Source organism: Ixodes scapularis, unplaced genomic scaffold, assembly GCF_016920785.2.
Source record: "Ixodes scapularis isolate PalLabHiFi unplaced genomic scaffold, ASM1692078v2 ptg000323l_1__unscaffolded, whole genome shotgun sequence".
Lineage (NCBI taxonomy): Eukaryota > Metazoa > Arthropoda > Arachnida > Ixodida > Ixodidae > Ixodes > Ixodes scapularis.
The window spans coordinates 1103211-1175299 of NW_024609965.1; the positions used below are offsets into that span (position 1 = coordinate 1103211).

At 46.2% G+C, this 72089-nt stretch overlaps 1 pseudogene; it reads right to left on the reverse strand.

Moving 5' to 3' along the window:
- Positions 1–25516: 25516 nt before the first annotated feature.
- LOC120841743 lies at positions 25517–55549 on the reverse strand (annotated as a pseudogene).
- Between the last annotated feature and the right edge of the window lie 16540 nt (positions 55550–72089).

The following is a 72089-nucleotide window of genomic DNA, read 5'->3' on the forward strand; positions in this document are numbered from 1 at the left end:
TCAATTCTGCCCTCGTTAAATTGTGTCACCTATGCATGCAGAATATATTCTTAAAACAAGTTCACAAACTTGTGAATGCCGGCTACCCACAGAACATTCTAACTTCAATGGCATCAAAATTGCCGAACCACTTGATAAAGCTTTCAACAACTGGCGAATCCAGAAGAACCCGTATCAAGTAAGTTTCCAACATACCTTGCTTGCATGAAATTTCTCACAATTTAGAGATAATAGAAAAAAACAAACAGAAGTTCAATTCGTTTTTTCAGTTTTAGAGCGTTTGTCACCCCTGTGCAGAAATGTAAACAATGCCGCGGAAGAGAGGAAACATTGCACGCAGAAAGCATCAAGAGCGTTTCGTTAACTGTCGGTATGTGTCATGCATTCTATTCCTTTGTCGTGTGACTGGCTTCATATCGGACAGCCTGGACGGTGAATGAATGATTAAGGAAAAATCTGTATAATCTAGCAAAACAAATTTGGCGTCATCTGGAAATTCATTGTTATATTTGGGGATGCACCCGACCACCAAAAAGAAATCAAAATACTAATATGCACGGCGACAACGGTGCTACATGGACTCTGCGTGTATGTCCGATAAATACTTTTTTTCTTACTGGTGCATGTTAGGGACGGAAGAAGAAAGATAACTGAATAATCTAACTAATAAGATACTCAGACTACGTATTTTTTGTCTCTTCCTTCGCACTGTTTATTTGATTTTGCTCATTTGTATATATTGGGAGTGGTGAAATAAACTTTCAGTTGATGGTCAGCGCCGTAGCATGCCTCGTCTTTCCTTTGTTCTTGTCATATCACGCTGTTTTAAACCAAGATAAAAAAGTTTCACCTTGTATAATTCCCAATTTCTGTACTTCATCATTAACACATTCGTCACCTCTCGTCATAGTAATAAGACTAAAAAAATTCTGGGATATCCCCAACTCTGGGCCGTCCGAATGGTATAAGAATTCAAAGTTCACACAAGTGGTACGCGGCCTATACATGTTTACGTTACTAAGCATAGCAATAAAAATTACGTGAGTGAAGTCATTTAAGAAAAACTGGAAAGGTTTTATGTTTGCGAAAAAAAAAAACTTTAATCGTCTTTATTTTGCCTCCAGGACTACGAATGTTAAAGTTCCATTCTGAATTTGTGAGCCAAGTAGCCACAACAACACTTTCAAAGCATCGCATAAGCCCCTCCTTCACATCACTTTCGGGGCAAGGAGAAAATCGTGAGATAATATACACAAATTTCCACGTTTCCATGCTTTCCGCAACCTTCCCTCGAGGAGTAAAGCGATGAAAAGCGTTCTCTCACGAGCGGAGCAGAAAAGGCAGCTGAAACCTTTGTGTATGACGTCGAGCCCAATGGTCGGTCTTTCGGTTTTTCTCGCATATATTTATATATTCGGGTCAAATGCTTAGGGCATTTAAATTCGTCGGACAAAAATTAGCAAGAATTCCCAAATCGTTTCTTCTCTTCCAAGTAAAGCCAGCGAAAAAAACCGCCGCACGTTTCTTTTTTTTTTCCGGGTGGCACTAGTCTGAGGGTACTTGACATAATCACTTGGTCACGGGAAGACAGGCCTGTCCTAGCGACTGAAAGAAGAAACCTCGGTAGAGCAGTTCACTGATGGCGTCCACAACTGCGGTGACCGCTGGCGAATGCATATTTTTGAAGCTGTCCGCACGGCAATGAAGTATCTGAAACAGGTCTTTGGTGTCATTTCCTTGCCCGGTGCCATGTAGTCATTTTCTTCTTCGCATCCTCGCGAACTTTGCTTCAAAAACGGATGAACTGGGAGTCTCGGGAAGAAAACCAGTTCCGTATCGTTTTCGTTGTGAGATGAGCCGCGAGCAAGTCTAGCAGGGCACTTCCCACGGTGAAAGGGTCGCGTGCCGCGTGAGCACATCACTCCCGCGTAACAAGGCGACGAAAAAACCGTTCCTTTTGAAAGAATAACTGCTATATTGCGTCCACCCTTTAATTTGACTTCGTTTTACTGTAATGCACATCTGTGCCTAAAAATACCAACAATAGTAATTTTACAAATTTCAACGCAAGCGACTTTTTTCATTGCTCAAATGCTAAGCACGCACGTCTTCTTTGCTATACAGGTTGTTCCTGCGTATCGCGCTTGGAATTATCATAGCAATGATCCCTTTCCTGTGCCGCTGCTTTGCCCGCAGATACTTAAGCTGTTGTTTATTGAATAGGTTAGTACTTTTGTGAACCTATTAGAACTTTGTGTTGACGTCGAATAAAGCTCTGGCTCATCTGATATAGAACTAATTTTACAGTTTATAAGACATCCGAAAGAAATCGCAAAAAGTATACAGAAGGTTCAAGTTGCTGAGGCAAGCACGGAACAGAAAATGACAGCGTTTAAAAGTCGCCTGGAAATATTCGAATCAAGTCTGGGAACATTAAAATAGTTTATAAAAATGATGGATAGCTGGGCGGAAGATGCTTCTCACTTGGAAAAGCATGTTTTATTTTTGCAAGGTAAAATAGACGACCTAGAAAACGGAGGCTCTTGAAATAACCTCATTGTTTATGGGCTGGAAGAGCTGCCAGGAGAAGCTAGAGATAACCTGCGTGACAAACTGATTAATGGTGTGTTTAGAGATAGGCTTGGAATTTAAAAAGGAGGGGGAGGATTCAACGTTGCCACAGATTAGGAAGAAATTTTACAGATAAGACCCGTCTTCTGTAAGCTTATTGATTATCCAGGAAAATTATCTGGATTGAAAACTGCCGCAACCTGAAGGGTTTGAAAATATGTGTGACATAGCACATTTCGCTTACGATTCATGGAATTCGCAAGAATCTTTGGGACAGCACTGCTGTAAACAGAGGAACTAAAAAAAAAGTGAAACTGATCTACGATAACGCAGGGGTAAACGGAAAGGTGTATACATGAGATGGTGTCAACTGCTAGGATGATTGAGCACCAGAATGCAGTCAACACTTGTCATCGTGACCCTAGATCGAAGCTTCTCAGAATTCTAAATGTCACCTAGAGGAGCGTAGTAAATAAGGTGCAAAAGCTAGAACATCTAATTTCATTATATTGTCCGAAAATTGTAGATTTAACTGAAACGTGGTTGAATGAAAATATGTTTGGCAGTGGATTTATTCCGCCTTGGTATACCGTTCTTCGTAAAGACAAAGATACAAGAGGAGGGAATGTTGCAGTTCTTTGTGAAAAAGATATTGAATTTTGATAATGGATAAGACTTCTGATGTATAGGCAATTTTTCTTAAAGCAAATTCTCCTAAAAATTTGTATATTTTGGGGCAGTGTTTAAATTTCTAGATTCACCACTCTCAGTCCTAGAAAACACTAAAGATTATTTATCAAAGCATGTACAGTTTAACACAAAAGTTACTTTGCGCGGAGTTTTTAAATTGCCCAATAGTGATTGGCTTCATATCTGGGCTGGTGCTGCACACAACCTAGAACTTCAGGTCATTGCTTTTACTTTTGATTTTTACCAAGTCGTAAATGAGTTCATAGAGTACGGGGTGACTCCAGATAAATTTTAGACCTAGCGTATGCGAATGGCAAAATTGGAAATTTAATTCAATTCAATTCTATGTTTGTTTTGGCGTGCTTACCAACAACTTATAGGCCTTTGTGGTAAAGCACGAATCACAAAATATATGTATTCATCAAGAGTTTACATGCTTCAAATTATACCCGCTTTAAAACTTATAAATATGCTGAACATTAATCCACATGCAAACAGTCTTTAGCAATTTTAGAGAAACCCTGCACAAACGAGGGCTACATTGTACAAATAATATCAATATTGCAAAACTTCGTGTTTAAAACATGCTGAATTCGTGATACCGGTGACAAGTTGGTATGAATATCAGGGTGAAAAAAAACTCTGAGATTGCACTGAGAGGAAAGCGGAAGTGTAAAGAAGCAAGAAGTGCAGGACTCTCTATAGACCCACGAACCAACCTGTGCAAAAAAATAATATCCTGGACAGATCTTGTGTTATGTAGAGTGCACAGTTTTACTTTGGGGAAAAATAAATTATATTCCAAATATTATTTACGACCAAAATATTTGTCATGAACAATTTGCACGAACCGTTCTTATATATATTCAATTTTTTACTCGCTGTACTAGAGATACAGTTCCAAATGACAGATGCAAATCGAAGTTTAGAGAATATATGTGTACTGAAATATCGCAACAGACAATAATGGTGATAAATGGGCTAGTTAGGTGGGCAATTATTTCCAACATGCGCAGACTCTCGCTAGCAATAAAAAAATAATTACAACGATAAAGTTGTTGATGGTACGTCAGGTGATTTTTTCATTATCTAGCATAAAGAAGGTAACAAAAGTGGAGGAGTCTAGTGTGTTAGATTTTACACAAGCGGATCATATTTTCATTTTTGACTTGTTGGATCTTGAGTTTGGTAAATTTCATAACTTTTATTGATCTGTTGGTTGTAATACCAATCACATGGGGCATCTTTTTTTTAAAAAACCTTGTTTAGAACTATATACCACGCTTCGCTCCTAGTGAAACTAAGACGACTAACGTTTAAAATCCTTTAATGTCACGTGACTCTATGCACTTGAAGCGTAAAATAATGAAGCAAGGCAATCGTATCAAATGAAGGGTCTCTCTGCGATCAAGTGCAAAATATTGAGACTGTCGGATAAATTAAGAACTCAAATGTATTCACACAAGTAAAGATATTACAATGTTACACTTAGTCAATTTATCGGAGCTTCTCCGGAAAAGTTTCGGAGACACATTAAGCCGTCTTCTTCTGTCACTTATATGTTTTCTTCTGAAGGACTCATTATCAGTGATAATACCGTAATCGCGAATGATCATTTTAAATTTGTCTTTACAAATGACAATGGAAAAGTGCCAAGCTGGATAATGCGTCAAAGCTTGCTTAGTATTTCAGATCTAGTTTTGAGTGAGTGGGATCGTAAATGTGTTACTGAATCTAAACGAGCTCTATGGGTCCTGGGCGCTTACATAATGCATTTCTAGGTGCTACAGTGACTGGGTATATAGGTTTTTTTTATTTTTCATTTATAAAAAATTGGACTGGAAAGCAGGTAAAAGTGAACCTTTTACATAAATTTTAAAATAAGCATTTCATCGCCAACTATAGACCCATTCCGCTTACTTGAACATCCTGCAAGCTACACGAACATGCATTTCATACCCAAATGTTTCAGTCTCTTGGAGATAATAACATTCTGACCCAAAGGCAACATGGTTTAAGGCGTGGTTATTCTGCAATCACACAGTTAGTAGAAATTACAAATAATTTTACTTAAAGGTGGTCAGATTGACTTTATTTTATTAGATTTTGCGAAAGCCTTTGACAAGGTATCGCATAGCAAGCTAGCAACCAAATTACATAAGATTTTTAAAAAAATGATAAACTAGTATTTTGGATTGTGACGTACTTTTCTAACATACAACAATACTTAGGTTTTAACAAGTCTGTTTCGGATAGGGTGACTTTTGACTTGGGAGCTCCCCAAAGAACAGTTCTGGGGACTCTTTTGCTTTAGTTATTTATTAATGTCATTGTGAACAATATTTTCGTAAAATTGAGGTTCTATGTTGATGATTGTGTAGTTTAATACGAAGTGGAAACTTTTAGTTATCAGTATAATTTAAATAAAGATCTAGGTCTGATCAGTCAGTTGTGTAGCTCTTAGCAGATGTGTATAAATTATGAAAGAGTGTTTTATGTGTGTTACTCTCAAAATGAGTCCCTCCAGTTTAATAGTAACATCGAATACCACAACCTAGAAGAGTTTTCAGAATACAAATGTCTGGGAATTCGGATTACCAACCGCGTCAGCTGGAATAAGCATATTAATTACGGTTCTTAGTATGGTCTTCGTAAGCTCTTCTTAAAACTCTGAAATACTCCACCTCTGAAACGAAATTTCTGGCCTATAAAACTATTATTCGGCCTAGATTAAAATAAGGTAACGTCATCTGGGACCCATTCACAAAGTTAAACTTGGCGAAACTAGACAGAATTCAAAACAAAGCTGGTAGGTTTATTTTTAATACTCATGGGAGGACATCAGTACAGAGTCTTGTCAAAAGAGCTGACCTCCAGTCGGCGACAAAAAGAAATCGGATGTCCATATCAAAATTTTTTATCACATTACTCATGGCCATTTTAAACTTAATATGCATGACTGCATAACTTTTTTTACAAGTGCCTTCTACGAGACAAGAACATAATTTATTCCTGGTTCCATTTATGCCACGTAACTATTGTTTAAAATTTTCGTGTTTTTCTTGCACTGTGGAGGAATGGAACGGGCTTCCTCGAGAGACAGTGGAATTAGGACCTCTTGATTTCCTTGTCGGCCGTTTAGTATAATTTATTTTGTTTTCCTACTGTGTGGTGGAAGATGTGAGTGCCTGTATAATTGACCTTGAGTATTATGTGTCATCATGTTTGTATCCCACCTGCTGTGATCTCCCTGTGAGATTCGCAGTATTTATAATAAAATAAATAAATAAATTACCTTTAAAAGGCCTTGCTGGCTGGCCGTCTTCCCAACACGAAAATGACCAAGGAACTCAAAGTTTGTTCCTGGCAGGCCTTTTTGAACTAAGACCAAGTCGTTCAGGTGAACAGGGGCACGACATTGCCGCTGGAACTGTCATGCAAACCTCCCGTCTGCCACAGGTTTTCCTGGCTGCTGCCCTTGCGGTGGCTCTACCCGCCAGCCCGCCACTCTACGACCACCGTGGAAACGAAACCACCTGGATTCACCCGCCGCCAGTCTGAGTGGCTTCCGATCAGCCACTACCCTGCCCGCACTTCCTTCAGCTGACCCTGGCTCCCAACCACCTTAGGATCTGGCAACCGGGGACGTCATGTGATCCACGTGAAGATTGTCTACAAAAGCCCGCCCGATCCGCCTCCCAGTTGGGGCACGACATTGCCGCTGGAACTGTCATGCAAACTTCCCGTCTGCTACAGGTTAGTTATCTTAGCAACGCTGCTAAGGCTCGTAACGGTTTCTGCTGTTTTATGGTGATGTCGTGCCCCTACGACTTGTCAGTGTACCGTAATAATATTTTGAGATGTTTATTCAATTGCGCATACCACGCAATGATCTCCCATCTTTTGCTTTTAATCTCGGGAGATATTGAGGCAAACCCTGGCCCTAACTCCCCCGTAAACAATACCATTCTGGAAACGCTGACGCGTCTTGAAGCAGGCCAAGCAAATATGCTTGCTGCGATTACATCTTTGCAACGTGATCAGCGAGCGGCCGATGACAGGGCCATACTTCTTAACGATAGGATTACTAACATTGAGCATGACATCATGGCATTGAAGAGTGCGTCACAATCACCTAACAGCCCTCTGAATACCATCCCATTGGAACTTTCTAAATTAAAAGCGAGGTGCGACGACGCCGAGAACCGTCTCCGTCGATCAAACCTACTTTTTTTTGGTATACAGGATTCCCAGAGTGAAACGTGGGCGAAGTCCGAAGAAGTTGTTACTAATTTCTGCTTACATAGATTGGGCATCGAGCTGAACCCTTCCAGCCTTGAAAGGTCCCATCGCTTAGGACGCTTCACTGAAAACAAATCCCGCCCTATAATTGTCAAGTTGCTACGTTTTAAAGATAAGGAATCAATCTTGGCGGCCGGTCACAAACTAAAAAATACTACTTTTGCCGTCCGTGAAGACTTTTCTGAATCAGTTCACCTAGCGCGCGGCAAGTTATACCAGTTTGCATAGCCGCAAAACGTGCCCTTTAAAATCCGCTTTGATAAACTTCACATTCATAACAAGCGTTACATTTACGATCCGGTTAGTGACTGCGTAAAGGAGCTTGAAGCATAACTAAATGGGAATAAAAAAAAAACCGCCTCCCGACAACAAGCAACTGTCGTATCAAATCTAAAAAATCGCAGTCTCATGTTGTTACTTTTACAAATGTTCGTAGTTTCCTGCCTAAGAAAGATGTAATATGCAGTCTTCTCGACGACTGCAACTCCGACATAGCTATATTTACGAAAACTTGGTTAAAACCGGACGTTAAAGACGATGAGCTTTTTTATTCGAACATGAACTTTTGTGTATATCGTTGCGATCGGCCTCGGCAGCGTGGTGGTGGCGTCCTTGTGGCCATAAAAAAAGAAATGCCTTCATTTTACGTTCAACTATCTTGCGATCTCGAGCTATGTTGTGTTTGTCTTTCATCGCAGTTTAGCAAAATGCTTCTTGCAGTGTGCTATACGCCCCCAGGTTTTGACTGTTCTTTTGTTAATAAACTACATACTGCCCTAAACGAAATCACGATACGATTTTCCAAAGGGAATATTTTACTGTTCGGTGATTTCAACTTCCCTGAAATCAACTGGCAGTTACTCACATCTACGTCACGTGATTCCAAGCACTTTCTTGACGTTTGCATGTTGTTCAATCTTAGCCAAATGATCGACAAGCCTACCCGTGATGATAATATCCTTGATTTAGTCCTTGTATCATCGCCCGATCTTTTGCAATCTAATATTTACATGCCTGGTCTTAGCGACCATAGAATAATGAATATATTGATCACACTGCCTGTTCTAGTTAAATCCCCCATGTCTAAAGTCATACGCGATTTTAATAAAGCTGATTACGCAGGTATTAATGCTAAGCTCACCATCTTTTTTGACGTCTTTCTATCTTCTTTTTCGTCGCGGTCCATAGAGGACAATTGGTTGTTATTTAGACAAAAGGTTACTGACCTGATCAACTTACATGTTCCCTTGCTGCGGATTCGTGGAGATGTTGGGCAACCATGGTACAATAAAAAGCTGAAATCAATTGATAACAAAAAGAAGCGCCTTTTTCGAAAAGCGAAGGCTAGTGGTTCTCCTTCTGTGTGGACTAAGTATTTTCAGTGCCTAAAAGAGTACACTGCGTTAATTAAAACTTTCAAAAAGAAGTATTTTTATCAGGACTTGCCCAACATTTTTCGAACCAACCCTACTAAATTTTGGAAAATGATTACACCCAATCCTAGTATGCAGTCCATCGAGCTAGTTGACAAGGACGGTGTCGTTGTGCCCGGCGAACTTGCCCCGTCAGTAATGAATGATTACTTTCCTTCCATCTTCACAACAGAGCCACCAGATAATATTCCCTCCCTCCCTCTACTTCCGTTTTCCCAAATGCCTCCGATCACTGATCTGGAATTTCTAATCTTATAGATAAACTAAACGTATCTTCTGCCCCGGGACCTGATACAATTTGCTCGAAAATACTGAAGAATACGAGAGACATCTCCTGTTTATTTCTTCAGCTCATTTTTAACAGTCATTGTCAGACGGCTGCATTCCAACGGACTGGAAGATTGGCCGCGTCATTCCTGTCTTCAAAAGCGGAGATCGATCCCTTCCTGATAACTATCGTCCCATATCGCTCACAAGCATTGCATCGAAGCTTTTAGAGCATATCATCCTCTCTAACGTTATGAATCATCTAACCTGTAATAACTTTTTTTTTCAAAACCAGCATGGTTTTCGCCAGGGTTATTCCTGCGACACGCAACTTTTTGATTTTTTTCACGAGCTGCACACTAACCTTGACTCGCTCTCTCAAACGATCGCCATCTTCATAGACTTTTCGAAAGCTTTCGATCGGGTTCCTCACCTACGCCTACTCGCAAAACTATCGCGACTCAATATTGATCCCTTAATCGTATCTTGGATTCGCAGCTTTCTCTCATCCAGAGTCCAATATACAGTCGTCAACACTTTAGAATCAAGCCTTACCGATGTTTTGTCTGGGGTCCCACAAGGCAGTGTCCTAGGTCCGCTTCTTTTCTTGATCTTTATTAACGACCTCCCAAATTCTATCACCTCTAGCATACGTTTATTTGCTGATGATTGTGTCATTTATCGCCAAATAAATTGCTCCTCCGATCACCTTCTTCTTCAGAAAGACCTCGATAATATAACCAAATGGTGTGATCAATGGCTAATGTTACTAAACCACTCTAAATGTAAGTTTGTCTGTTTTTCTCGAAAACATTCCCCATCTCTTTTCAAATATTCTCTAGGCTCATCAACAATTGAGTGTGTTCAATCGTACAAATACCTTGGCGTTCATTTTTCTTCCCCTATGTCTTGGACCCTCCACATTGACTCCATACATGCCGAAGCTTCCAGAACGCTTGGTTACATTCGACGTTGTCTGCACTCAGCCCCTCCAGCTTTGCGCCAGCTGGCCTACGAAACTTTTGTGCTTCCGAAGATTGAGTATGCTGCTGCCATTTGGTCCCCACACCAGATTTACCTCACTAACACCATAGAATCAATTCAGAATCGTGCTGCCCGATTCATTCTTTCTAATTATGAACGCACTGCCAGTGTGTCGGCCATGAAGGCTTCCTTATGCCTCCCCACTCTTATTTCTCGCCGAAGAATATCACGCATCTGTCTTTTCCAGAAGATTTTTTATTACCACCCTCTACTCAGGCAGTCTCTACTGTTAGAACCGCATCGTTCATCCCGACGACTTTTTAACTCCCTTAGTGTACGTCGCATCCATGGTTCCACTGTCACCTTTAACAACTCATTTCTTCCCTGTGCCATAATAGAGTGGAACAATCTACCGGACCATGTAGTGCTCATCAGTGACCCCGACCTCTTCAGACATGCTGTATCGTCTATATTTAATATGTAATCAGTGCGATGCTCCTACCTATGGCCAGTGCTCAGCCAGATCTTGTTTCTATATTTTGTTTTTTTGTTTTTATTGTATAAATGTTCTACTTGTGTGCTTCTTTGTATTCCCCCCCCCCCTTATGTATTGCCCCTGGCGGGGCCTTTAAGGGATAATAAATGAAAGATGTTTGCTGTTGCGAGCGTCGAAGTTTTGCTTCATGCTCGCCCAATACTTGAACTCTTCGTCCGCTGTTTTCCTTCGTTCCTTCAGCTCCAACTTCTCATCAATTTCAAACTTTCGGTGCTCTGGCAATTTTGAAGCTTCTCCAAAGAACGCGCATTGTCGACTGCACCTAAGAGCGCTACAGTGGGAATGGTTGTGATGTGACACTGCCGCCTCGAGGCCACATTTCAATACTCTTTTAAAGACTGGATACATCATCATGTACCGTTTAATGTATCGGATGTCTCTGTGCAAAGCCATAGTCTGCCGGATAGTATGGAGATGACCGTTGCAAGGTAATTCCGCGCTGTAGTGCCCGATTCCGGAGGCGTTTCCTTATAAAGGCAGTCCCTTGTCAGAAATAACGGTCCTCTCATTTTCTCAGATAATGCGCTCCAATAGACGTATTATGATATTTGCATCTTCCTTTCTAGGACGGGCGACGAGTAATTGTGTGCACTGGTTTATGCTAACCGAAAATGCCTGAGTTCTTTGGACGCCTGTGTATTTTTTTTTTTTTTTTTAAGGTCAGCCAAGTTAACATCAACAGTCTTGAAGGGTGTTCTGAGTGTTTTGGAAGAACCATTTTGTCAGTCCGCAGACCTTATTCAGCTTTATGTAGTTGGCATTGGCGGCAACATGTCAATTAGTTCTAGGGTTCTTCCTTCATGTGGTTCCATCTGAAATTGTACCAGCTAGTTGTAAGTGCACTCAAAACCACAATGTCCGCGTGAACCTAGATATCGTGATACAGCCTCAGCACTTTAGGAATGAGTGTTTCATGAACAGTCGATTTGCCGTCTTCAAATCAGAGGTGCTTCTGTTGCTTCCCATACTTTATGAAGATAAGCCTCTTTGAATGGGAGGTATAGAGCCAGCCGGACAATGCATCCGTATCAGTCAGAATGTTTCCATTTACATTGACCAAGATATAATGAAGGTTAGCGTTGTTCAAGAAAGCAGTCTCTCTTAGCGTCATTGGGCACAGACTAAAACCCTGTTTTATTAGTTTTTTTTTTATCTCAATCGTCTCCGCTGGTTTCTTCGACGTAGTCCTCTTGGGACAAGTTTGCGGTATTAGAGATGGTCTCCTTTTGTCTTCAATCATTAGGGGGAGTACTCGCCGAAATGGTCTAGTTGACAACGTTCCAAAGCTTCCGGCGCTTGGTTGTTGTCACACGCTGGGCTTTGGTGAAAACGAGCTTTCATAAAAATTTCGACCAGTTCTGTGTGTTCGCGAATTCAGACACTGTTGTTGTATACATCTTAGCAGTTCCTCAAACGTCGTGGGAAGCTGCACCTGGACTTTCTTTTGAAGGTCCTTCGTCAGCCCATGAATTATGAAAGGAGGCAGTGAAGAGTTTGGTAGCTTTGATTCCTGCAAACTGCATAACCATCCTCTTTTCAAAACATGTATGGAAGTGCATGCCTCACTTTGAACTTGTAGGCTATCGCGCTCTCCCACGCTTGTACCACGTTCTAACAAAACGTGGAAAGAAAATTGTCTCGTTATTCCTGCCCTTACTTTTGCTCATGCGAAAGCACGCGAAGCTCGTACCAATTTGGTCATGCCATCGAGAAAGAGACGCAAGCTTTTAACCCTGTCGTCGTCTGCCTTCCAGTTGTTTTGCTAGCATACGTACTCGCAGAAGTTAATCCTGCACTCCGAGCTGGTATAGAAGCTCTGTCGAAGATCTCGGGCTCCATCAGCTTAAAACGTTGCTTGTTTAACGCTTGCATTGTTTAAGTGTCTGAAGCAGTTCGGATTGCTGGATTATGCACGTTTATTGCCAATCAAGCAGCATTGCATGTAGAAGGCCTGCATCATAAAACTCGGGGTTTGCTTGCGTTGGCTGAGTAGATTCCAAAATTAACTTTTGATAATCTGAGAATTTCGCGTTTGTCTTGATCTTGCATTTTTTTTAAACATCCTCCAGGCTTCAGCTTCACTTGCCAAGTAGATATTGAATAAATTCGAGGGCGCTTACCGTTGGCGGTATCGCGACGGCCTCTTAATCCTGCGGCTGACCTTTCATGAAGCGTAGGCCTCCCCTGTCGTCGCTTTCAAATTCGAAGGTCATCCTCATCTTGAGGTAACTTCAACTTACCACTATTCTTTCGACAGCACAATTCTGTAGTGTTCCAAGACCTAAAAACCCAGGAGCCACACTATAAAAGAATGATCGCATTATTTTCGCTTTATTTGAATATCCTCTTCCTTTTTTTCATTCCCGTAGTCTAGTCCTCGTCTTCTTGTCTCCTTAAAGTATCCATAACAATATTCATATCAATATCCATGACCGGCCAGCTCGAAGATGGAGCTGCCTGTCAGATAAAATTTCACGGCTCTGGCAATATAGACCGCGCTGCGGCGATGTTTATAGGTAAAAAACCCATCACAAGAACGGCCAGGCAATCTAAGGCGTACGGGAGCATGGCATTTTTAGGAATTCGGACGTGGCCCCAGCGTTCAGTGTTTCATCTATTTTTGCAGGAGTCACGGTGACGCTGGTTTGGCCACTGAATGAAACTTGCTAGATATATCCAGGATTATATTTGGGAATATTTATTTTAAAATATATAGGCACGGAGGACATCATAAACAAGGCCTTAAATCAGTGAAAGAGTTCGCTTCTGTATAGTAAAATACAAGCAATTAAGTATAAGGGCAGAGATTCCCGCATAACAGAAACAGCTGGAAGTTCAATCACCTGCAGTTTACGCAGGACGTTGTGGGAGATTGTCCGAAAACACGTTTTCGGACAATCTCCCACTGTCCGAAAACATCTCACCAAACATGTCTTTGCCGATTCTGTTAGTACCTTTTGTTGCTCTTAATGCGCGAAAGTTTAAACATAAATCGATGTTTTTCTATGAATGAGTTTTAGAATACAATTTAATTATTCAAATGCCCCTTCTGGCCATTTCCCATAAATATTTTTTCATAACAAGAACAAAAATAATTAGCGAAAAAAAAATGTCAACACACTAGCAAAGTTGAAAAGCTCTGGTATTAAGGCATACGGAGGAAAAAAAAACTCGTGTGACTATTTTAGCCAGATGTGCCGTGTTACCGCTTTTTGTTTTAAAATTGCCTACGTCCGAACTAAATGATAAATATTTTGAGTCAATCCTCCTAATACGTAATTTGTCACTAAATATATCTAGACTTGGAGCTATAACAGTGTTTTGTGGAGAGGCCCGAATTTCCAACTCCGCATAATTCGCGAGAAGCGCTTTTGACTGAGCGTGTTCTTCTAATTTTTTGTCCCGCAAAAACAAAAAGACCTCCAGTGGGCTACGCAGATGAAAAGACAATTGCATGGGCTCCCGCTTCCTCGACTGCTCGTGGCAGGGAAAGTGCACTTAGAACATTTAAACAGTTCTCAACGGCCTCATACTACAACGCCGATCACGTTGATACCACCCACGTCAACCCAGGACTTTCGCTTGGCCAGAGTCGCGCTTTAAAGTAATGACTACGAAGGCGGCCACCGCAGAGCCTACTCCCTCCCAGCTGGCTTGCGCCGTCGCCAAGCCGGTGCTCCCTGCACACAACCAAGCCCCACCTGTCGCCATGCTCCCGGCCCGCAATCACACAGTCCTCCACGCCAGGCACACGGCAATGGAAAGCACGATAGAATTGGACGCTCTCGGCGGACGCACAATGCCACCATCCAGCCCTTGTTGGCAAATTCTGTGAGAGCGCCGCCTTCTCGAACAACAAGCAGCAAGCATACCCCGCTTCCAGCGCCCCGCACTCAGCTGACATCTCATCGAAGCACACCGGCGCCTTGACTCCCTGCTACAGACCACAAAATCACCTACCCACCTTGCACAGGACTCCACGTAGCTGCTTACTTACAACGACCGGTAAGTCACCCAAAGCATACAACACGGAAGTAAGATCCACGACCAAGTGTTTAGCGCCTACGTGAGAATACAACTTCCAGCATCGAAAAATATAATTCTTCCGAGCGCGTCCTACTAAAAACTGTACCACAGCACTTAGTTCAATCACCACGCTGCAACTTGGTAGATCGACCCACAAATTCCTATAATACCTAAAGCCATTTCGAGCGAGGATTGGTGGGGTGATTCATGGAATGGACCAGGGCACCACCACGGAATAGGTATACCATACATTATCGCACCCCACGGACCCCGTACCCTGCCTATATTAATGATCGGTGCCTCGACATCTGCAGTCGTAACTTTCGCCGAAGTGCATGTACCGTTTTACATCAAAGCCTACTGCCTCTCCACATGATGTTACCCTTATCGACAAACTGTGCAATGCTGCTCTCTGTGTGGTGAACTTGAATACAAACAAGACGTTCGTTCTACCCCTGATACGGCTGTATGTGTTCAGTGCAACAAAAGAAGAACCACATTTGACCATGACTGCGCACCCACGTGCCAACTCTGCTACCTGGATCACCCCACGGCCATCACGGACTGCCGCAAGGGACTCCACCCACCTCCTCCACATGTGCGTGTCCGCGAACGAGCATTTCCCAAGCAGCAGACCTTCCATAACCCACCCATCCACCAAGCCCGGTCAACGCCTCAACAACCACTAAATCACAACCTTCAACGCCTCAGCAACTACGAAAGCAGATTATCCAACTCCCAAACAAACACCAGGGGATCTGGCCATCTGCAGTCTCCCCCGCCCCCCCCCCCCTGCCCTTCACCAATTCCCCCCACTGCCCGCACACCCAACCCCATCCACTACCTCGGTTACCGCCCCCCGCATCCACACCCTCGAAGAAGAAAACGCGTTCCTACGCCGCCAACTCGGAGCTACTGAAAAACGCGCCACAACCCTAGACCGACGCAGTGAGCAGCTAAGAACCAAAATGGAACTCTTAACGTCAATACGTGTCTCCCCTGCACCGCAAACATCCCTCCCCCAAATGGCCGCCAACACACATGACTCCTACCCTACCACCTCAGATATAAAACGCCTAGAACGCTTCATACATGACATCAACAATAAGATCAACACCCGTTTTGCAGGCCTAAAATCACGCTTCGACGCCATAAAGAAAACCAAACCCAAAGCCCACAAAAAACCCAAACATCCCACCGCATCCCAAGACCGGGACAAAACGACCCATACCACCATACCCTTCGAGGTCACTTCCAAACCAACTTAAGGACGCATCAGCGCCCCCAACCTCGCTACTCCTACAGCAATGGAACTGTCGATCGTACCGTACAAAACGAGCCTCGCTTTTTTCACTCACACTGCAGCACTCAGCTGACAACTTTGCCCGACAAGAAACGGACTCCGGCAGTACTACAAGGACACACATCATACACCACAAACCCCACATTCATACCGGCCACCCTAGTACAAACAACCCAAGCTGCCCAGCCACATACCCTCCCCACCACAACAGACAACATTTTGATTGAACTGCAGCCCCACAAGAAGACCCATACCAGCCTTTTTACTCTAAATATGGAGAGCCCTCCCACCGCATACTAAGACACGTACGAAAACGTAACACACGGACAAAAACTCGACTTACAAGACATTAACGCTCCACACATAGCCTGGGGCTATCTCACAAATAACCGAAAAGGCACTGAACTAGAAGAACCCTTTAAACAGAATATTCTGCACCTACGCAATACCCCCAATACACCCACTGGCATCGGCAGCAGCGTTTCAAGAAACACCTCCCCAGATATCACGTTCACCTATACCAGGGGTGGCTAAACTGCGGCTCGCGAGCCAATGCGGCTCATCGCGGGTCCAAGTGCGGCTCGCGGCTTTCGGGTGAGCTTGACCCCTTCCTCTCCTGTGTTCCAAAGACGAAAAGAGTCCTAGAATTTAAAAAAAAGTTCTAAATCTCGGCAGCATTGTACTGCCCTATGCACAAACAACGAGACAGCTCCTTGATACATTGATGTGTCCAGTGGCACTGTTTCCTTTATTGTTTTAGAAAAAAGTTTCGAGCCGTATACCCATAACGGCCGTCAGGGGCAGTGGCTGGCTAGAAAACCAGCGGAAGCATTCAGTTTTGCTTAGCGCTTAAAGTATCGTTCTGCTGCTTGGTGGTATTTGTTGTTGTCAACACTAGTTCAATTTGAAATGCGCTGTTCCCTCCATATTGTTTATTTTTAAAAGTTGCATCCCCCCCACCTTTTTTTTTTCTACGGCTCCTTGAACTTTTGTTGTTTTCTCTGCGGCTCTAACCCCGTGTCCCTGTGGACATACCTGACCGATACCATCAAAGACGCCACAAGGGCCTGCCTTGAAGAAACCTGTGGGATTTCCCTCGCTGCTACCCGTCTCGGAGAATGACACAGCACACCGGTTCAACAACACGTAAACATTTAATGACCGCTATCGCCTGCGCCGCGATCCGAACAGCCCCCTCGCATCCGCTGCGACGGCCTTTTATCAGCGGCGGAGCGCCGCTCGCGTGGCCAGTTGCCCTTGGCCCCCTCGTGGTCAAGATGACCACTTATGATTGTCGGAGGGGCAGCCTGGGCCAACCGCTTGGAATCGCCAGGTTGCCCACACATCTCCCCCCTTCGAAAAACGAAAACAGAGGACGTCTTTGATGGTGTTCAGGGGGGCCTTCCTTCTGGGTCAGCAAGGGTCTTCTCAGATGAGCGAGCACGGGTCCGACGTCAGTACTTCCGGACAGTACCGATGCAGCCATGGGGGGTGGTCTGATGATGGGAGCTGCGTCGCCGCTGTCTGGCACGAGGAACTAGAAATGAAAAACAACATGAGGCCATGGCGCGGTAGGAAAAAGTAGCCGCGCACACGAAAGATGCCTGTCCCACTGTGCATGCGGGAGTGCGGACCATTTCTCTTCTCCCCCCAAAAAAAAAAACACCGAAGAGGGCATGAAGATAATACACTTAGAACTCGTGCTACTCCCGGTCGTCTTCACCGCCGTCTCAAGTTGTACCGCGGTAGAGACGGTGTGGAATCTTCCGAGAGGTGGTCCGGATTGTCGTCATCTGGAACCTGCGACACATCTACCTCCTCGGGTTCATAGAAAGCTTTTAGGTCGGCGACATGAATAGACCCGCACACTTCACCAGATTCACAATGCACCAGCTCATAAGACAGGTTGGAGAGCTTGCTACTAACACGGTAGGGGCCATCCCACCTCTTTGCTAAAGAGGCCGTGAAGCCTCTAGCAGCATCACTCAGCGGATGAGTTCGCCTCAGTACCAGATCTCCTACCTTGAACTGCAGATTTCGCCTCCCCTTGTTGTACTGGTTTGCCTGCTGCAGTCTCGAGACGTCGAGGCTTTCTCGAGCTTCACGCAGGTTCTCCGTGAAACGCTTCCGGAGATCTTCTGCGAACTGCGTGGTTGTGCGCTGCATGCTTGCAGGATCTGTGCAAAGGAGGCCGTTTCCCTGGGGAAACACGCCTTTTTTCCAAAGTTAAGTTGGGCCGGAGTAAAACCCGTGGACCGGTTGATTGTTGTGCGGGTAGCGAATGCCATTTCTGCTAATTTCGCGTCCCAGTCTTTGTGTCGCTCTGTGTGCGATACAAGCATCTGCTTCAGGTTACGGTTCACTCTTAGTTCTGCTAGACCACCCTCTAAGGATGCGTCTACCGGGACAGAGACTGCAGGCTTAGCGTCTGGTTTTATGTCACTGGCGGCGTTATCCGCGAGTGCACCGAGCGTCAAAAGGTCGTCCTCACTCACGTTTCTGTCGGCGTCCTCTGTAGACGACATCGTGTTGTAGTGGAGACTTGCGCAGGTCGATGAACGTGGGCTTGCGAAGAAACGCCCCCTCAACTTTGGGCAAACTCAGGAACTCAAAATTGACTATGTAAAACGTAAGAACGAACCCAGTTTCCTGCCATCCTCCCAGACGAGCAGCATATCACGTCTGGGCGCCAGTGTGGGATTTCCCTTGCTGCTACCCGTCTCGGAGAATGACACTGCACACCGGTTCAACAACACGTAAACATTTAATGACCGCTATCGACTGCGCCGCGATCCGAACAGCCCCCTCGCATCCGCTGCGACGGCCTTTTATCAGCGGCGGAGCGCCGCTCGCGTGGCCAGTTGCCCTTGGCCCCCTCGTGGTCAAAATGACCACTTATGATTGTCGGAGGGGCAGCCTGGGCCAACCGCTTGGAATCGCCAGGTTGCCCACAAACCTTAGGCAGCGACCAGAACATCATTCAACTCTCAATTCCTCATAGCAAAAACAATCAGCAGCGAATAGGCACAGCCTGACTAACGAACTGAGTTTGACTAACAAAGTGCGACAACACAATTCGGGAAAACTCCCCCTCCGACGCTATTGAAAATCCACAGCCTGGACATCCCAGCTCCTCAAAGAAACCACCAAACAAACCAAAGAATTAGCGCTAACTCAAGACAACCCAAGTATTGATGCCCACCTTCTCCACCTTTGGGATACCCGAAACGGACTACTTACACGATGAAAAACACGCCAAGCAAACCTTAAACTGCAGATACGCGTCACCAAACGCACGCTCGAAGCAGAAATCGGCGCCCCCTATTAAGCCAACAAAACTGGTGTAAGTTCTGCAATGAACTCCAAGGAACACTGGGAGCCTGTCGTACCAGGCATCTGATCCGCTTCATTTTGGGAGTAAAAGAATCCATATCGACTACGGCGCGCCAACTTCGAAGACTTATACAAAACCTCCCAGACACTAAGCAAGACCTTATACAAGAATTAAAATAACCCCTCGAAGCAACATTATTACACGTACCACACGTTTTCCACCATACACCTGTACCCCCAATCCCGAACTAGATGAACCTTTCTTCATCACGGAAATTAAAGCCATAGTGCGCAACCTTATAAGAAACCCCAGCCCGAGAAAATTCAACATTCCAAACAAACTACTTGGAAGCCTCGACCCAACAGCCCTTGAAAACCTAGTACTATACATCAACTATCACTGGACACCTGCCCCATCCTCCCCCAATGAAAACATGAGGATATAACTCTCATGGCTAAACCGGGTAAACCCCTATACCAAAAATATCTACGACCCATTTCCCTCACATCCTGTGTGACAAACCTCCTTAAACACATGGTCCACAACCGATTTTCACCCCACACCGAGGAAAACGGTTAATGCCCGGATGCGATGCATGGTTTCTGCCCGCATCTCTCAACCCAAGATGTTCTAATTTGACTTAAAGTACACGTCATAGACAAATTAAAAAAAAAATCACAAAAAATTCTCAATCGTAGCGTAAGGCATTATTGGAGAGTTTGGCGATATAACGCATCAAGGAAGCCTTCAAGGTCTCGCTTCGACTAACTCTGGCCAACGACTCTACACCTACATTAAATCCTTCCTAACCAACCACACCGCTGCAGTCGGTATCAGGCACCTCTTTTCCGACACCTTCAAGTTAAACCGAAAGGAGCCCCACAAGGATCAGTGATATCTGTACTACTCTTCAACATCGCCATGAAAAACCTACCTCCTGTAATACACTCGATCCCCAACCTCCAACACGCTATATATGCGGGTAACCTCACACTCTGGATTCCTACGATATCCATAGGTGAACAGCAAGACCGCTTCCAAACTGCCATCCAAGTAACACAGCAATGCCTGCACGGCCGGTAGCTGGAATGTGCTCCGTAAAATCCGCCTCAATTACACTATCCAAACAAACACCTAAAGAGCGCGCCAACTCCATACCAGATCTGGAACTCAGCCTGCAATAGTCCATTCGTCCCCAATGTCTTCGACATCCGAATTCCTTAGCTAACCATACCTAAAGTAGATCAGGTATCCAAATAATTCTCCCCTGCAACGTACTCTCACACACTCATGCGCCTAATGCATCCAGTTTCTCACTGAATATTTGATCTCCAAGGATCAGATACTCATCGTATCATTCAAGCCATCCTCATCAGCCGGATAGCATATTGTACTCCGGAGTTAGTCCAAAAACCCTCTGAACAAGCTAAATTAAACACAGAGATAAGGCGAGCATACACCCCGCGGTCTCAGCGAAAAAACTACTGAAGCGCTACTTTGGGTCTTACAAGATCATCCGACGCCTCGGAGATCTGAACTAGGAAGTTCTCCCCCACAAAACACAACCATCAACAAGACGTCAGCCGCGACCCGAGGTGGTGCATGTATTACGAACGATAGAACTTTGCACTCTCGTCTACGAGTGAACTGTGAACTGTGGCTCACGATTCTGGTCTTTTTTTTTTTTTTTTTTGCTGTGGATTTGAGTTTTTGTTTTTGCTCCATTGGGACGATGCTTTTTTTTAAAGGGGGGGGGGGGATAATACCGAGCGCCCAGCTGACCATGTAGGCCGCGCGCCAGTGGCCAAACGGTTATCGCGCTTGCCTTCCGCGCAGGAGGCCAGGGTTTGTTTCCTACCCGCGGCTACCCATTTTTGTTGACTCTGTAATGTGATGTTCTCGTAAATTCGAAAACTGTCTTGCTAATTCCAGGTTAGAATGTTCTACGCATTGAACCTTCTACGCCGAATGTTCCGGAAGCCCACGCGTGTACAAAGCGGGCTCCGCTTGGCGAGCCGCAGTCAGTCTTGCCCCAGCGCTCGATCCTGCGGTTTCGCCGACATCGACGCCCGCGATGCTCTGCTGTTTTTCTCTGATCAACCTTTGTTTTGGGCACAAGTTCGCCCTATTATACGTTTAGTCTCTTCAGTTATCAGAGCCTTATCAATTGACATTCATAAGAATATGCAATAGTCTCCAAAATGACTTGCTGGCCTGTCGTCTTCACAACGCGAATGTAGCCAAGGAACTTGGAGTTGGTCACTGGCAGGCCTTTACGAACTAAAACCAAGGCGTTTAGCTGAACATTGCGTAGATTGCTGCTGTTGCGATTGTCGAAGTTTTGCTTCATTCTCGCCCGATATTTGAACTCTTCGACCGCCGTTTACCTTTGTTCCTTCAGCTCCAACTTCTCGAAAATTCGCAACTGGTTGTACGCTGGCAATTTAGAAGCTTCTCCAAAGACCGCATATTGCAGCCTGCACCCAAGAATGGTAGTGTGCGAATGGTTGAGATGTGACACTGCCGCCGCGAGGCTACATTTATATACTACTTTGAAGGTTGCATACATCATCATGTGCCGTTTAATGTCTCGGATGACTCTCTGCCATGCCAGTGGCTGCCGGATGGTATGGAGATGACCGCTGCAAAATAATTGCGAGCTCTAGAACCCAGTCCCGGAGGCGTTTGCTCATAAGGGCAGTCGGTTGTCAGAAGTGACGGTCCTCGCATATTTGGAGACATTTCGCTGCAATAGACGATTGCGCTATTTGCATCTTCCTCTCCGGGACGGGCGACGAATATTTGTGAGCACAGGTCTATGCAAACCTAAAATGCTTGAGCTTTCTGAAGGCCTGTCTTCTTTTAAGTTCACCGATGTCCAGGTGAACAGTCTCGATGGGTTTTGGGAGTGTTCTGAAAGAAACATTTTGTCAGTCCGCAGACGGTATTTGGCTTTATGGAGTTCGCATGTGTGGCAGCACATCACGTACTTGTCTGTCCTGCCTCAATGTAAAAAAAAAAGCGGGAAAAAATCTAAAATGTGTTTTAATATGTGTGATAGCGACAATCATTGTACAATATTTTTTTGTTTTGCTTCCTCTTGAATATCGTTTTTCCCGGCTCTGTTGCTGCTTTCTGCAGGCGGTCAGGAACCCGTCAAGCTATACCTGACAGCTTTTTTCTCTGATCGCCACCATCTTATGGTGGAAAATAAACATTATTATTATTATTATTATTCCATCTGAAAATTGTTCCAGCTGGTTGTAAGTGTGAAAAAAAAACCGTAATATCCACGTGAATCCGGATAACGTGATACAGTATCAGCACTTTATTAATTAGTGTTTCGGGAACGGTCTACTTTCCGGCTCCAAATTTGAAGTCTTCTGTTCCTTCCCATTCATTATGAGAGATTTTCCTCCTCGAACGGAAGGTCTACAGTCAGCCGTGACAATGCACCCGCGTCAGTCAGAATATTTTGTTTACAATGACCGAGATATAAAGAAGGTTAGCATTGTTCAAGAAAACAGTTTCTCTTGGTGTCATTGGGCGGAGACAGAAACCCCTTTTCATTAGTTTTTGGCATCGCAATCTTCATTCCTGCCACTTCGACGTCGTCCTCTTGGGACATGTTGACGGTGTTGGGGGTCGTCTCCTTCTCTCTACAATAATTTAGGGAAGTACTTTGTTCAAATGATCTAGTTGACCAGATGCCAAACCTTCCAGCGTTTTTTTTTTTTTTGTGTAATGACACGCTTGGCTTTGGTGGAACCGAGCATTTAAAAACACTTTCAACCGCTTATGTGGATTGGGGTATAGAGGCAAAGTTGTTGAATACGTCTTAGCAGTTCTTAAAACGTCGTGGGAGATTTCACCGTGATTTACTTTTGTAGGTCGGTCGTCAGCCCATGAATTATTAAGGGAACTAATGAGGTGTTAGGTAACTTTGAATCTGCGAGCTGCAGAAGCATCCTCTTATCAAAAAAGTACGGCAGGGCATGCCCGTATTTATATTGTAGGCTATCGAGCGATCCCATGCTTGTACCTCGTTCTCATAAAACAAAGATCGTCTCGCTATTCCTGCCATTACTCATGCTCGTACTAAAGCACGTGAAGATTTTACCACAATTTATACATCCCATCGAGAAAGAGAAGTAAGTTGTTAACCTTCTTTAACCTAAGACAGGGTACTTTGAAGACTTTAATCAATATCTTCAATGTGCCCGAAGTGTCGAAGCCGGCTCGGCTCCTTGATCACGGATGACTGTATGTAGGCCCAAATGTAGCAATCTCTCGTTGATTTATTCTTCTCTCTCTTAGCATTGTTTTCTTCTTCTGTTTTTGTGTGGGGCGCATCGTAGCCCGTGGATATAGCTGCTTGGCAGCGTTCCGGCGGATTGTTTTAGATTGTGGTCAGTATTTTTTTATGTCCAAAGATGCTAATAAGAGACGCAAGTCTTGTTGACTGTAAGGAGAGTCTTGAAGATAGAAACGGAGCTTGTCAATTGTACATATCGTTTGGCAAGTTGGACTACAAGCAGTCCTGGCTCTTAAGGCATCCATAAGAAAAGTCGAAGACGTTGTTATCGCCATGGCCGACACCACTGGTGAAGAATATCTAACAATACTCACTGACTCCTGAACTGCACGCCACAGCTTCCTCATCGAACGGATATCACAACCAGCATTCACAATCCTACAACAAGTGAAGTAACTTCCAGAACGACATATTGTCTGATCCCCATGGACAAGAATCTCTCAAAGGAAACGAGGCGGCACACGCAGTTGCCGCGCTCATACGCACCGGGCTGTTTCCCAAAGGGGAGCAGACTTTCAAGCTCAAAACACCCTCAAGCCGAGGCCTCTCCAAAATAACGCCTATATACTCGCCCACTACCGGCATGAGCACCAAAAATGTCCAGCATCCCACCCGCTCCTATTCATCTTCCGACGACTACAAACTAACTTTTACACCCACAATTACCTACTCCATGCCGTGTACCCCACACTCTACTCCACCTTTTGTAAATACTGCCCCGACCCTGGCGCCCTATACCACCTGGTATAGGAGTGTCAATTAACCCCATCACTTGCTCCTAATCCCAAAGCCACATACGAGCAGTGGGCGGCACAGCTGACCAGCTCCGACCTCTCTTCTCAGCGTAGCCTAGTGGAGAGGGTTCTGTGAGCCAAAAAAGGCCAGGGTACCCCGGACTAGAGAAAAAACAAAAAAAAACCAGGCGGGTGCCAAGACAACAGCACCTCAGGCTAATATTATTGAAGTTTTTACTTCCTCCTCCGTAAAGACAAACATCTGTTTCTCGCACAACAGATTTCGTGTTTTTTTTTTGTTTTTTTTGTTTGATGGGTGTCGAGTCCGTAAAATATTTTTTTTTTTTCGCAGAAATTAAAAATGGTCACCGGACATGGTCGGCCGAACTTATCTTAAAACTCCCACATGTTTCAATGCACAAAGTCCAGGTGCAATTCCACCATGCTCTATGGAACACACATCTTTGAAACTAAAGCATAGATGGCGGTTCAAACGATTGGAGGCACGCTGAAGTGAGTGAGGTAGGGGGGGGGGGGGGCGGGTACCCCTCGGCGGGAGTTCTGCACATGAGGTAATCTAATAACGTTGATCATGAGTCACGTTACGATAGATCACGCGCCGTCCCACGTAGGAAATGGACGAGCAGGCAATGCGATTTAGTTTACTTAGATTCCTGTTCTTTACTAAAACGATGCGGATGACAACCAAAGCTACGAGACTAGAGACAGCAGGGAAAAGCGAGTAATTGAGAAGGACAGCGTCTCATTTGCACCATTAGCCCGTAGATCTTGATTACGTAACCTAAGTTCCACTTTATTAGCAGTGTTTGATCACACTTTCTGTTCAATAACTACTCATTGGTTAGAAGAACTTGCAATCACAAGGTGCCAATTACTTTTACAAATATGCACGTTAGAACAGGTCAATAAAACAAGGCCATACACTATGATTACACGGGTTTATTCTTGCGAAGCATGGAGGCCAGAAAGCTGCCGGAGACTCATGGTGTCGGTCCAGAGACGCTGGCGATCCAGTCCAGTTGTGTCGATACTCTGGCAAAAACGGTTGGCTGATTTGCCTTTCCACATACAGTACCCCAAGATGTGCACCCCGCGAGGACGTAGCGGCCGTCCGACCTCGAGCATTGAAGAGGTCCTCCGGAGCCACCCTGGGCCGGAAGTGAAGATATGTTGCACGACTCGACAAAACAGAAGCAAGTCAGTGATTTCAAAATTTGCTGAACTTCTGAACCTTGAAGATCAGAGTCATGCATGTGGCATGCACGAGGCAGCGGATTCAGCGCACGCCGTCGCCGACGGGTTATCGGGCTTTGTGATTGTTATATTTTTGTTACCCGTGGTGTGCGCTGATTGGTGCGACGAGAAAAAGACGAAGTGACGACTAAACGACCGAGGCTGGAGACGGTGCGCGAGGAGAGAAAAGGAACGCGGTGCGCTGGAGCTGGTGCAAGCACGACTTCGAACCGGAATAAAACGCTTTCCCCCCAAAAGGCTGGCTCCCTGCCTTCCCGGGTCCCACGGCGCCCAAACCACAAGCCGTGACTGGCGCAGTCGACAGGATGAGGGGAGAACTGATTCTGAAGTGATGAACACTCGGTTGGAAATTGAAAAAATAAAGCTCGAACAAATACGGGCACAAATTGAGCTCCAAAAGTTGCAGAAGGAAAATGGTGGTGGTGCAAATGGGGGGCTGGGATTACAACCAGAATCTGGGGTAGCCCACTATACTGCACCCTTGACTAATGTGCTCAGCCGGATGCCCGGGGACAAAACCTTAGTGCCTTGCTGGTTTGAGGCGGTAGAAGTCATATTTCGATCCTTTCAGGTCCCTGACGAGATAAAAACTGTTCTGATAATGCCGTATATGGCTGACAGGGTCAGGTCAGCGATCATGTGCAGTGGCATGAAGGAACTGCCATCTTACGCTCAGCTAAAAGAACGAATTTTACGTGAGCTAAGATTATCTTCAAACGAATACAAACGATTATTCACCACGGCAGGCAAATTGCGGGAAGAGTCCTGGAGCCAGTTCGCCGGCCGACTTAATAGCTACTTCAGTTATTATGTGAACAGTAGAAAAGTGGATACTTACGATGACTTGTTGCAACTAGTTGTCGCGGATAGGTTGAAGGAGTCCCTCCCTAATGAAATAAAAGCATATGTTGCCTTGAAAGAAACGGGGGACTGGCTGCGTCCCGAGGCGATAGCTAAGCTCGCTGAATGCCATCAGGAGAGTAATGCACAGAGGGTCCCAAAACCCTATCACAAGACAAGCACTACTGGTGACTCTAGTCAGAGCGAGTCTATGACGCCTCCGAAAGAGAGAGGTCATACTGAGTATGTCGGCGACACTCGACGCTGTTTCGCTTGTGGGAAACAGGGTCATCTGGCAAGAAATTGCCCTGAGACCAATCCTAAGCTAACGGCACGAGTAAAAAGACCTTTAGACTGCGAACACGCCGAGCAATCAATCGAGGTACATGATAAACTAGTATCGCTGACTGAACAACACGAAGTGCTTGACGAAGAACGATTTGTGCAACTCCGCTCAGGAGACAAGCGCTTAAATGCTAGGGTTGATTCGGGGGCAGACATTACAGTGGTTCGAAGGTCGATGGCCACCATTTTGGACGAGAATCAAAAAGGGAAGGTTCGGTTGAAGGGCGCTTTCGGTCACGAGGTGGAGGCCGATCTCATGTATGTCCCGTTTCGACTTGGTAGCAGGGCGTTTGATACTGGAGTGGATACTTTACTGCTCTGTGCTGTAACCGAGCAGCTTGCCGGAGAAGTTGACGCGCTACTCACACCTGAGGATTTAGTAGCTTTAAGAGAAGTAGAACAGAAAGTGCCCTTGGTAGATCAGGTGGATCTTCCCTGTGACGCTGCAGTATTGAAGGAAGGGCTGGTGATAGAGGCATGCGTGGGGAGCACACAGTCGGAGGGTGAAAACGGGATTGTAGAGTCTGTGGACGAGCGAAGTGACGTAAATGAAATAGAATCTGAAGGTTGCCTTCAGTTTCGAACAGAGCAGAAGAACGACGAGTTGCTGAAGCCCTTGTGGCTACAGGCAAATAAAGGGACTCATGGAATGCAAGTGGTTGATTGAATGCTGTTCCACAAAGAAAAAATAAAAGGCAGAATTGTCAAGCAGCTAGTTTTACCGGAAAGCAGGCGGAAGACAGTGTTAGAAGTAGCCCACGACAAACCAGTTGGCGGGCATTTCGCTGGAAAGAAAACGCAACAGAGAATTAAGAATTCATTTTACTGGCCGAACATGCAGGAGCAGATTAGTAAATACTGCAAAGAATGTCATTACTGCCAGTTGAACGCGAGACCTAGAACCAGAGACCGTGTGCCTATTACCCCGCTAGTAAGACCAGATGTTCCATCCCAGACAGTTGTAATGGATTGTATTGGACCGTTAGACCCGGCGTCGTCGAGGGGGCACAAATATGCCTTGTGTCTGGTGGATGTGTGCACGAGATGGCCAGAAGTGGTTTGCATCAGATCGCTAACGGCGAAGGCAGTGTGTGACGCGCTGGTTGAAATATTCGCGCGAATGGGAGTGCCAGAAACAGTCTCGTCAGACCAGGGCACAAACTTCACGGCCGAGCTCACACAGGAGTTGCTGCGTAGGTTGGGGTCGTCACCCAGGTTCTCTACACCAGAACACCCAGAGAGCAATGGGCTAGTTGAGCGATCGAATGGTACGCTGAAGCAGATGTTGAGGCAAGTGATAGCGGAACATGGGCGGGGCTGGGATCGCCTAGTTCCTTGTCTACTTTGGGCCTACCGCGAAGTCCCGAATGAAACTACGGGGATGTCGCCATTTGAACTCATGTATGGACGTGCGCCGAATGGTCCACTGTCCATCCTAAAAAAATTGTTGACTGGTGATTGGACGCCCCCGTCCACGCTCGTTGAGTCGGCGGACAGATATCTGGTTAGATTAAGAAAACAAATGGCCGACATGACGCGAGTAGTAAAGGAACAGGCAGAGCACAAACAGAGGTCGTACGCCACGCGTTACAATCTCCGTGCGAAAGAGAAGGCCTTATGTAGGGGCGATCTAGTGCTACTAAGGGACACGAGTGGTAAAAATATGAACTTCCCTTGGTTGGGACCAGCGAAAATACTAGAGGTTAGGAGAAAGAACAGCTACGTAGTCGAGATGCCTGACGGTGGCCGTAAGTGGATCCGCGCCAACAAACTTAGGCCATATGAGGCACGCGTTGACGCTGTTGGTGTTATCTTTGATGATCCGGACTTCGGTTCGGTGGAGGAACTCCCCACAGACGGGAGGGGAGCAGGTGAACCTGAATCACAGAAAACTGCGGAGGAAAAAGAGATGTACAGCATGGTACAGCAGTTCGTACATGTCTTTTCTAGGCACCCAGGAAAGTGTGCAAAAGGACTGCACAAGATAAGACTTGTTGAAGGTTCGCAACAAAAGAAGAGATATGCTTATAGGGTGCCGATAAAAATGAGAGCTGAGGTTGAAAGGCAGATAGAACAGCTTCTAGAATGGGGTATGATCTATTCAGTTGAATCAGAGTTTGCTCATCCGGTAGTGTGTGTAGCGAAGAAGAATGGGAGTGTGAGATTGTGCATCGATTATAGGCAATTAAACGCGATCACTGAAGTCGATGCCTTTCCAATGAATAATGCTACCGAAATTATCTGGATGGTCGCGAAGGCGTCGTACATAACAGTACTAGACCTAACCCGTGGGTATTGGCAAATACCAGTCGAAGAACGGTCTCAGAAGTTTACGGCATTCGTAACCAATCGTGGGCAGTACGCATGGAAAGTTATGCCCTATGGGTTGAAAAATTCAGCGGCAACTTTTCAGCGCGTGATGAATGAAGTGTTGCGACCACACAGAGAATATGCAGGCGCATATATCGATGACATTGCAATATATTGTTCTAAGTGGGAAGACCACCTTTTGCATGTAAAAAGCGTTCTCAAAACCTTAAGTCGCGTGGGGCTTACGGTGAAGCTGTCCAAATGCAGGTTTGCCCAGGGAATGGTCATGTACCTCGGCCACCAGATCGGCTCTGGGAGGCATGCTCCTGACCCCGTTCTTATCAAGGCGATTCAGATCATGGAGAGGCCAAAGACGAAGAAAGAACTGAAGAGCTTTTTAGGGCTAATGAACTACTATAGAGACTACATTGCGAACTATGCTGAAGTGGTGTTGCCGTTGACCGCGCGAACTGGAGACAGGACTCCGAACGTGTTACCGTGGGGTGACGAGGAGGAACAAGCGTTTCAAAAGGCAAAGTGTCTCCTGATGGAAGTCCCAGTCATGAGAGCGCCAGATGCCAGCCAGCCTTTTGTTCTGTCCACCGACGCATCGGATAGAGCTATAGGGGCATGTCTTGCCCAAAGGGCAGGTGATGGGAAAAAGTACCCGGTGGCGTTTCTCAGTAAAAAACTAACTGATCCCCAAACCCGGTGGGCTGTAATCGAACGCGAAGCTTACGCGATTGTGTGGGCCTTGGGTCAGTTGGAAACGTGGCTATTTGGGGCGGAGGTCGAAATTCGCACCGACCATAACCCTTTGCAGTATTTGGCGTCAGCAACACCAAATAGTGCGAGGCTGACTCGTTGGGTGCTAGCGTTGCAAAAATTTAACCTGAATGTCCGGTACGTAAAAGGGACGAGAAATGTCGCTGCTGATGCGTTGTCAAGGCTGTAGCCGGGTGGAGTTTTGTTTGTGGTTAATGTACTTTAGATGTTCTCAAGAAGTTTGTCAGTCTTTCTAGTGATCATTCACGCCGAATGGACGGGAATGTGCGCGCAGTTCGTTTTCTTTTGTTCTAAATGCTACGATTGTAAAGGAATACACAAATTGTGATTTTTTTATTGGAAAAGAAAAAAAAAGGGGGGGGGGGGCGTGTCATGCATGTGGCATGCACGAGGCAGCGGATTCAGCGCGCGACGTCGCCGACGGGTTATCGGGCTTTGTGATTGTTATATTTTTGTTACCCGTGGTGTGCGCTGATTGGTGCGACGAGAAAAAGACGAAGTGACGACGAAAGGACCGAGGCTGGAGACGGTGCGCGAGGAGAGAAAAGGAACGCGGTGCGCTGGAGCTGGTGCAAGCACGACTTCGAACTGGAATAAAACGCTTTCCCTCCAAAAGGCTGGCTCCCTGCCTTCCCGGGTCCCACGGCGCCCAAACCACAAGCCGTGACTATCAGTTAAAAAATCGAATATCTTCAAATTTATTATCGCGAAAAATTCAAAATTCCGAAATTCATTTAACGTATTAGCGTCCACACCTTGAGAGTTAAAAATCTGTGTCCGTCGTCCGTCGTCTCCGGTTTTCAAAAATGTGTAACATCAACCAGCTCGCCTGCCTACTTACTTTATCTTCAAATATTATATTGTAAAAAAAGCTTAAAACTTTAAAACGCTTCGAACCTTTCAAGCCTCGGATAGGAAAAACTATCAACGGCATCTCTAATAAAAAGCCGCTTTGGGGAGTGCAGAAAAAAAGAGTTTAATGCTAGCGCTGGACATGCGCAGTATGGCGTCTTTGTTGAGAACATAGCGGTGGGAACGAAACAGCAATATTGAGAGAAAAACGCCCCACGAAAGCTTAGTATTGTTTAGTCGTTTCTCCGCTAAGTTCAATGCACAAAGTGGCATCACGTGATGTGTATGTACGTCGCAGTACTATGACTTGGCACCACGAAGTCACGTCAAGTAACCACGTCAAGTGACGACATGGTAAGACGCTACACCTCAAATTATCATCGATGTGGCATCACTTTCCCAGCTACATTTACTTTCAATTGCAATGGCCGACGGATCAAGTAATTTCTGCTACCACTGCGTACCTTAAAAACAAAATATTTCATGTTTTAATGTAAAAATGAAAGTCGCTTACAACCCCCTGTAAAATCGAATTACAGCGCAGCTCTTGAGGAGGAGGAGGGAAGGGTACTGATCAGAGCGTATACCCCTCCTCTTTCCTCTTCACCTCCTCATCATATCTGCTACCCCTGCCTCCGAGACGCGTCGGCGTCGCCTTCGCCGTCGGCGTAACCGGAGGTCACGTGACCCTCGTGATGTCACGTGAGCCTCGTGACCTCACGTGACGTCGACGGGGTCGGTGACCTCACGGGGGTCCCGTGACGTCACCGCCATCGTCAGTGATGACGTCACACGTGACGATGACGTCAACAGTGGCGTCATCGTGATGATGATAATGACGATGAGAATGACGTCATCGTGATGACGTCATCACTATGATGTCAATGATTACGCCATCAGTGACGTCATTGTGAGTATACTGATGACGTCATCAGTGACGTCGCAAGTGACGCCACGCGTCTTATAATGCACCGCGCGGTTACGCCAAAGCCGACTCTGACGCCGAAGGCGACGGCGACGCCGCTCAAGCCGGAAACGGGCGCCTAAGAGCTGCGCCCTAAAACGAAGGGCAACGGCACTTTTTTTGGGTGGCATTTTTGTTCTCTGAGTATTATAGTTATAACAAGGGAAATTGTCAACGCCTTTTCGGGCTCCTTGGAATTGAACAATTCAGTTGCGAATATATGATTATCCAGATCTGATTCGGATCATCTTTACAGGTACACAGGCAACGCGTGCTTTGTCAGGTTGTTCTCTAATGTGTGACGAGGAAGGCCGTAACTGTAAATACTGTAAAATGAACGTCCAACAATTTATGTTCCCTCTACAAAAAATAAATTTCTCCAAATGAAATAATTTCTTATTTATAGGGTGCATATAAATCTAACTGCAAAATATCATCCAGTGCATTATTGTACTTCGTCGTACTACGGCCCTGTAACGCGTTGATAACTAGTGTGCGCATCTTAAGAAGTAGCCCATTTATTTCCAACTGACGACGTCATAGGATCGTAATGTCGCCAGCCATGATCCTTGCAGTTTGGCAGCAGTGGTAGTGGTTGAGGCCGCGGTCAATTGGTGACTGCAGCCTTGCTACGGCCATCTGCTTCAGCCAAAAACACTTATAAATAGCGACCAAGCAGAGTTCTCTCAGCTCAGTGGTTTTGGGTTACACGGGGCATCTCCTGCTCTCTTGCCGCCGGCCAGTGTGAGTATTATTCAGCAACACCAGCTCCATACCAGTGACTCCCTTGAGCACTTTTGTTTACTATGTCGAAAAAACTCGGCAGAGAACCAGAATCAATCGGATGTGGCAAACGCTTTTGCGTGTTGCACTCAAGCTTGAAACTGCACTGAAGCATCGGCAGTCAGGACGCCGCGACGACAGCGATACCGCGTGCTACCCTCTCACTTTTGGCCGGGACTCGCAACTGCCAGGATCGCGACATCTGAAAAGAGGCCAGCTTTTGTGTCACCATTTGTTGCCACTTCGGGACCAAGTTTGTCGTATGGGAAGGATAGGACAATAATTACCTGTGTGAAAGACGCCTTGCAGGCACCGTAGCTGTAGCGCCATATATAGACTATCCCGCGGCGGTCTATCCCGCGGTGACGCCACTCCGGTGTCACTGCTATAGGCAATGGCGCGTGCGCAGGCGGTACACTTCAAGCGAAACCTGGTTCCCGCTCCCGCGCAGTGCCCACACCTCGTGACGGCTTGTGCGGAAACTGCGCAATGACCTATAGTCACTTTCAAGAAGTCAAATTTAGGGTTTTACGTGCCAAACCAACGACGGCATCTGGCACGCCCCAGCGGAGGACTGAGGAATAATTTCGACCACTTGGGGATCTTTAGACGTGCAACCGAAAGCTCGGTTACACGGCGTCTTCTCCGCAATAAGCCTTCGTCAGATTGCGGGCACCTCGGCCGGGATTCGAACCCGCCACATGGGGATCCGTAGGCCGACGCTCTTGCCTCGGAGCCACCAAGGTGGCTACTTTCAAGGGGGGAACGGTAGTACCGGTAGCTCGTCTCTTTCGAAGGCACGGCCTCCAACATGCGCCCATTTCCTTTCGGCGTACCTTTGCTGCGCGTGCAGTCTCGATGCTCACAGGATGTTTTATCGAAACTTTTAAGCTCTCACTGGGACAACTCCAAGTCCTCCCTGTCGGCTTTATCCGATCAGCGCGACAAAAGGTATTTTTAGTAGTTCGTACGCTGGAGCTCCGCTTTGCTAACAGAAGATCATGGAGTCATTTTGAAGCATTGATTAAGTACGCGTCCTCTGGGCTCGCCTTCTGTAGCGTACGATCTACTCAAATTCTCTAACGCCTCATTCAAGCTGGTGGTTGAATTGCATACGCGAAGCGATGGCGAACGCTGTTGCTCAAAGATTCGGTGCAGTTTCACGTGCATCGGATGATGAAAACGAGCGGATTCGAAAGCCAGTATGAATGCAGCACAAAGCCTCGTAATCGCGGTTATCAAGGCAATGTTTAAACTTCACTCAGTATCGCAGCTCAATTGTTTGTATTAAAAATACCCTTTTGAGTGTTGCGTACTCGTCTGGTTAAGTACTTCACAGTACCATGTGCAAAAGACACCATTGATCCCAAAAGTCTAGTGTAGTCTATGTTCCAGGTTAAGAAATGCGGGACAAGCTCCTTGCGCAAATACATCCACTCTTTCCATTTAAATGCTGGAGGGAAGAGGCTCCTCCTTTCTCACCTCGTTCAGAGTGTTCGCTTTCTCACACACACAAAAAGATTAGTTACTGAAAGATTCTTCCACGCCCCAATACCTCTTACAGCTCCTAAATAAAGCGATTTCGCTTCAATGAATATAGCTACTGCTGCACTAGAAAGGAAACTGACGATGGAGAACTCTTTCGCATCAAACGAGGGGCTTAAACAAAACCTGATAGGCTTTTCGCGAACCCTTTTAGGGGAGCCTAAGAAAACGTAACACGGTGCAAGTCAAAGAACCCTAAAAGTTCTTTTACGACCACTTTTTTTAGGGTGCAAGTGCAAAGATGAAGAACTTGTAAGAGGGACTTGTAGTATTTTTTTACACAAGGTTTTAAAGTGTATTTAGTTAATGAGTGGAATACATCACACTATTTGGACATGCGTCACCAATTATCAACGCAGTAGGGAATGAAGTAGGGTATGGGACGAGGAAAACAGTGCCAACAATCTGTTGACAGTTAAGAATAGCAGGAAAAGCTCCTCCCTCAAAGCCCCGACCGTTTGACTTGAGCATACCGACCAAATATTTTAATATGTTTTGTTTTACCCTAACCTAGCAATCGCCGATTGCTTCGTACTAGTCATCTAGTCAGCACGTTGGAAGGGGACACGAGCGTGTGCTCTATATGAATATAGTCAGTGGCCGGATTAAAATTCAATTGATGCTCCGCCCAAGAGGAATATATCGAGAGAATATGGTAAATGGTAGGAGTGGCAAGCGCCAGGCGTGCACCGACGCACGCTCAAGTTTTTACATGCTATCTTGGTCAGCCAGAAGCCGCAGATAATCCCCTGCTGGTGGTAACAGGAAACGACTTTAGTAAGAGCTTATAAGTTAAATGCAGTCGCTCTTCCTGAATTAAAAATTGGTGCAAGAAATGTTTCGATTTCGATCACACAAAAAGATGTAAGAAACAAATGTGCCAATAGAACCCTGTTTTGCTCGGACGGAGTCATAACACTTGGACGGCAGATTCGTGGCACTCAGTGTCTGGTGTCAAGATTACATCAATTGTTCTGCTAGTCGAGCATGCTTGTTACGTCTTCTACGTCTTTGTAAATATTCCCGATGATTTTTTTATGACCATGCGTGAAGCATCACGTGCATCATATTTTCAGTCTTCTAGAATTGCACCGACGCACTTATTAAGTTCGCTTCTCGCGTCCACCACCGGGGTATTACACGCGGCTTCAGGTTGGCCACAATCAAAAGTGTGAAGACGTCCTGGAAGAAACCCAGCCCGCTTTCGGCCAATGGCGCCTCTTTTTTGCCTCCTATACTTCTTATTTCATGGCAAAACTCCCTCTTCATTTCCATATGGGCAGCTACCCAAGTCGTCTGCGCGTTTGGTTGACACGCGGACTGGCCGCGGTTCGAGGCCTGGTAGCGGAAACACCTTTTTGTTATTTTTGTAATTGTCACGCTCTGATAAAGTCGAGAACCTTGTTGCTCGTTCGAGGTCCGAATGTTCTACGCGCCGAAGTTTCTACGCGATTGTTTCAGAAAATACGGGTGTACAAATGGTTCTCCGCGTGCGAGCCGGAGGCAGTCTTGACCCAGCGCTCGGTCCTGCTGTTACGCCGCCATCGACGCCTGCGAAGCAACCCGTTTTCAATTTTTTTTTTTTTTGAGGGGGGGAGGGTAGGGGCTCAGGCTTGCCCCATTAAACGTTGTGTTTTTCTCAGTAATTCGTCATGTCTTTAATTGAATATTGGTGACATTGTGGTGGAGGTGTGTGGTCTCCATTCTATGCCCGTGAAACGTACCCCTCTGACGATTTTTCGGGCTAGAACACTTTCAAGTCCCGCAAAACTAATCGCCGACGTCGAACCCGAGGCGCAAGCCATCCGCGGCAACCAAGGTCAGCCTCCGGTGTTTTCTCAACTGCCAGAGCAGCCGAGGAACAAGAAGACGTCGATGATGAACACCACGCCGCAGCAAGTGCGAACGCCACCGACGACCATTGTCTACGTGCAGGACCCACTATGGACACCAGCGACCTTCCATGGGGATCGTTGTGAAAATCTGAACGAATGGTTGAGCCGATACGAGTGCGTCGACCGGTTCATCGGATAGGGACCTGAGCTGAGCCTACGGATTTTCTATTTCGCTCTGGAAGGCACGGCACGCACCTGGTTTAAAAACCAAGAGAGTTGGTTGTCGGAAGACTTCCAGACATAGCACCGACGCAGATTTGCCAGCCAGTGGTGACGTGAACGGGACAAAGAACTTCGTTTAGCAAGAGGACAAGGGCCGAACAAGAGCGTCACAAGTTTCAGTCGAATGCGTTCTCTGACTCATTCACCATGCCGTCGGAAAGACTCCCGAAGAAAAAAAGGTTCGGGTCTTGATGCCGGGCGTGTACGCTTCGCGACACGGTACGCTTCGCGACACGATTCGTAACCCCCTTGTCTTCGCCTGCTTGCAGGTACTATTCTTTCCAGCAGTAGCTGCAAGCCAGTTTCGCCCCAGCGCTCGATACAGCCGTTATGCCGCCATCAACGCTTTTGACGCTGGCCTTTTTTTCTATCTTATTTTCGACACAAGTTCGCCCCATTAAACGTTTAGTTTTCTTCAATCAGTCGTCGCCTCATCAATCGTCATACGTGACAAAAACGGGTCTGCTCCTCCCCACTGGTATAGTGCATCCGCTGCAAGTGTCTCCGCTATAGAAATGTAAAGCGTTGTCTCCTCCGCGACACGACGACATCGACAACGTCGCTCTCAGGCGGAAGCGCATCAAGGAGCGAAGCTCGAGTCTTTTCGACCTGAACGACACCGTCGCAACGTTATGGCGAGGTGGCAATGTACCTATAATACTTCGTACGAGGCGAAGTGCTCGAAGATTTTTTACCTCGTGCGGTCGAACGTGAGGGCAGGACTATTTTATGCGTGACAATGGTAGGACAACAGAATCGAAGCATTCCTAATGTACTGTAAAATCAAGCTTATTACAACGATGAGATTTAGCGAGCGCGCTGTTTTACGAATAAATATATAAATTTGCGTCGACGGCGTCATATCAGGAAAAATTCTTGATTTATTAAAGCGATCATGGAAACAGAGACAGTCCGGTGAGGCCGCATGGCGGTAGCGTAACGCGAGTTTTTACGCAGAGTATCGTATCGAACGTGGCGACCGCATAAACCCACTGTCGACGTGCGAAGCTTAAGCCTCATATACACTTCTGCGTTTGAGTGAGGTTTAGTGCGGAACAGCGTCCTTGCGGCATTAAGCTGAGGCAAGGATGCAGGGAGGAAGTTTCGGAGTAGCAGAGCGCACCTGCCCTCAACCAAGGAAGACATGCAGAGTGCCAAAGACTCGGAGGAATAGCGGGATGCTTCCCGGTTGTTTGAGAGACCCCAACAGTGCAACATGGTCAGGCTTCCTAAGTTCAGTCACGAGTACAAGTGGAAACCCGTCCAACAACTCAGCTGGAGTCACCGCAGCAGTGCAGCAAGACGGCGCAGGAGCGAATGCTCGGACTAGTAAGGGCGCTACACGGATATCACGCCGAACTGTGCTCTGACCGCACTGGCTACACCACGGCCACAAATACTACCAGTATACAAAAGCAGAGTACCGCGTGTTTTATGTGTGTTTCTTTGTTGTTGTTTTTTTTTATTTTGTTTTTCGGTTTTGTGTGCTTTTTTTTATCTTCTTTCTTAAAGAAAGGAAAATGTGACAATTGTGACGCTTAGAACCTTGTGCGATGGAAGCATGTGAGTGGCTGCACTAATATGCAAAACGTTTAAAAAAAGAAGAGGACATATTGTTTTTAGAATTCGATCCTGATGATTTGTGTCTGATACAATTGCTATTTTTATAGTTTAGGCTGGTGTGGAGCGGAATGGCTCCAAATTACCATTTCTCATATAAGTAAACTTATTGAGTCAGTTCTCTATTTTGAAGCATGCTGTATTTTAGTGACTATTGGAACTATTTTCGTACTTTCGACGTTTTGTGTTTGTCCTCGCTTTGTTTGAAAACGTTTAACTTACGACATTTGTGTTTTTATGATTAGGATTGTCTTTAGCTAACCCTTAGAGGAATTTGAGATTTATTGCTGATTTGACCAGCTTCAAATTGATGTGAATGGCTGCAACGTTGAATGCCACTTATGTGTCATTCGTATTTTTAGGACTGGACTGGCTTCAACCGGATAATATTGTCTCCGGAATCTCTTTTTTTTTTGTCAACTTGGCTTGCAAAGGCCAGAGATGGCTGTGAGTGTCTAATATTGACAATTCAAGCAATCTGTATACTATCAACTTTATTGACTTCAACGAGCTATTACTGGCTAAAAAGCATCTACTCTTGACCTAATTGCATTGAAGGTACTAAAAATAACTAGTAGACATTACTGACAATCGAGCCTGTAAGTGATGACGCCACAACATGGAGCTCATCTTCAAACATACATTTGCTGGGGCCGTTGTTGCAGAAAAAAATCACAGGGTATTGAAACGACTTTAAAATTTGTGTCATAAAAAAGTGACGAACGTTTATAAGCATATACGTATCTCCTTCACATCTACTCATTATTACTGCTATCGTCCCACGGCCACATAGCGATGATAAAAACCCGAAATAAGGTGTTAAAACCGGGTTCGCCCTGCTAGCAAACGACTGCTACGCGGGTCACGTTTTGCTCAGTCGTCTTTTCTGATGTAACACGCGACTAGATTGAATGAAGTTGATGACGAGCGACGAAACTTCTACTGTCAGGTTCAAATTTCTGTAGAGCTTTGGAAGCGAAGAGTGCCCATGAAAAGTTGGACTAAGGCGAAACGAAGTATAGCGGCCCGCGTTCGACATCCCATCCCGTTGACTGCGAATTATTCATGTCAGTTTCTGCTGCCTCGAAGGCCCACGGTACGAAAGATTGCGGTAGCCAGCCCTCCCAGTTCAGTAAAAAAAAAATGTATGACAAAATAGACAGACAGTTTTGTTGCATACGTGAAACGCATTGAATTAATCGCTCTGTGGTTCATCGCTGAGATTCAGCGCCGCTAAATGCCTATATTCACGGCGCTCACCTTGAGATAACTTAACGCGGACCGTGCCCATTTATAGACCTTCGTCTAATGACACAATACCGCTAACCCCTCCTCCAGCAGTACACACCCCTCAGCCATGTGAACACTTCCTCCTCACTCACCTTTCTTCACATGACCCCCACCCACCCCTGTGAAACTGTCCGGCTTCCTCCGCCGGTTCAGCAGGTGCACTCTAAAAAAAAAAGGTATCACCTCACACCCCTTTTTCCCATATAATGCACCGTAAAACTTCAATTCGAAGTACAGCGCGCTGTAGTCGAACATATGGCTCCAAATATTTCGAGGGGCTTGATAACGGTAAAGTACGTATCAAAAACCACAGAGAGAAAACACTGAGGTTTTGCAGTAGGGCAAAGAAAACCCCGATTTTTTTTTCTAATCAGTTAGAGGTACGTTCGAGATTTTAATAAGTTGCACCACATGGCTATGAAGCCTCTCGTGAACGTTAGTAACGTCAGATCGACGTCAGTGCGCTGCACGTCGAACTGAAATAGTGCGGTGTTTTATTTGGGACAAAGGGTGTGAGATTACACCTTTTTTTCTTAGAGTGTGGTTATACTCCCAGTCAACCATATGTGGTCACGTGACCTCACGTGCTAGCCAATCAGCATCGAGCTTCCTTCGCTGCTCCTCTTCCCCCGCTAACCAAGTATCGTCGAGCTTCGTGGTCGCTTCTCTTTTTTTTTTGGCTTTAAGAAACGCTGAGGAACTAGCTAGAGATGAATTCACGTTAAGAAACCGAAACTGGGCGTGTCTGGTCGTTCCTACTTGGCTAAAGCTGTTACCGCCAAGGCCATCGGTATTTCGCAGAGGAAATAGTAAAGTATTTGAACGAAAGCAGGAAAGGAAGACACCACGCATCATGGAGCGTAGGGAACGTTTTGGGAAGGGCATATTTGTACCTCCTCACCTTGCAACAGAAGAGTATAGTGAGCGACCCTTGACGACCGTATGAGGCTGAGTAAGGAATCAAAGATCTGATTGCTCCGAGGGTGTTCGAAGTCAGGGTTAATACAGGCTATGCACGATGCCGGTTTGGCTTTTGAAGGAAACTTGCAGGACTCCGCACTGCTGCCTGAAAACGGCACCGTCTCTCATGAAGTGGGAACACACGACCGGGACCACGCAGCGTGCGCAGAAGCTATCTTCGCCCTTAGGAATTTTGTTAGGCCGCATTACCACTGCCGACACATCTTTCTAAGGCCTGATGCTTCCGGAGGCGCATTTTTTGCTACTTTGGTGAGACAGAAACCACCTGCCGGCGTGTTCCCAACCTGCATATCTATGCCGAAAATATACTTCAGACATGCTAGAGGCTTGTGCGCGGATAATGTTGTCAATACGACGTCACCAAGCACAGTGCTTGTTGTACGTGACTGCGGCTTTGGGGGGGCAGTGGTGGTCGCGTGTGTCAACGCACCGTGGTTTGGAGCGAAATCTCGCGTTGTGAAAACCAGTAATGCTGGGTTCAGTCCCTCTACCATTGGCGCTTTTGATCTCGATTACCATCATACCGCCAGCGGTCATGAATCACCACTGCGGGAGGCGGGATAAAAACGCCAGGCAAGCATTGCTGCTGCAATGGATAACTTTCCTTTCTACAGCGTACACCAATGATGCAGTGTATAAAAAGACACCCCTATTATTGACGCACTCCAAACAATGAACGTCAGATGTACTTCCTGTTTGATTTGTTGTTGTAAAAAAGCGCATCTAGAGCTGTTGACTCTTCAGCCAAATAGCAGGAGTGTAAAAATTTTCAGAAGAGGCACTATCATTTTGAAGGAGACTTATAAGTTATAATTCATATATGCTCGCATACGATTTGCGCACAGATATGGCAACCATATTGAAAAAAAAATCTAATGCCGCTCAAGGCTCATTTCACAGAAACCATTCTAACGAATTATGTATCCTAGGCATCAATCCTTCTCGTTAAAGAACAAACAGGCCAATATTAGTTTTGGCCGTGGCTAGCTACCATGTATGACCTGTGAAATGCCACGTCAATGATATTGATTACTTTATTTTGTAATTATTTCTGAATCCTCAATATTATTATTAAATACATATGAGGCACGCAAGTAAACGTCATCTCTACAATAGTTACTCTAGGCACCACACAATATTGGGGTGACATTCTTTTGGGTCGGGTCGGGAAAGTCGTGCCAGTATTGCCGATTTTTCGCTGTATTCGAAAAATTGTGCCGGTACCATTTTGATTCTGCCGATGTCGACGGAATATATGTTATATTGCGGCGACGCAAGCATGATCTATATGGTAGACGAACCGTGTTTTCCCTGAACATTGTTTCTGAGTCGGCAAAAACTGTGCAGTATTAGGCATTTTCGGCCGGTTCGAGAACGATATTGACAGTTAAGTACAAAAGGAGCGTGTTGGTAACGGTAATAAGACATGGGGAAGATACAAAGAAAGGGGGGACGGACAGAAAGCCGGAACCATTTTGACATGGCATATGTCCACAGAATATCTGTTATACTGCACCAACGCAATCCTGATATATAGTTTCCGCAAACCGGGTAACCACGATTGACACGAATATTGTTTATTTTTCTCCCTCCCAAAAAGATAACTTGGAAAGGGAGAGGAGAGAGACGGGACGACACGAGTGAGAGAAGAGGCGTAGTAAGAGGGTGAGTTAACCCAATATTTTTAGTTCAACGAATTAACCTCACATGGCCAGACTCGCTGGCGCCTTGGAAGGGAGAGGGAGAGAGACAGTTGTGACGTACCCGTCTTTGGTTAATCCTTACTTAGGGCGCTCGGGCCCAACGCAAGATCCGGCTAGGTGCGCGCGCGCGAGTGTGTGGGTGAGTGTGCGTGTTTCAAGAAGTGAGAGGTTACTGGCGGTGACACATGGCGATCGCGACATGCTTCGGAGAAGGCGCCCCCCCCCCCCCCCCCCTTTTTGGACGTGACAATCTTGCTGACCTCCTCTCCCTCACCACGAGCCAGAAGAGGACCACGTTGCCCAAGCAAACGGAAACAGGCGAGGGATATGCCAGCAGAGCCTTCGACTGGAAAGATCTCAAGTTCTCCCTCTTGAGTCAGCCACGAGACTTTAGCGCTGAAAGACTTTTCCATGAACTTCGTTCCGCCGTTTTTATTGCAGCGTACTATGAGTGTGTTGTATGTTCGGTTGCATCAAGGATTTATAAACCTCTTGCTTTTTCATTGTTGTAATCGCTGGCCTCGGGTCCATTCACGATCGCACCGAAGCCCGGTAGCTTTGTGGCTCGAGACCTTAGGGGGGTTGTCACACAGTGTTGGACGGTTTTCTCCTCTCCTGATCACGTGTTGTTTACGAGTTTCGCCCGCACGCTGACTAACCTGGTAACTGAACTAACAATCTTTCTTTTGTCTTAAGTCCCCGATGCGCCAGTATCGGCGCTTGGCGCTCTCGTGTCTGGTTGTTTTGAGACTTGTTTCTTTCTTCCTGTAGTTTCTCCGTCGTCACCGCAGTCTCGGATAGTATTTTTGTTCTTTTTTTTCGTGTTCGCTTGATAGTACGCCATTTACGTGATTTCGTGGAACAAGTCCTGATACGGTTTGAGTGACATCTAGTCAACGATGACACTGGTCATTATCGATAGACCCCCCTCTGGACAAAAATACTTCTTGGAGTTCGTGTTCAAATGGTTTCGTGGCGGATTGAGCGGGACCTATGGATACGATCGACAAGTGAGGAACAACTTATGTATGGGTTTTCTACATCATGTAGGACGCGAGTAAAGTGCTGCAGTAGATTTTTTTTAATCACCTGGTCAAATGGAATCCTGTTTTTGTCGTTATTTGCGTGCTGTTGTGTCGACATTTGTAAATATGCGTGCTAATATTCTAGGTTTCATTGGAAGGTGAACAACAAGTCTGTGATTATTGGAAGTCCGTTGTTGGTGCTTATGTGTTTATTTCTACTAAAGTTACTTTATTGCGTCTACCGCGTTTATACTAGAATCTTAACAGTATTAAGGTATTATTAAGGTAACAGTATTATTTTATACAAAATAACTTATATTTTGTTCGAAGGTTGCTCTAACCCATAGGGAGAAGTGAATTAGTTGACTAAACTGTAAGTTTAGTACCCATAAAACACGGAGAAGTTATTATATTTTTATTAAGTGATATGAGATTTAATCAGTTCCCGGTCTTGAGTGATTATACGAGCATTGCAAGCTGATTTGTCGGCCCCATAATGTCATTTGATTGACATTCAATTAATTCTGCCATATGAACGGGATATAATGCTGCGCGCGATAACAGTCACATGATCGTAAGTGACACTTGTCTAGCCGTGTCCGCGTTGACTACGTCTACCTGATTCTTATCTGTGATCTGTTTTGCTCTGTCCAATCACTGCATGTATCGCCCTTTTTCCGAAGTATTTCTGTATATAACATGCATTCCTACAGCAATATTTGCGTGACTCAGTGTTTTCGACTTAAAACAATCACATTTTTCTCTAGACGTCGTATACGCACACCTCGTTCCATTTTGTAGCAAATATATAGTGGTGCAATGTTTTTTCCCGTATAATAAGATGTTTTCTAGTCCCGTTTATATGTGCAGCATTATTTTATCTCATCAGACACGTGTATGTGACTGAAAACGCGGTACGACGGTCAATCCACGCGCGTTGCCTTCGTTTCGACTCGCGCCCCCGATGGCCCTACGTTGCTACGTCACGAGAAGAGCGCTGCGGCCTTATTTCTAGGGGGGGGGGGGGGGGGGGGGTTGGTTAGTGTGTTGTTGGCTTGATGTTTCTACGTGCCGTGTATGTGTATGCGCTCAATGTTCAGCTTATGCTTGTGATGTGCGTAATGCATTTACGTGTGTGTATTATAAAAGTGCCAAAAAAAGCCCGAAGCGTAATGGTGGCGTGAGCAAATAAAAATAATTTTGTAGCATATAGATTGGGCGGTATCTATAGTTTCTTGCAACCTAAGAATGAAGGGCGAGGGTAAGACGGGCAGGGGAAAAGGAAGCAGACGGAACGCTAAAGAGAGGAGGTTTTCCTCTCTATTCTCCAGCGTTCCGTCTGCTTCCTCCCTTCCGTCCCGTCTTACCCTCGCCCATCTTGAGTTGCAACGGACTATAGCACCGACGCTTGAAGTACTATGTAGATATATGCGCAATATCCGGTGACTGCTCGGACGGCACTGCCAGTACAAAATTAAAATACTCGACCCCCGGTGGATACTCAGCCGACGCTCTAAGTACTCTATAGATTACGCGCAATATCCAGCAGGTGCTCAGACGACACGCCAGCTCGATTTACATACGCAATGCCCGGTGGATACTCAGCTGACGCTCCAAGTACTGTATGGACATACGGGCGATATCCGGCGGGTACTCCGGCGACTCGATTGACCTTGGATTAACACGCGATGTCCGGCGTGCACTCAGCCGACGCTGCTAGTACTCTGTAGATATACTCCGCGTCCGGTGGGTAGTCCGTCTGACGTTGGCGGTACTCCAGTGATATTGTGCTGGTACTGCCCCGCTTTTGGAACGATATTGTCTAAACATCGTGTGGATGGGAAGAAGCGTATATTCTGAGTATTTGCCAACAATACTGTGTAGATACTCGCCTAATATTCTTTTGCCGATTGGGTCACGACCGCACTCAACTGTCATAGAGCCAACGATCGTTGGCATCTCCCAACTTTCATTGCGCTCAACCAAGTTGTCCTGTGTTACACGGTACATAGGCCTAACGACCACCACTTTCGATCTCAGTTAAAACCGAAACGTAACCTAAACTTATGTCATATTAACAAGGAAGTAAAACAGAAAATAAAAAAAACCTCAAGACAAGAAGACAAAATATACAAGGCGAGAGTTGAATCTCAACAGAATTAATTGAAAAAAAAAACACACACACACACAAAACGACAAGCATCACGCCTCATCAAAGAAACATCACGTCGCCGACCCCCGCACGTGTGAAACTTGCTCGAGAATGCAAACTATTTGTCCAATAATGCAATTGAAGGCTGACTGGCGCACCTTTCTTGTTGATTTAAAATAGAAAAAAGCCTCTAAAATTTATCTAGTCATCTGTTGACTCCGTCGCCCTACTGAAAAAAACCATTTGAAATTCAAACGGGTGGCAAACTGGTCGCCCGTTTGAATCAAACCTGTCGATCCGTTTGGATCAAACGTGATTATGGGATACGGGTACCCGTTTGGAAACGGTACCCGTTCGAAACGGTACCCGTTTGATACAGGTGCCCGTTTGATACGGGTGCCGTATGGTATGAGTACCCGTTCGACATGGCACGTGACCACACGTTTGAACGTGCACTTCGAAATGGCAAATTATGCGCTAGCCCTAAATGGGTATCGTCTGGGAGGTTGGTTATCTTAAACATATTTAAGACGTCCTGAAACTCAAACGTATTTATAGCATGGAGAAAACACGTAGAACAAATGCACTCGCGTAGGTGCTTGTAAGTGGACAGGAAAACCGACACAAAAGATTGTTTTCAATTCTCCTCGAAGTTTATTACCTCTACTGTAGACAAGTACAAACGTGCAAGCGATCTGTGAACACTATACAGGTAGACTTTCGGGGAAATTATTCTCCTGGCTGCCGCGCGAATAGGCGCTGCATAATTCTTTAGATAATTTAGAAGAGTACGCGTAGAAGAACGGTCAATCGTTGCCAACACGTAGGTTGCAGTGCACTTACCATAACAATAGCGGACTTGAAAGAGGTAATCTGTGATATTTGTCGACACGGTCAAAGCAGGACAACCACACAAACACAAACGAGAGGGAACGGCTCCTTGGAAGTTTCAACACGATGCGGCGCACAAGCTGTCACTTGCCGAACCCAACCAAACCGCGAGAATTTGCGACTTCTTTGAAGAATCGCTCGTTGCCGACATACACGTGGGTCTTTTCGAACACTGATAGCTTTGGCGCACATCCAATACGTTGTCGAGAGACATCCCAATAAGACCGCAGGGTTAGGCGACAGATTGAAGCAGGTAGGACGAGCAAACTTCGAGCAGCAACTGTCAACAAGCAGACAAAGAAAAAAGCGGCTGCAAGGCGCGCCCTTCCGGATCTCGATGCTTATCAGCGTGTAGCTCGCGCGCTGCTGTGGGTCACGTGACAGGGGTGACAAGAGAGGAGGGAGGGGGCGAGGTCAAGGCGCTGGGACCACCGGGACAGCCCCTCTCCCTCTCCCCAGGCATTCCAGGGAGATGCGTTTTTGTAGTCCCGAAGAACAAACGCGCGCGCGCGCGCGCGCTCGAACTTTGGAAATGGCGGCGGGGCTGCCAGAAGCTCGGCTTGCGCCCGAGCGAAGAAAGAACTCAGCGCAAGCTCGTAGTTTGAGTGCTGCAACGGCGGGCGTGCTCTCGCAATGCTCGATGTTCTTGCAGCCGCGTGTACGCGTGCTACCTTCGCTGCGTCTTGAATTAAAGTGAAACGGAGTCTAGACGTACATTCTTTCACGCGGTCGCATCTTCTGCGAGAGAGTTTCGAGCTGAATAAGTAAATTGAGGCAACAAAGATGGACAAAGTATTAAAGGTCTGTCAAAAATATCAGCTCACCAACGTCGCGCGTTTACGTAAAAAAAAAAAAAAAAAAAAAAAGATTAGTTTTAGTTGCAGTATAATCGAAAATCAGCGCAATTGAAATATAAATATAATTACTTGCATTACGCGGACGATCTGAAATCGATGAACCGGCGCTCCCAGCCTTCCGGAAAACATTGGCTGCCACGGCTGAAACGCTAGGCGTGCCCACGCCGCCGATCTGTACGTTCAATATCAAACGGGCTCCGGAGAGCCGTTTGATTAAACCGGTGCAGTTTGCAACATGGTCGCCGGTTTGAGCAAACGTGCGACAACTTTGCCCAAACGAGTCGCCCATTTGCCCAGACGAGCGACCCGTTTGCCAAATAGGTGACCGTTATGGCTCATACGGGGGACCCCTTTGAGCCATACGGGCGACCCCTTTGACAAACTGGTGACCAGTATGGTTAAACGGTTACCGGTATGGACCCGTTTATTTTCATATGGGCGCCAAATGGTTTTTTTCAGTAGGGCGTCCTAAGATACTCGTTACATCAAAAACGGGTTTGCAACCCTATCAGTCTGCAGCCAAGTTATTATAGGCATATTTTGCATTCATTAATGTTTTGCAGAAAATAAGATCATTTTAATTTTAGGGTAAATAAACTATAATCCGACCCGTTCAGACGAATTAAAGTAAGAGAGACGTGACGAAAGTCTGATCGGCACCGACATCACTATGGCCGCGATCGCCGATCGTGGGCTTTTGCGACGTGCCGTAATCGTTTTAGCGGCAACTCTGGTCCCGAATCACACCTCTTTCGACACTTTTTGTTATTTCGATACTCTCTAGATATCCTCTCTAATCTTCCGCAATAGTAAGTGTTTTGCTGGCGCTGACAATCGGGGCGATGCGGCGGTCGCCACCATCTTTAAATATACTGGGGCGAACCCCCGTCAGTTATACCTGCTTTCATCATGCGATGGAGCGCAGCGAACGTTACGTGACACTACAATCAATCCAGAGCTGTTACGCGTCACGCGACTACAAGCCCCTCACGTCGCTGCACCCCTTCTGCAGGTCAAGTGGCCTTCACGCGGTGGTGGATTGGCCGCGATGTTTCCTAATGTCCGCGTCAGTTCGTCGTAAGACGACGCAGGGAATAACTGATGTATACTCTAAGAAAAAAAGGAGGAGAAAGGTAGCAACAGCGACTGTTCCACCTTGTTGCACACAAGTTGTCCAGAGAAGGGAGGAACGGAAGTTCAGATGAAAGGAGAAGGCCAAGTTGCTCCTTGTTCAGTTGGCGCAGGGGTAAAACATCGCGCTACTGACCAAGTGGTCAAAGGTTTAATCCCTAGAGGAGCGGTTCTTTTTTTTTTTCGTAAAGTTTTTTTTTATTTTTAGTTTTATTTACCATAACGCACATAAACAAACCGAGACCGATGAAAAGAAAATTGAAGTCCTTATTATTCACCGACGCCAAGGAAAACTAAACAAATATCTTTGCTACAAGCTTCATCAGCACGCTGTTTGATAAACAAGATTTGGGCATCCAGGTTGGATCTAAGCCGTTTACGCAGGGGCCAAGACGACCAGGTCGGTCCTTCAATCGTTTCTTTTGCTGTGGCGTTTTCGACATTCATAAAGAAAGAAGTTTAAACATCTGTCATAAAGCGCTAAGCTTCGAAACATTGCCTACACTGCTGCTACGTACACTGGGCGGCTGCGATCAGCTGCGATGGCGGCGGGCTTCGGCCACTTCGGTCACATATCGTAACTCGACTGCCTCGGCCGCCTCGACTGCCGGGCCCTGATCCTGACTGCGACCACTGCAACCAACGGTGCAAAGACTACAACGCTGTGACGCTAAGAGGACTGCAAGCGAGTTGTGGCGCTTCGAGGTCCCTTGTTCTCGCGACCGCTGCGCAGCGCCTGTGATGTGTGGTTTATCTGTGCGTCTTCTGTGCAACGTTTGGTGATGTCAGCCCTTACCGTTTGCCAACCGATCATCTCCTTAATTCTGTGTTTCCGGAGCTGCAGATGGCCGCGCTGCTGTTGTGTACGAAGACGCGAACGGTCGCCGACGTTCTCTGTGTGCATAGGCGCCCGTTTGTGCTTGTTAACCCTTATCGAGTCAACCGACAATCACATTAATTTTGTGTTCCTGGAGCTGCAGATAGCAGTGCTGCTGTTGCGAACGAAGGCGCGAACGGTCGGCGACGTCCCAAGTGTGCAAGGGCGCCCGGAGGTGTTGGTGCAAGGAGAGGTGCGTAGAAGTTGCAGCTTTCTGCTTCTGGAAAAGACGCAAGGAAACGAGAGGGTTTTCATTTCTACTCCTGCCCCTCTCCTCCCTCCGGGAATATTTCTGCGGGCGCTCACGCCTGTGTGTCGTGGTATCCCGCCAACTTGCTGAAAGCCAGTTGGTAAAAGGCCAATTTGTCGATGGACAACTTGTAAAATCGACCACTCCATCATAGGCCAATTTGCAGATCCCAACTCGTCGAAAACCAGTTTGTTTGGTACACTCTAAGAAAAAATGGAGGAAAAAGGTAGCAACGGCGCGTCTTCCTCCCTTCTACTGACGCGCCCCCAAGCGGAGAAGAAGGGAGGAACGAGACGTTTTCCTCCTTCTACAGGCAGACGGGAGAAAGCTTTCGCCATCCCGACTCATCTTCTTTCGGTTTTGTTTTTCGAGCACATCGCGCACGTTGTTTAATAAATTAATGTTTAGTTGACTGAGATTCAGCGGGAGCGAAGGCCGCCTGTAATTCCGTCTTCTAGTCCAAACGTGCAGAAGATTTCGGTTACATTGATGTTTTGCCACTAATTTTATCAAACGAGCAAACGAAGCCGCTAGAAACAGCGAAGTACCGGAGCACTGCCAGCAGCGCTACATACACTGGGTAAGACGGCCGTCTCCGGTTTGCGGGACACACGCGGAACTACAGTAGCGAAACCACGAGGAACTGTGTCGACGTTTTCGACGTTGTGGAAATCGCAGGAACTGCGTCGAAGGCAGGCAGGTTTTCCTGCCTGCCGCCTTGGTGCCTTCCGTGCTGAGTTCGGTTCTGTTGTCCCGTCCCGAGTGCCAACCGGCGTTCAACGTGATTCTGTATTTCTGCGTGTCAGCAACATCGTGATGGCAGTGTTGTGTGTTGTGAACAGACGACTGGAATTATCGCCGATGTGACCGTGTGTTCGCGTATCAGTGGTGTAACAACAAGATGAGATGACGTAAATTGTCGGGCATTGATGCCGCTGGTCGGGCCGTGATCGGAGGGGGCGGGGTGTCGCAGGATGATATTCCGCTTTACATTAAACAGTTTAGGACCATTTGAGGGATTAGGTGCAGTCGATCGACTTGTGGATAGTCATGTTGGAACGCTGGTCTGAAAGGTAAGCTCCTATCGTACAGTGGCCAATGTGACTGTCGGTCCCCGAGAGCGATTGCGCTCTGGGGAAAAGACTGAACAGTACGAGATTATGACGGAAGGTACGTATATTTACAATGAAAGTTTAGCATTAAAGAAAATACTTATAAAATTGAAAAAAAGCGCTATTCTTTATTTTACTGTTTAAATATACTACGGTTCTTGTAGAAACTGCCCTCCAAGTGACGCGCTGTGATGAGCGCTAGAAGTTTTCGAGCTCGCAACGGCGTAGCTCCGTACACTTAACACCTGCCGCAAGTCGCGGCTTTGACTGCATTCAAGTTGATCGTAAAGCGATTTCTCTGCCCGTGAAGCGTCACTTCCAGCTGAGTGAATATCCGCTCTACAAAGATTAATTCAAGACGGCAATTGCAGCCGCGCGCGAACAGCACAAATAGAAAAACAAACACTACAATAGAAATACTGGCTACGAAGAGCCGTGCGGGAAAACAAACTCATGGCTCGGAACCACATTGGAGCGGCTCGATTTATTGGGTTTCAAATAATTACGGCATCATCCAGCGTTTTCTTTTTAATAAGAGATTCATCCCCTGAGCCATTAAAAATAGTCTCAAATGTATGACATTGCTGGAAAAAAATGAACATGCTCGGAATATTTTTTATTGCTTAGGAAATCACCGAAAAATTCCGTACGTTCAAAACGACCAGTATAAAAGACGGAAACGCAGGGCTCGGGACTAGTGATCGGGGTAGTGTGCTGTTGTATTGACGACTTTATGTGCGATGCATGTGTATGCGCTCAATACATGTTCACCTGATGCTTGTAGTGTGCGTAACGTGTCTGCATGTGTTAGAGGTTCCCGAAGAAAAGGAAACTCAATTGTGGCGTAAAAAAATACAAATATTTTTTTTGTAAAACACGAATTGGGCGGTACCTAGCGCCACCTAGCCTAGCTACTTGCGATTAGTCTGCTTGACCCTGCCATCTGGTGGCAAGCGATTTAACATCCTTTTACGCTACGCGGCTACGCCATAATTTCGTGTTGATGTGCTGCGGTAAGCCAAGAGGTGGCTCCGGATTTGCTTTTTTTTTTTTGAGAGCGGCTTTTGGTTTTGCGGGCGAATGATTTTCACTCCTCCGTGATGTGCGGTTGACGCAACGGTTGAAGGAATTGTGGCTCGAGGAATAGCAAAGGTAAGACATAAAGTGCGGGAACTGGGTGCCGGTTGTCTCTGTTGAACATCGCAGTGCTGACGATGAGAAGACTGAGTGACTGCATGCTTTCGAAACGTAAGTTTGTTTCTTTACCTGCAGGGGGAAGCCGGCTTCGGAAATAAATACAGTTCGCGGAAAGCTCGTGTTACGTTTTTATTTGCTGCTCCTCTCGCTCCGTACAATAGACCTAGTGTTCTCGCTAAGCCTTGTCGAGCTCGATTTGCCCGATTCGTGGCCGCCATAATGAGATGCAGTCAACGGAGGAACTTTTTGCGCCCCTGCTTAAGGGACGAAAGTTTCTCCCTTTCTGAAGAAATATATGTATCAAGAGCGTTCCTCCCTTTAGGGAGGATTATTCTGGCCCTTTTTTCTAGGAGTGTGGGCCAGCTCAGTTGACCTCAATCATCGTTAAGGGCTGAATAACAGTTGGCGCCGCTGTTTATCTACGGCCGATTGTTATTGAGCCAACTACCGTCGGCTCTATGGGTGTTTAGAGCACTCGTGTACCTAGGGTATTAGAGTACTTATGGTAAAAAATTAAGATTTCGCGGTGTTTGAGGGCTTCCGTGTTGATAGTTTCACCCGAAGGACATTAGGCGCGACAAAGTGGGATTCATATATCTCAAATATTATTACGGACTGCCAGTGCAGCCCCAATACTCCACACAGCCTCTCGGATAAAGACATTACGCCTACATGAACGACCCATTTCGTTTCTTCAGTGGCGGGTCTTGCGACCTCGATGCCGACCATTGTTTTCGCAATCTTGCAGTCCTTTTGCCTTTCTCCCACTATCCATGCTAGAAAACCACCCTTTTTATTATATTATGAACGTTATATAACATTATGTACTCGGTTTCATGACATACTTAACATTATGAAAACCGAGTTCAATGCAGATGCACAATGTTTACAAATGAAGGAAAAAAAAACTATAATTGCAAAGTCCACGTATAATGTTACTTAGTTTTTAAACTTTCCTTGTTACTGGCATTTTATATGATATTACGGAATATGAATCGCGCATGGGCATTCCTTTTTTTTAAAGATCAAAGTAAACCGGAGTGCACATCTCGCATAAACCTTGTTTTTGCTGTCCCACAGGTCTTACAATATTAAATACTGCTTTTTTTTATCCACTCACCTGGCAAGCCGATTTTCCGCCTTCTAGGGACCAGCGCAGATCATGGTGTCCTCAACCACCGTGTTCACGTTCTTGTAGTCGTTCTTGCATTCATTGTAAGGAACTGTGGGCAAATCAACCTTCTGAAGAACGTTGGAAACAGTTCCTCCACCCATAAATTCTGCGCCAAGTAAAAACCCCAAAAACATTAACGTGTGACAGCGACGAACAGATATTTGTGTTTTCTGGGAACCTTAAGTAGGATTCACCCCATCATCACTCAAATGGTAAATTTTTCCACACAAACCTGAGTTTCAGGAATGCACCGGTGTAGTGACTCTTTTTGAGCATCATTATTAAGATATATTGAACGTCACACGAATCTTGGATTTTCCCTCAGAGCACTAAAGATATTTAATCAATTTGACTGTTTTGAGCGAGTTTTTATACAATCTAAAAATTAAAATTACTTGGAAAATAAAAGTGACAAAACGATTGGTTGTACTTAGTGGAGGTTTCACCCATCTTAATTTCAAGACCCTGGTGGAAAGACCTAGTTTGTTCGTATTTGCGATTAAGAGTAAACGTTTTTGTCATTGCACTTTTCGCTAGATTTATTTTCAATGGATTCAACGAGATGGCGACACAAGCACCAAACGTCCGAAGAGAGCATTTGTTTTGGCTGCTGTTTACATGAGCTTGCACAGACGTCGACACGCGGCACAAGTCCTTTGCTTGACCCTGACGAGAGCAGATTTGACGGGTTCTTTTTTTCGGTGAATTGTTTGTGTTACAGCCACTAAATAAGCTACGCTTGAGAGTAATGACAGTTGCCCATCTTGCGGCTTAAAATCATGGTTGCCAGCTTTATATCCTCCGCAAATGTCTAAACAATTTGCGATATATTATTCCAATATTACACGAGCTTCTTAATACCGAACCTTATGATTGCAAAATCGCACTTTTGAGATCATGATAATCGGCACTTGCGACTCCTCAGCACCAGGCACCCCGATGGCGGCGCCGACAAAAACACCAGTTCGATACGCTACGATCGCATTCATGTAAACGTAGCGGATGTAACAGCAGCATATGATGGCTTTGTCTTGTAAGCGGCATCAAATCTTCAAATACGCCAATGTCTGAGCCCGTGCCTCGTTCGATACTTGGATGCAAATGGTGGCGCATCACTGAAATGAGAAGCAATGCAGCGGCCCCTAAAGGAAATTGTGGTGTGGCACTCGTTTGTGGTCGCGTAGTACGTGTATTCCGGGTTCGCCAACTGTGGTGTTCGCCAACGTGTTCACCAACTGTGGTAGTCAGTACTTGTAAGATACGCCAAGCGTGAATTCTATTAGAGACTATCTCACAGCGCTTCTTTGGCTCTCTGGCTCCATCGGCCGCTTCATAGCTCGGTCTTTTTATGGACCATTGTATGTTTGCAAGAAATATGCGCCGTGGCATATATCAGTGCCAGAGCTCAAGCCATGCTTCGTTTCGTCATCTACAGCGAATCTCAAACAGAATGGCAATTTTTTTTTTAAAGATTACGCATACCCAGCACTTATTTCCGCACATTTGTAGTGATAACAATCTGACCAGACTGCCAAAGTTAAAAGTGATTTTCAAAATTTTTGAATGGAAAAATAGGGCCAATTTTCGTCCATTTTCAGCAATTGGAGCTATTTGTCTCTACGCATTTGAGGACTCCGTCGGCCGCCATGTTTTACTTAATTTTTTTAGAAAATCACCCTCACTTTCTAAGTAAGATAATGCATAGCTTTGTAACCTTATCATCTGGTTTGAACTGTTAGCGCTACATGTGAGCGGAGAAGGAGCCTTCGGCGATAGGCAGTTTAATTTTGCGGTAAAAAAGTATCAAAATTGTTTGGGATGCCTGTCGCTTCTATCAAGTGCATTAGTTTTATGAACTAAAGGCTGTTTTTCATGCCGTGATTCTCGTCCCAAATCGGTGCGAATTAAAGTAAATGTGCGATTAAGATCGCAGTCGCACTGTTCCAGCAACTATGCGACTGGTTTCCACCAAGTTGGTAGTTTGTCGCAGATTCGGTGCGATCGCTTTCTCATGAAACAGCCGTTCATTAACCAGCTTTCATCCGCGATAGCTGTGCATTTAAAAATAAATTTAGACGCCCAAAAGCTTTTAGTTTAATGCTCAATTATTAGGAATTTCTAGTTAAATATTCTATTCGTGAGAGATTTGTGTGTATTAAGACGTTTTGGTTGTATCTTAGGCAGTCAAACACGTGACGTTAGTGTCCGAAAAGCCGACCGCGCCGAGAGAAATCCCGCGGTTTTTGGAGCATGTGAGACCAAGCATTGCGATCGCACTCGCTGCGTCGGCTTTTGCACCTATCTTTTTGTACAGTCGCTGCATGTGAAACAGGCTTTAGACGGGAGTTAATGGTGATCCTATAAAAACTGTGAATGTAACAATCTTTTTCAGCTCTGATTCTACGGCGTTATGTTGCTCACAACGCAAAGATTTGTAAGTTCGGCGAAGTTGGCGCTATGATTGGCTTGCAAGTAACGTCGCTGCACTATGACGGTGGTCATTACAACTTCTTCTTGTCAGAAAAAGATCCTAAAACATTTAAGCTGCAAAAGGATACGTGCTCGGCAGCAAGGCCACCAAAATGGCAGCTGGTTTGACGTCCTTGCAGGCCATAGACAATAGAAACAATGCGTTCATGTCTTAGGGTTTCTTCGCACTTATATAGTAATGTTTTTGGTCAGCACACAGCTTACCCGACGCTCCCCCTCCCGTGCGGAGCAAGGCTATTGTTTGCGCACTACGACGTCAAGCGAGTACCTTTGTTTCGTTGTTGACACAGTTACCCTTGACTCTACCATGGTGCGACCATAGCAGAATGATCAAGAAAAGTCCGTACGAAATTCTCACTTAAAGCTACCACTTAAAAACGCTTACTGTCCTTTAAATATCCCCATCCGGTGGCAGTGCAGGTTCGGTTATCAAAAACTTGGCTCTTCTCAGGAAGGCAGATTGGCATCAGCGCCTTCTGAGCACCGCTGAAGTCCAGTGGAGTCTTCAGCTTCAGGATCGCGTAGTCGTAATTTACCGTCGAACTGTTCCATTTCAAATGAATGGTGTACTGTATTTTATAGAAAACGTAGGTGCAATTTTTTTATTTATTTACCACACAAATTATTAGAACTAACTTCTAAGATTTGAAGGTGAACATTTCGGCAGACGTCTGCCTGGTTGGGTTAAATGTTATAAATGAATAAAGGGCAAACGCGAACCAATCCCTAAAAAATCGTAGGGTCCCAACGTTTCGGTGCCGGCTCGGCACCTTCTTCAAGGGGCTATTTAAAGGAGAAGCAGCTTCTTTCTTTTCTTCTGCGGTGAATGTAGCGCAGTATCTTCGTTTATTTACGGTGGTTAGTTTTCAAACCAGGTGCGGTACCTTCGTTTTCTTCGAAGTTGGTTATTTACAAACAAGGATCACCATCTTCGTTTTCCTCTATGGTAGGGGCCTGTTTCTTTGGTGTTTTCTCTAAGTGTCGTAGTCCACTGACGTATGCTGAGGGCAAGGTGCCGGAGGATCGATTAATATTTCCTGGTGTGGTCTGTATGCGCCATGACTCAATAAAGAGTCGTTGCCGCCAGTTGGTTTCTACATCCAGGATTCGTGTATTTTTAAAGTCGATCCGGTGGTCATTGTCCTCGCAGTGTTCCGCACAGCGCTACGCTCTCGATCAAATTTGCGTACGTCATTCTTATGTTGGCGGACTCTTTCCTTGAGGTTTTTTGTTTCGCCGACGTATGAAGCGGAACACTCAGCACAGGGAATCTGGTACACAATGCCTTGTGCTTTTTCTCTCGCTGGACGGTCTTTTGGACGAGGCATTAGGCGCCCTAGTGTCGAAACAGGTTTGTGAGCCACCTGAATACCTTCTTTGGCCAGCGTACGAGCCAGAGTTTCGCTAGTTCCCTTTATATAAGGTACACAGACGCGGATGTTAGGGCGGGACTGCGTGCTATTCTGTGGGTGCTCAAGACTACGACCAAGACGACGGGCAACACGGCTGATGAAGCTGTTGGTGTAGCCATTCTTTTTGAGGTAGGCGATGACAGCCTGTTCTTCACTTCTTTATCTTTCTTTGAGGAGCAACAGGGTCGCAACCACCGACGCCTTGTGACTCGAAGGGTGGTATGAGTCAAACCGAAGGCAACGTCCAGTGTGGGTCGGCTTCCTGTATACAGTGAACTTCATGTCTTCACCTACTCGCTTTACAAGCACGTCCAGAAACGGCAAGGTGCCGTTTTTTTCAAGCTCTAATGTAAACTGGATGGCCGGCTCGATGGAGTTGAGGTGAGCTAAAAAGTTGTCCACCTCTGATGTTTTTAGGATACAAAAGCAATCATCGACGTACCGTAGGAACACTTTGGGGCTAGCCGGAAATGAGTGCACCGCCCTTTGTTCGATTGCTTCCATCGTCAGGTTTGCCGTAGTAACCGAAATAGAAGCTCCCATTGCGGTTCCGCTGGTCTGGCTGAAGAACTCTCCTTGGAAGCTGAAGTAGGTGCTGTGAAGGCAGAATTCAAGGAGGCAGCATATTTCATCCACGCTAAGGCAGATTCTTTCGTTCAGGTCTTTCTCCTTTTCGAGAGGGTTCCTGGCTGTGGCTACAGCCAGGGGCACTGGAACGCTTGTGAACAGTGAAATTACATCGAATGACACTAGACTGTCCTCGGTGGTGACCTTGAGTTCTGAAACGAGCTCCACGAAATGACCGGTGTTTCGTAGGTTAGTTGGCGTTCTTCCGACGAGAGGGGAAAGGGTGCGATGGAGGTAGTTGGATAGCGTTGTTCAGCCAGACCAGCGGAACCGCAATGGGAGCTTCTATTTCGGTTACTACGGCAAACCTGACGATGGAAGCCATCGAACAAAGGGCGCTGCACTCATTTCCGGCTAGCCCCAAAGTGTTCCTACGGTACGTCGATGATTGCTTTTGTATCCTAAAAACATCAGAGGTGGACAACTTTTTAGCTCACCTCACCTCCATCGAGCCGGCCATCCAGTTTACATTAGAGCTTGAAAAAACCGGCAGCTTGCCGTTTCTGGACGTGCTTGTCAAGCGAGTAGGTGAAGACATGGAGCTCACTGTGTACAGGAAGCCGACCCACACTGGACGTTACCTTCGGTTTGACTCATACCACCCTTCGAGTCACAAGGTGTCGGTGGTTGCGACCCTGTTGTCCAGAGCGCGGAACATCTGTTCCTCAAAGAAAGATAAAAAAAGTGAAGAACAGGCTGTCATCGCCGACCTCAAAAAGAATGGCTACACCAACAGCTTCATCAGCCGTGTTGCCCGTCGTCTTGGTCGCAGTCTTGAGCACCCACAGAATAGCACGCAGTCCCGCCCTAACATCCGCGTCTGTGTACCTTATATAAAGGGAACTAGCGAAACTCTGGCTCGTACGCTGGCCAAAGAAGGTATTCAGGTGGCTCACAAACCTGTTTCGACACTAGAGCGCCTAATGCCTCGTCTAAAAGACCGTTCAGCGAGAGAAAAAGCACAAGGCATTGTGTACCAGACTCCCTGTGCTGAGTGTTCCGCTTCATACGTCGGCGAAACAAAAAACCTCAAGGAAAGAGTCCGCCAACATAAGAATGACGTACGGAAATTTGATCGAGAGCGTAGCGCTGTTGCGGAACACTGCGAGGACAATGACCACCGCATCGACTTTAAAAATACACGAATCCTGGATGTAGAAACCAACTTGCGGCAACGACTCTTTATTGAGTCATGGCGCATACAGACCACACCAGGAAATATTAATCGATCCTCCGGCACCTTGCCCTCAGCATACGTCAGTGGACTTCGACACTTAGAAAAAACACCAAAGAAACAGGGCCCTACCATAGAGGAAAACGAAGATGCTGATCCTTGTTTGTAAATAACCAACTTCGAAGAAAACGAAGGTACCGCACCTGGTTTGAAAACTAACCACCGTAAAAAAACGAAGATACTGCGCTACATTCACCGCAGAAGAAAAGAAAGAAGCTGCTTCTCCTTTAAATGAGCCGGCACCGAAACGTTGGGACCCTACGATTTGTTAGGGATTGGTTGGTGTTTGCCCTTTATTCATTTATAACTTCTAAGATGGAACTCCTCAATATTGGAAAGGCAAATTTAAACAAATAAAACATGCAGTTGTAGAGTTGACTGTTTTTAAACTACTTCAGGCATGTATTAGAAATAAAAATAACATGATCCTAAAAGATGGTTCATACCCTATATATTTTGTATCTGACATCTTCACGCATTACTGGTAATAATGCATGTTCTTGCAAAAACAAATCGAGTTGCGAAACGTAGGCAGCGTACGGTACGCGCTCTGTAGCAATGCTGAAACAATGGCTGCTGATGGGACGTCAGCGCAAGCCATGAGTATATAAGGTAACGTAGAAGCAAGACCCACAATTGCTGGTTGTTATCGATTAGTTATTTTAAGTTTGTTAACGCTCAACCTCTTTCGAATATTACATCAGGGAAGGATTGAACTTAGTACTAATTGAGCTAATCAAAGATCTAGAAGCAAGTAATTGTTGCATTATATCGATTATCATCTTATGTATCATTTTTTGCGTATAGTTCTTATGCCCAGAAAAAAAACTATTGGACAAATAGTTATATGTCCCAACAATACCAACATTGTGCTGACTAGCCATTTTTGCTGAGAGCGTATATTTTATCCAGACTTACAAACCGACTCGGTCCTGGGATGTGAGGGGGACCCGCTTAGATCGAAGGAGTCACGAAAGGGCCTCAAGAATTTTCTCAAGTAGGGTTGGGCATTATTGAGATAACACTTTTGCACCGCGATATTATTTTAAAAATTCATTTCGCATTTGAATATCCGTATCATGATATCATGTGTAGTTTTAACTCGCGTTTCTCCATAGACTTATTTGCAGGTGTATTCGTTGTATTGCGATACTATCAGGGCCCGAAGCATCTCGTTCTAACCTCCTAAAAACCTTCGCCCCCCACAAAAAAAAAGCTTAAGTTGTCAGTCTACTATTGCTTAAGAAACATGAAGAATGTTGGGAAGGGAACGCAGAGGCTTCGTTAGTGTGTAGAGTCATGGCCGGTTCACGCCCTTGCGTGTGACTGTGACCCACTGTGCCCTAACCGGGATTTAAACCGATCGCATTTTTATTCGCATTTTCTCGCTGACAGATGACGAGGAACGCAAAATATGTTGAGCAACAATACACGCAAAAAGTGCGGTTACGCTAGCCTCGCACGAAACAGCCTCATCCCCCATCACACACATAACACAAAGCAACCCACACACTTCATGCATGTGGTGCCTCGACGCATGGTCTTCCCCGGACTTTGTAAGCATAATCAAGCTGGTTTAAATGCCTGCCTCGAAGGATCAGGGATGCCAAGGATTCCAAGTTTTGGAGTTTGTTTTATTGCGAAATTGGTGGGGTGTTATCCGGAGCTAATTTTTCGCTGAAAAATTCAGGGGTTTATCGGAGTTCATTAATGCGTTAGCTGTAGTACCAACACGAACGCGAAAAGCGGACGCGGACTGTCTGCGAAGAAAACAGTGCGAATGGAAGCACGCCACGTAGGAAGGAGGAGAGTAGTGAAGGACAGCGGTGAGAGGAAAACGACGTAACGAGCTGGAAGCCAATGAGCGCACGGGAAATCGGTAAAGAGTGAAAGAAGCGTCAGGCAGCGGATGCCGCTGCTAATAGCCTATTTAGACGCCAGACCGAACCGTGATTTTCGTTCGCGAACCGTGTACCACGTGATCATCATGTCTGACATTCCAGCGGTCCACGCCACGCCCACAGACGAGCGTCCTAACAGGTTCGAGCGCTTTTTCACTCACTAAACAATTTTTACTCTTCAGCCATCTTAAATTCCAAAGTAATGAGCTAAAGTCACTCTTTACGCGTGCAGGAACCATGCCTCCGGTAGGTCGAGTGAATAGGCCTAGTCCCCTCGGGTCCGTATTTAGTGGTATTTATTCACGTTGCCGCAGTTCCGCGAGAGTTTCGTGTCCGCCTCTAATGTCAGACGCGTGATTTTCCACGTTTTGGGTTGACGGCATGCTGAAAAACGTACAGTCGGGAGCAAAAGTTTGCGGGGCACGGGAGCGCGTGCCAAAATGCATCGCCGCGACGTGCAACGGCGCGCCGCCGCATTAAAAAGCTGCGCTTTGCGCATGCGCGCCCTTCGTGCTGCGCGCCCTTCCTCTCTTTCGCTCATTTCTGTCCAATTCACTCCTGATTACCGGAGTCGGCGCTGGCTGTCATGCTTCGCATCCTGCTGGGTGACAAAGCGGTGACAAAGCCGTGCTGGGTGACAAAGCGCCTAGTTACCATGGTTTCTGCAAGTTCAATTCCGGTGAAGCCCTTGTGAAAAACAAAAATACAACAGGTATCTTGAAACGTTCTGCCACGCCCCGAAGCAATAAACAAAATAAGGAAATCGCTAGGTTATTGTTGATGTCACTATGCACCCTGTGCTTTAAATCCGCACTTACATCGACGTCGCCAATAACGCGTCTCGCTGCTTATGGCATTCTAGCTTTTGCTTGATAAACACTTCCTCCACAATCAAGCTGCACACCCTCGACTGAGCAAAAGTGAAGCCCTCGAGCTCCGCTTCCACCCTACAACAAACAAGAGGGTTGAAACCGACTTCTCCAGCTGGGGTTCTAATGAACTTCTCTAGAGTGTTGCTGCATGGAAGACCCAGAGGCCGTTCACTTTGGATGTACGCGTATGCCTTGGTGGAGAGTCTCTGGAGAATAACACAGTACCTCACTTTTGTCTGCCTATGTTTTTCTTTTTTTTTGCAATTTGTCACAGGGTCAAAAATGAATGATGCTTCGACATTGTTCTGTAGCGGCTACGACATCTAGAAAATTTTTACGCAAGAATCTTTTTTTTTCTTTTTGTCTGCGGACATCTTTATGTCGGAGCATTATATCACTCAGTCTCGCAATTTGTAGCCGAAGGGCTCGCTCTTTTTCTGTCTATTTCCTACGATCCACTATACCACCAATGCTCGTCCTGGCTCTTCCTGTTTGTGTTACAAATTTCCCTTTTGCAAACGGTCGTCTTGACATCACTGGTATTATACCACTGGTGTAGTTGGAAGCCGGTAAAAATCTCTTCGTGAAGGATTCTTTTAATACTAACTGCGGGACTCACGCAACGCATTCTGTTCGCAGGATGTGTTGAATGTACCGATATTGGAGTCAAGACGGTAGAGGTCATAGTGATAGAGGTGACCAAAATAAGGCTCGTGGCACTTTGCCTCGTGGGAGTGGGGCTCATTGTAGTTAGAAGCTTGTTTGGAGTGAGACTCACATAAGTGGGTGAAAGTGATATTTGCACGTTGAAATTATCATTATAGCCGTCGGCTGAAACCGCGGTGCTCTCGACGGGCGGAACATCACATGCCTCAGTTCTATCCAATTTTTTTTTTAAATTTAATTCACAGATTTAATTTCTTCATGATCGAGCTGAAGTTTGCGCTTGCGGCTGGATAGCTCAGGATGTACCTTCTGCTGCGCTGGATTTGTGTACGAGGGGTAGTCTGAGGAAAGACTGGGTACCGTTACTTTCTTAACTAAACGTTGTTTTCTATTTTCTTTAAAGTCTGAGGCAGCAATGTACTTGGTCCCGATGACCGAGGAATTGGAGGTGGGAATTGATTCAAAGTTCTCGCGAAAGATCAGCTCCATCCACTGCAGTCGCACGCAGAGGTTGGCTGGAATCTCGAGAAAAGACAGGCCGAGTCCTTTGTTTCTTAATTTCGATGTGCACGACGGCACACAACAGCAACGGATAATATATCTCTCGAAGGGGCAAAGGCTGGCCGATGTATAAGCTCAGAGATTGCGCTATACTTCGTTTCAGCTTCCGTCCGACCGCAGCCAAAGCTGCGTGCGGCCGGAGCCAATCGAACACGCGATCTCGCCTGCACTTTTGTATCACACCGCTCTGCCGTTGGTCATTCGCGCCGCCCGCGCTCGTAGGGTATTTCGTCTGCTACGAGTGTATCAACGGTCTCGTTTACTACAGGTTTAGAAAGTGCCCTTTCACGTGCTGAAATTTAGTCACAGGGGATATCAGTACGTTGGCTGGCCGCTGGCGTATGTGTCCGAGCTTTGCACCTGTTCGGTACTTCGGCATAGTTTTGAGATGTAAGTGCACATTGTAAGGTGCCCGATGACCGGCGGCCAATGATGTTTCCTTGTACTGTCTGGATATATCAGGGCTTGAGGCGCACTCCTTTCCATGAGCTTCTCGGCGTTCAATGTGATCGGCAGGTAAAGGGGTGCCTTGATTACGCCGCGTATCAGTGAATTGTAGTGGTGCGGACGCTTTTCTTGTTTACAACGCATTCACGGTACGACGCGGCCGGAGCTCATCACACACATTCATCACGACCTCTCGCGTCTGACGCCCAAACGTGCCTTTGCAAAAGGACGTTGGAGCGACTCGGTGAGGAAAGCAGCGAAGCACATGATTCGGCCATTACGGGAACGAGACCACATAGAAAAACCGAGCGTGCGATGAAGCTGTGTTGCCAGCGGATGTACATGTTTTTACCAAACCACATGTATTTACATATATTAATAAAAATATAAACTTCAGATATTGTATTACTTTAGTTGCAAATGATTGTCAGAAGTACACATCTGGAATATTGTGCAATGTTTACGAACAAAACAGTTCCTTAAAACAAAACAAAAAGAAAAACAAAATACTTTTGCGGACTACTTTGTGGTACGTAAGAAAAAGCTCTTCTCGAAGTTGCGAACCGTCAATCAGCCTTTGGTTGCGCTCGGACGGAAGCTGAAACGAAGAAGGGAACCGTGCGCCCGCATGTGCTTGGCTTGGCTTGGGTTGGTCGGTCGCTTTTTCTTTTCCAGTATGCCGCGACGCCGCGTAGGGTGTGATCGCGTCAGAAAGGCCCACTTGACAGGTATTTATTATAAAGGGAGTAATGGGTTACCACAGTAAAGGCCACACGCTCAGCTCTGGCAATAGGGAGTTTTGTAATTGTGCGCCCCAACGTTTCGGGCCCTCTAAGCGCAGCGACAGTTTAAGTTTTGTTCACAGTGGAGACAACACTTAAATGAAATTCATAATTTCAGATCCGGCATAACGGCTCTAAATTGACGTTATGGTTGTTTCGTTCGCATTGATCGCTACGAAAGTTGAGTATTACGAGAGGTCAATCAGATGGCAAGGCGTATAAATGACGCAGCTGGAGATGTTTCCATTCGTAAATCGAGTTTTTTCTTTATATTGCAAAATAGGGCAGAGTGCACTCTGTCATCTGTTGGAAAACAATTGACACACGACGGTGTCTCGGAGCTTGTGGAGTGAAAGCTCTCGCTCCAGAACCCAGGGATCTTGGGTTCAAACCCCAGCCCTACCCCTTTCGATGAGGATGGCCGCCGTAGCTGCGTGTGGCCGTACCTCAGAACTGCAAGAGGACCTTTAAAGATCCCTGGCAATTAGTGACATGGCACTGGTTAAATTTATTTTTGCGAGGTGGTTAGTGATGTTGCTATGCGCTGGAACTGAACTCCCGATGTCTGAACAACTAAAGTAGCTTTCTTTTGTACAGTGCATGGTGGATATTGGTTGGTTGACTTAGCCTATGAGTACTTACTACACTTTGGTACGGCTGCTAAGCACCTGTGCGAGTACGTAACATGCACAGAGTAGTTTGTGATAACGTCAGGATCACAAAAGAAAATGTTTCTCCTGTTTGTTTTGCTGGCTTCGTTTTAACAGTACCATTTCTTAATACCCGTTTTCGTAGTATGGTAATGAACATGGTGCGGAATAGAACAGATGCTTTTTTTTTTCATAGCGTCCGAGAGTTAGAAGATGATTTCGTCTTCGGCGCAGGATATTTACGAGCGGCCACAGTCTAAGCTTGAGATATGAACCGTTTTGAACTGGTTCGCACCAGGTGTAATCGGTGGTTGAACCGATATTCCGAATGTTTGACTTAAGCGGAACCGAATTGGAACAGGACAAAGAAGCTCTGGACCCAACCCCAAACCGGAATAAAGGTCTATTTGGCACCCTCATTTGTATTTCAAAATATTTGTTCGTGTTTTAAAAATATATTTTTAGAGCGCAGCTCTTAGGCGCCCGTTTCCGCCTTGAGCGGCGTCGCCGTCGGCGTAACCGCGCGGTGCATTATGGGTAGATTTCCCCGCTAAATCTAGCGAAAAAATGTCCCCGCTAAATCTAACGGGAAAATTTCCCCGTTAAATCTAGATCAAGAATTTCACCGCTAAATCTAGAGGGAAATTTTCCCCGCTATATCTAGCGGAAAAATTTCCCCTCTAAATCTAGCGGGAAAATTTCCCCGCTAAATCTAGCGGCAAAATTTCCCCGCTAATTCGAACGGAAAAATTTCCTCGCTAAATCTAGCGGAAAAATTTCTCTGGATGGTCACGTGACTCGAGGGGTCACCTGACCCCCCGCCGAGGTCACGTGAGCTTTGGGGTCACGTGACACCAGGTCACGTGACCCCGAAGGTTACATGACCCCCCCCCCCCCCTCCCGAGAACACCTGACCCTCAGTACCCTTCCCTCCTCCTCCTCAAGAGCTGCGCTCGAATTCGGCATCACAGGGAGTTGTAAACGGCTTTCATTTTTATACCTATATCAATAACTTTTTATAAATGTATTTTAGCATCAGTATTTTGGTTTCTTCGTCATGTATTATAGTATTACATCTGTCTTTCCGTGCGTTTACGCATTTGTATCCACAAATATTTTTAGACTATATGTGGCAAAACCTCCTGTGAATTGTGCGCGTTAGGTCTGAATAACCCATTCCCAAATGACGGAGGAAAAAAAAACCCTTCCAGTGGAAAATATCGATACTCACAGATTGGACAGAAAACATCTTCTAGTTCGGATCTACTGTGTCGAGTTTTTGATCTCCAACAACTACGGTGTAGTAAGATGCCGACGTATAGACCCTGAACATAAAGAACAATAGAAACCACTTCAAATACACTGCGCGAAAAACTCAAAGATGGTTTAATAGGGGGAAAAAATGGGGGGGGGGAGAGAGGGTTGCGTTTGAACCACTATCCATCGAATATTACAGCCGTAGTCGCTTTCCAAAACGACGATCATGCGCGTTCTGGGCTAAGGAGATTGCACGCTGGACTGATTGATTGTAAATATCAAAATGGTCTCTATGTAGTTTAAGAAAATTACTGAACAAAGAGTATTCAACAAAATATCTGGGCCGGCTGGCTCGTACAGCGCCTCACCTGAGACCGGGTAAAAAAAGTGAAAGCCGTTTACAAATCCCTGTAACGCCGAATTGGAGCGCAGCTCTTGAGGAGGAGGAGTGAAGGGTACTGAGGGGAGGGTAGACCCCTCCTCCTCCCCTCATTCTTTAATATGCTCCGGGGGGGCGGTCACGTGACCTCGGGGGGGGGGGTGTCACGTGACTTCGGGGAGGGGGGTCACGTGACCTCGGGGGGTCACGTGACCTCAGAGGGGTCACGTGACCTCAGAGGGGTCACGTGACCTGGGGGTCACGTGGGGGTCACCTTGGGGTCACGTGACCTTGAGATGACCTTGGGAGGGGTCACGTGACCTTGGGGGTCACGTGACCTTGGGGAGGAGACCACGTGACCTCGGGGGTCACGTGACCTCAGAGGGGTCACGTGACTTGGGGGTCACGTGACCTTCAAAGGGTCACGTGGGGTCGGGGTCACGTGACCTTGAGATGACCTTGGGAGGGGTCACGTGACCTTGGGAGTCACGTGGGGTCACGTGACCTTGAGATGACCTTGGGAGGGGTCACGTGACCTGGAGGGGTCACGTGGCCTTGGGATGACCTTGGTTACGCCGACGGCGACGGCGACGGCGACCGCGACGCCGCTCAAGCCGGGAACGGGCCCCTAAGAGCTGCGCTTTAAAAAGTCCGAGGACACCTAAGCACTTGATATGAGTTGTGAATGCGAAAGCATAAATGTCGTGCTTCCGCTTCCTTAGTTCGTCTGCGGCGCAGTGGCGTGGGCGGCCACGTTTCACTACTGCCGAGGTTAGCGGCCAACGGTCGAGAGCACGCTCTCGTGAGCCCCGATGAGCTCGGCTATGCAACTACCTCCGAGTTGGCCCGAACGGACTCTGTGGCCAAGCGTCCAGGCCCGCAACGCCGGACCTCGCCGGGCCGCTGTGTGCGTTGCGCCGCCATGGAGAGGGCTTCTATGGTGGCGGTTTTTGGAACCACGCCGCACAAGAGTCAATGGGAGCGTCGTTCCTTGATGACGCGCCTCCGACATTGGGGAGCAGAAACCATCAGTGATCTGGATTCACGTCGCTCCTTTTGGAGAGGTGAATTTAGCTGTCGTTTTGCGTGGCTTTTTGCGCGGCTTCAAAGCGGGATGCTTCAGATCGCGGATTCACTTCGTTCCTTCGGGACAGGGGAATTTAGTTGCCGTTTGGTGCTGCTGATGATGTTGGCTCGCTCCATGGGACAGTTAAGGCTTTCGCGTTAACACCACAGCAAAGTCTGAGGCGCGCGGGAATCTTGAGACGCGGTTTCAGTCACGCTCAGCTCGTCTGCTGGCTTCGGCAGTGCTTTCTTTCACGCAGCCACAGGTTACACGCAGTTTCTAGCAAGCCAGCCCTGAAGTTACCCGACTTGACATATGCCGTGTGTTTTCATGGACACAATGCAACTAGGAACTAAGGGAAAAGAGAAGACCAGAGCTCAAGACGACGTCAAAACTCCAAGCTCTGGTCAAAATGAGGAGACGCGAAACTGATTTAGTTTCTACCGAATCATTGAACGCGTTTGAACGCCGAAACACGGCGTCCTCTGTTTGCCATTCGCATTCAAACGGATTCGAACAGCGAATGAAAACAAAATGTGCGTCTGCCCAATAATCATTCCAACTCGAACTCCCTGTTTCGACGTAACCGTGCGATCCCATTTTCTTCTCTTTCTCAATTTGTACCCGCGTGTACACAAAATCATCGGTACCAACGGGGTAATTACATTTCCTTCTCTTGTTTTACTTCGTCCTCTATGTTCAGATATTTTTTTTGTTCAGTTGGAATACTTTCACCAGTGGCTATGGTCACATCGTCGATTACGTCAGCCAATGGGACATAGGCAAAACCTGCGAGGAAGTCTAGCTGCGGCACTGGCACCAGGGAGCTTTAAAATAGAGGGTGCTTTGGGTCCCCTCCACAATTCAAAAACTCCCTCTACGCACTGCGTGAGCCAAAGAGATCCCTGCCAATTAAAAGAAAACCTAAAGTTCTTTTTAGAGCGCAGCTCTTAGGGGCCCGTTTCCGGCTTGAGCGGCGTCGCCGTCGCCGTCGCCGTCGGCGTCGCCGTCGCCGTTGCCGTCGGCGTAACCGCGCGGTGCATCATGGGAAATGTCCCATAATGCACCGCGCGAGCCCCCCACCGGGGTCACGTGACCTCGTGGGGGGGCACGTGACCCCCCGAGGTCACGTGACCCCGGTGCATCATGGGAAATGTCCCATAATGCACCGCGCGAGCCCCCCACCGGGGTCACGTGACCTCGTGGGGGGCACGTGACCCCCCGATGTCACGTGACTCCCCTGAGGTCACGTGACCCCTCCTCGAGGTCACGTGACCCCCGACGTTACGTGACCCCCTCCTCGAGGTCACGTGACCCCCGCCGAAGTCGCGTGATTCCCCGATTACGTCATCGTCACTGATGACGTCACCGGCATCCACATCGTTATCGTCATCATCACTGATGACGTCATCATCAATGATGACGTCGCCGGCATCCACATCGTCATCGTCATCATCATTGATGACGTCACCAGCATCCACATCGTCATCGTCATCATCACTGATGACGTCACCGGCATCCGCATCGTCATCGTCATCATCACTGATGACGTTACCGACATCCGCATCGTCATCGTCATCATCACTCATGACGTCATCAGTGACGTCACTGATGTCGTCACCGGCATCCGCATCGTCATCGTCATCATCACTAATGACGTTACCGAGATCCGCATCGTCATCGTCATCATCACTGATGACATCATCAGTGACGTCACTGATGTCGTCACCGGCATCCACATCGTCATCGTCATCATCACTGATGACGTCACCGGCATCCGCATCGTCATCGTCATCATCACTGATGACGTCACCGGCATCCGTATCGTCATCGTCATCATCACTGATGGCGTTACCGACATCCGCATCGTCATCGTCATCATCACTGATGACGTCATCAGCGACGTCACTGATGACGTCACCGACATTCGCATCGTCATCGTCATCATCACTGGTGAAGTCATCAGTGACGTCACTAATGACGTCATCGGTACCCGCATCGTCATCGTCACTGATGACGTCATCAGTGATGTCAGTGATGACATCATCGGCATTGGGGGTCACGCGACCCCCAAGGTCACGTGACCCCCCCTGGTTAGTTTAATCCCCCCCAGTGCCCTTCCCTCCTCCTCCTCAAGAGCTGCGCTCTAATTCGGCATTACAGGGAGTTGTAAGCGGCTTTCACTTTTTTTTTTTTTTTTACATATAGAAATGAGCTGCTTTGCCGAAGTGACCGACATGGCCGAAGAACATGTATTTTGTTACTCAAAATTTAAAGATGATCTTAACTTTTAAAGATGAACTTAATGGTACTGTACTGGCAACGGTAACGCTTATGCGTTACGCGTTCGCCTATCGCTTTCGCGTCTCGCTTCCGCGTGTTACGTTTTCACCAATTTACCCTGGCCAAAAACATAATCTACAGAGTGTTCATGAAAATAATTTACATGTCTTTATTGTTAGAATAAATTACATACCCCCGCAAGCTCAGCCTCCACTGAAATCTAGCACCAGCGGTCTAAGCGAGATGCTAATGTTTCAGAACTGACAGTAATCTACTCCAAAAGTTATCCATAGTTTTCTTAACACTTTTGTAACAAAATAAAGTTCAGGGTAGTTGGCTCTATTAAACTCAATGTATTTGTGGGTTTTGTCTTCACCTGTATCTGTTTCGGCGCCAAAATGGCCGATTAAAGCCAAAATGGAAGTAACGTGCTGTTCCTCGAGTGGCCGCTGCGGGAGAAATGGCGGCGTTGTGTTTGCCATTAGCTCGGTTCTGGTGGACAGATTGGGGCCACTTATTCAGAGCAGTCTCTATGGCAGTTTCCCAGCTCTTTATCAGTATCGGCTCTTTAATATGGGAAGGAAGGAAGGAAGGAAGGAAGGAAAGGGGGGGGGGGGGGCGTGCTATAGCAATGAGGAGCATCTGCAGAAGCAAGAAAGACAACAAATACTACCTGGTAACACTGGATTAGTACCTGCTTGTGCATGCACATAATCAAAATAAAGTATAGCCAAAGATTGAGCTCAATTTGCGGTAATATTTTAGTACACTCCACTGCTTATGTGTGGGTGAAAGAATACGGAGCTCGAGCGTCAGCTTCTCCTTGTTTAGAATAATTCCCCAAGTTAAATATATATATATATATATCAGGGTGTCGAACCGGAACCGAACCGAACCGAAAACCGGAACCCGACCGGTATTTTTTCCGGAACTGAACCCGAACCCGAACCGTTATATTGTTATCGCGGTAAACCCGAACCGGAACTGAACCGAAAAAAAAAAATAACGGTTACCGGCTCATGTCAAAACGGTTCGGCCACGCGCTGTTGACAATGGATGTGCTATCAATGCCATTTTTTTCTTAAGTGCCGTCAACTGACACACACCTCGCTTACATATTTTTCTTCTCCACTCAGTCTTAGGAATATAAACGTTGCATCCATGAATCTTGACAAACGCTGCATCCATGAATCTTGACATAGGAACCAGTATTGCGCTGGTCGCGGCTTGCACGGAAGAAAAAGAATTAAAAGGCTGTGCAAAAAAAAAAAAAAAAAAATCGCGTCACGGGTTTTCCTTTTTCTACAATCTCGTAAATCCTAAATGCTGCTGTGTGCTCATTTCATAACACGTTTCTAGAACGCGCGAGTTCTTGAAGCTTGCTTCCATCGGAGTGAGAAAAGAAAAGGCTGTGGAGTTTGATAATAATGCATCCGGTTTCGTATAGGCACTTAGAAGCTAACATATTTGTGAGACAGCGAACTCTTCTATTTTAATATTTATCCTATTACGTCCTTCTGGCGTTGCGTTCGGTGAAGTGTTTTTCATATTCCGTATCTTGTTTAATGAAAACTTCTTTAAGGGTCTAATTTAAGTTACCGAAGGCTAGTTCAAATAAAGAAAGCTGTATTTTATCCCCCCCTGTTCCTTTAATTTCTTACACGCCGAGGTGGCGGGATAGTTAGCGAGTTCTACTTGTAAGTGGGTTTGTAAGGAGGTCGCGGATTTTACAGCTACTGCGTCGGACCCAATTAGATGAAGTCCGAATGCGTAAACGTCGCTGAGGTAACCTTTGAGTGCACATAAAGAAACCATTCCTGGTAGAAATCCCTGAGCCTTACACTACGATGTATCCCGTTTCATATGTGCTGATTTCAGATGTTTTATTTGTAATTTATTTTGATGTTGCAATTTGTCATTTATAATTTCCAAAGCGGTTCGCGAACCGGTTCAGCGCCCCGAACCGGTTCGCGAACCGGTTCGCGGATAGAATTAATCAAACCGCAACCGAACCGAAACAAAATAAATTTACCTGAACCTGAACCGTAACCGAACCCGTATTTTTTTCGGTTCGACACACTGATACATATATATAGATATATTGATAGCTGTAGCTTTATTTTTTCACCGAGTTTCACGGCTAGAACAATTATTCAGACCGCAACTGACCATGTTATAATTTGACTGACCGGACAAACTACAACGCGAACGTTACCGTAACGCACATAAAACAGCGTAACAGCAACGAATGCTACCAACATGAATTAAGGCGAGTCCTGGCGATATTTCCAAACCAGAGGTTGGGTTGCATCATGACCCCACGCAAGAACCCTATATGACGAGGAGGACAAAATATAGGTGAATATTTGTCACAAATATTTGAACAATTAACTAGAATTTGTAATTTACTTTTTGATTTGTGAAAATATACATATTGTTCCAATAGTAAACTTGTTGAGCGTCATCCAAATCAACTAAATAAATATATTTGAGAAAGATCTCTGCGCTTGGGATCCAAGGTATTGCGTTAAAGAAACACAGCAAAAATGAAGTAATGTTTCGCACACGGGACACGTATATGTTTAAAAACAAATACATCCAAAAGTATTTTGTTAAGAATATTTACGCCGCTAGACGCAATCGACCATATGCAAAATTGTACGAACGTCTGGGCTTGGATGCACGCCAAAGACGCCCATCGGAAACTTCGCTTTTCTAACCCTACAGTTCTCGAGCGCGATGGCCTTTGGTGTTCACCCTGGCTCCTCGGGCGCCAATCTGCCTGGACCAAGAGATTCTTTCCGCATGAAAGGCCTCCCCTTTATCGGAGTTTCCAGTAAAACCAGGCAGGAAATTGGGCCCGGCAACTG